Source organism: Pholcus phalangioides, unplaced genomic scaffold (assembly GCF_987345545.1).
Source record: "Pholcus phalangioides strain wild (caught in Gottingen) unplaced genomic scaffold, Ppha-v1.0 ptg000007l_1, whole genome shotgun sequence".
NCBI lineage: Eukaryota > Metazoa > Arthropoda > Arachnida > Araneae > Pholcidae > Pholcus > Pholcus phalangioides.
Genome location: NW_028301600.1, coordinates 26,328,721 through 26,397,966, shown reverse-complemented (window position 1 = coordinate 26,397,966; position 69,246 = coordinate 26,328,721). Strand labels below are relative to the sequence as shown.

Sequence of the window (69,246 nt, the reverse complement as noted above, 5' to 3'; positions counted from 1 at the left end):
TGAATTACCATGATTTCTAGAATATATGAATTACGAATCAATATGGCCTACCTAGCGCCATCTATGAAGCAAAAAATAGAGAATTTATAGGTTTGTAATTTTAAAACATTTTTTATGCAGAATTATTCTTTGCTCTCACTTGGAAAAGAAGGGTCGTCTTAAGAGCGCCATAGGCCCGGGCCAGAGTGATTTTTCTTTAGCCCCACCATTGATTCTTTAACCCCCTAGAAATCAGTGACGGATTAATGAAATTTTGTGGGTGAGGGCCTGGGGTAGAGATATAACCCCCCCCCCCCCAGGGAAACAGGAGGTCCGGGGGGCTCTTCCCCCAGAAAATTTTGAAAATATACATTCAAAAAATTACATTTCAAAGCTGTTTCGAGACAAAACTGATATAAAATAAGTATAAAAAATGTACTTCACATTTTAGACAAATAATCATTTTAAATTTCTCGAAACGCGTAATTTTTAAAACCTTTGCCGCTGTGGTGGTCGAGTGGTTATAGTGACGGACTCGCGATGCGAGGATCCGGGTTCGAACCCCACAGTGGTGGTCGGCTGAAGCTGGTTTTCTGTGGTTCCCAACTTCAAGGCGCAAATGCGAGCCGATCTCCCCGTTAAAAAGTCTCGCCACAGAGAGCAACAGTCCTACAGCGATAAATCATTCAATCATAACACTTCACTCATAGTTAGAAAAACTCGTAGCAGATGGCAGCACTACACATAACAAGCATTACAGAGAAACAAAAAACTTCACGTCAGGTTTGACTGCACGCACATTCCCGCATGTACCGATTCGTTGGGGGTTCTCGGGGGGGGGTGTATGTGTGGTGTAGCAGTAGTCGGTAGAGCCACCAAAAATGGCTCGGGGATCCGTGATGTTCTTAAGTCAGCCACCTCGTTGGGCAATTTGCCTGTTGTGGCGTTATATTTGTATTTAGTTCCATCTCCATTTACATAACTGCTAACACGGAAACCACAAATTTTATAAGCCTTTCGTCAACAACAACTGCTTAGCAGCTCTTATATTTCTTTTATTATTATTTTAAAAATGAATAAAAAATTGTATAAAACGTATAGGGTCCAAACTTTTTAAAATGAGATCAAACGATTTTCAAACATCTTTTCTCCATTTCAATTTGCTCTGATTACTGATTTTATCTTGCTATTTCATTTTAATCATTTTTAAGTTTTTCTTTTATTCATTTCTTTTTGTCGTTTTAAAGGGTCTCGTACCTTTTAACATGGTGAAAAAAAACTATGCTCTAATAAAAATATCATTAAAAATACTATTTAACCATCGATTTATTCCAAATCTTTCACACGTTTTTAATTGTATGTGCTATCTTATGCCGATATAAAATTTTACATGTCTTAGGTACTTAATTTTTTGTAAATTTTCACAAAAATTACATTAAAAACAGTTTGCGCGCATGATAAAATACCATGACATCAATGTAATTGAATGAAAATTGATTAAAAACAAAGGAAACTGTTCAATCCATGAAATGAAGCAAAAAGTTGAGCTTTAATTGATTCAATATTATTTAAAATTAAATTTTAAATTTTAAATTCCAAAATTTTTTTAACTAAAATTTAATTTTAAATAAGATTGAGTTAATGAAATCTCAACCTTTTGCTTCATTTCATGAATTGAACAGTTTACTTTGTTTTTAATCAATTTTTATTCAATTACATTAATGTCATGGTATTTTATCATGCAAGCTGTTTTTAATGAATTTTTTCGAAAATTTACAAAAAAATTAAATATCTAAGATGTGTAAAATTTTATACCAACATAAGATAGCACATATAATCAAGAATATGTGTAAAAAATTTGGAATAAATCGATGCTTAAATAGTATTTTTAATGATATCTCTATTAGAGCATAGTTTTTTAAAATGTTAAAACGTATGAGACCCCTTAAGTAATTTCTTCGCCTAAAAACTCATCTTTCGGAGTCGAATGACCACACATCGTGTGCTTTTATAATACTGTATTTTAGATACCCAGGTTACTTAAGATACCTTAAGATAAATTAACTGAAATTTTCATCAATTATACAGTATCCAGACTGCATGCGTGTGAATTACGAAAAGCTGATTTTGTGCACGACTGCACTAATGGGAAATGGGCAATGGGAGAGCAGCGAGATCATTTCTTACTCCGTTTAACGGGTAACTCCGCTCAAGAGATCATATTTTTGCTGTTCCAAGAGACCCCGCCTTCCCTAACGAGGTCCATACCCTATATCAAGTGGTTTTCGAACTGTTGTGAACTGCGGCTTCCTCGCCCTAGTCATCGCTTATTCGTGGTTCCCTAGAACAATACTGAAATCAACTACTGTACTCAATTTGAGAGCCACCCAGCCACTCATATACAGGATTCTTCTTCATGAGAACCATCAATCTCTCCCGTGTGGGAGCCACGGTTTCTGAGATGTGATATTTTCAAATAAAGGCCAGAGCAGTAATTCCCAAAGAGTGTGCCGTGATACCAGTCAAGGATTTCACTATATATTTTCTGGCTAAACCCATAGAGTGAACATCATTCATTCATTCATTCATTCAGAGTGAACATAAAATAATTGGACTGTCATCCCCAATCGGTGTGTTATGGCGGTGTAGTAGGTGCCTTGAGATTGCACAGGAGTGCCGCAAAGTATTTGAAATTTCTGAGGGTGCCACTGAACGTAAAATTTCGGTGATCCAGAGTACAGTAATGGACAATTAAGGAAAATTTTCCCCATCAACAATGATAATGAGTCTGCATTTTCCGTAACAATACCGACTCGTAAGATTTTTATTCTTCTGTTGCAATTAAATAAGATGGATAGTATTGATTCCAATCAAAGGAAAACTATTGAGGTTACAAATACAATTATAATTTGAAATTTTGTAAAGGAGTGTCTAGGGCAGTGGTTCTCAACCTTTTGGGAACCGCGGCCCGGTGAATCAAATTTCTATGAGTCTACGGCCCGGTCTGGAATAGCTTACTCTTTCATAAGTTAATAATTAATAAACAACCAAATACCTTTTGATTGCGAGCTAATAATTTAATTAATTAAAAACTCATTTAATCAATTAATTAATTAAACCCCTCTTTAATTGATTAATTAATTTAAACCCTTTTAATCAGTTTATTAATTAATTAAACCACGTTTAATGAATTGAATCCATTATTATCTTATGGAGTGATGCAACCTTTTTTTTTTCGGTAAAGTATTACTAACGTGCAGACAAACATAAACGAAACGTTTTATCAGCAACTGCAGTAAACATCCTCATTGCTTAGGCGCCGGAACTGGGTACTGAGGCTGTTTGAGCGCCCCAATATATTTTACTACGTGGCTGAGCCACCAATAATCAATATACAATGCAACGATCCACCCCCTCTCCAGCATAAGGGCTTGAAACCGTATATACGGGACAAATGGAAACTTTCAGCCCCCCCCCCCTCAATGTTTTCTTCATTTCGGTGCCTCTACCTCATTAAAAGATTCAATTGGTCATACATAAATCAATCTAAAATATCTTAATATTCAATTTTATAGAATAATTTCGCATAGTGTGTAAAAATACGAAGTTTTCATTCAGAGTGGGCAATGGAATTTTTTGTGCTGACATCGACGCAGCACTTATTTATTAGCACTATTTTAATAACTTAATTAGTGTAAAATATATTTTACGATCGAACTTTGTATTTAATCTCAGCTAGAAAGAAGGTAATGATATAAAATAAAAATGTATATATTGTAACTCACCATAAAAAAGTCCACTGAAGAGCAGAAAATTGTTCAATTTTGGGCGAGACACTCTTTTCGGTATATTCACGATAGATGCTTATGTTAAATTGCGTAACTTGATAAATTACAAAACTTTGATCGCGATTTTTCTACTCTAAAACTTAAACTTTTCTCTATTTTTTAACAAAAATTTAGATTTGTGAACCTATCCACACTGACTGGAAAAGAAATCAAAACAAAAACCCTCGCAACGTAATTCACTGCGTTTTTGAAAGAAAACAGTATTTGAGTTATCACCAGTAGTTATGTGCACCTTGATGACCAATTCAAAATATACTATTTTCTGTGTGCAGCAGGTGTTTCACTGATTAGTCGCTGACATTTGCCACGCATATGTAAAATACTTCGTTCGTTTCTGAGAACACATACTAAATCGTTACAATGACTGCTAGAGGTTTTTACCACTGGCCATAAATAACGGGTCTAATGGTCGAAGGTGGTTTTCTATAATATTGCCCGGAAATTCCTAATCACTCACAATTATTCCCTTTTGAAGTTATGCGGCTTGGTCAATGGCGATTAGCACAGATGTTTTTCGGCTGGAAGCCTTTGTTCTGGAACTCTAGAGGAGGGTTTTCATCTTTCCCCTTGTATGATTTTTAGACTGAAAAATTAAAATAATATGTACCATAATAGAGTGAAATATACCAATTAGTTATTCATGGAAATGCTTTGAAAAATGAAAGGGTAATGAATATATTCTCACGGCCCGGTACGATTGATGTCACGGTCCGGCGGTTGAGAAACACTGGTCTAGGGCATGCATTCACGCTATTATTTCATTTTGTTAGAGAGAAGTAGAAAATTTCAAATCAAAATGAATTTTTTTTTTTTTTGCCATGTTCTGGTTTGTGAGATCAAACAGAAGATAATGGATATTTTTTGAAATACTGTCTTATTTGTGAAAAATATGTTTAAAACTCTTAACCTTTTGCTGCCTCACTTCCACCTGCGCAAGTCTGCATGTTGCTATAGTCAGTGTTGCTAACAGTCAAAAAATTTTCCAACTCGATTCTTCATCAAAAACAACTAGAAACCAGGCTTAACTCCTTTACGATCAAGGACGTAATATTGCGTCCGAACACCAGTGGAATAAATTCGAAAAAGTTCTATTTTCTTTCCCCTCTCCTCATTATCGCGAGGCTTTGTTGTAACCCTATGAAATTGTTCTTTTTATACCTCCTACAACGCGGTACAGTTATTCAATCATTATACTCCGCTCGCAGATGGCAGCACTGAAAATTCAAAACACGACACTATGTTAGGTACCTATACACACACATGCTTCTGGCACAACTCAATTGGCAGTGAATTGCCCATGGTGATAGACCGGAGTGTCGCTCGGTTTGAATGAATGAATGTTCTTTTTACCTTCTGTTTATTTCTATACTCCTAGTAGTGATTTTTCTTTCACATATGATGTATCCTTCTACTATATACATATAAGAGCGAAAGAGAACAGGTAGGGTGAGAGTGAAAGAGAAATCTACTTCGTACCTACTTTCTTATTGTACTTATCTATTGTGCCATTTTTTCCTTTCATTTTTTTTCTTCCTTTTCTTATACTTTTTCCTTTTTCTTCTTTACCTTTTTATAACGTGCAGTTAGGTTAGGACAATGTTTCCATATTTATCTTACATTCGTCAAATAGAGATCATCCGTGTTTCTTGCCAGTAGCTTGTAAGCGAAGGTGTTAAACAACCAGAATCAATTTTAGTAGTTTTTTTAAATGACCATACGTCCCATACTTACTAGAAAATAGAAACTAGAAAAAATACTAGAAAAACAACTAGCAAAACAACAAGAACCAGAATTAGATGAGTATTTTTTCCAACTTAATGGCATAAAAATCTAGCTAGAAAATAACCAAGTAGGCAACACTGCCTATAGTAATTTTATTTGTCAAAATTCACCCATACATGTTCCGAACAAAACCCGACAAAGTCCTTCCGCCCTTGAGACATAACAATCGCAAGCGACTGCCCACTTCTGTGGAGCCGACATTGTCCAACCTCAGCTGTGCCTAACAACTTCCTGCCTGTACTTCTTGGAATTTAACTTTTCACTTGGAGCGCCGAATTCACCTTTTAGTTGCTTTTTTACATTACACGTGGTCGCTGAAATTAGTGTGCTTGCCCCGGCTGACAAATTATCTAGTTGCAGCAATGGAGTTCGGTGAAAAATATAAAAAGTAGGACGTACAGAGTATAAATCCGGTACCTTCCAAGCTCCACCAGAGGTCATTGAGACATTTCCAGCACTTTGTCTTGTTAATAATAAAAAACAATGAACAAATACTAGCCCTGATCCTGACCCACTGAAAGCAGCTTGGAAAGCAATATAATCTGTCGAGGGTTCAAGCCAATAAAATCCACATTAGTGGAAGACATGCCCTTTAGTTTAATAAATGTCGAAATGACTTCCATTCTTTGCTCAGAATCCTGTAATATGAAATTAAAAATTTATTGCAGAGGAAGAAAAAAAAAAAAAAAACACCTCAAAATCACAAAAAAAAAAAAAAACATTGAATCTTAGTTTCTTTCTGTTGATGAAATGTGTGTGAATAATCATTTTGCACTTCCGTTGGATATCACATTCCAGGTGTTTTCGGCTTATCGAAAGCCCATGAAGAGTTCAAGGCGCAGATGGGGCCCGTATAACTCACACATATGCGTGATGAATCGCCACGTGCATCTGATGCTTCATGCCTTATAAGCTGATTCATAAGCACTCTTTCGATGTTTAATATATATTTGCCCGATTATACACGGTATTGCAATCGTTCCGTTAAAAAATAAATATGCGGTGATACCTCGGCTAACGACGATGATTCGTTCCTGAATCACGATCGTTAACCGAAATCTTCGTTAGCCGAAACGCGATTTCCTATAAGTTTCCATGGATAATTATTTATTTCGTTCCAGGTATAGTGCCCGAAATATAAAGATTATTTTTCAAAACACCAGAAGCGCTATAAAAAAATCCAAAAAACGGACCGAAGGCTAAAATTGACGGCTTCAGAATTCTATAAATGTGAGACAGGATTCCGAAGATCTTTCTATTTCACACCATGTGCACAACCAAGGGCATAGCGAGGAGAAGGGGGGAGACTTGGTTGGGGGTCCGCCCCCCTCCGCCAGAAATGTGAGAAAATGACCCGAAAAAGATGTCCAAATCTATTGTTCTAACACTTTGGTCCCCCTCCGAAAGAAATTTCTGGCTACGCCCCTGTGCACAACCAACATCAGTTTTAGTCTACTGAAGTTGGTGCTGACACAACTAAGTCGAGTTCATAGGTGTCCCCATCCATTTGTGATTTGGTCAGCTCTTTTCTATGTCTGATACATGCAGATAGAAAAGATGAGCTCCTAGAATATCTGACAGATTAGTTTGATGCTAAAAATCATGCGCTGAAATAACGCGTGCTATAAAAACAGATTCTTTTTTAATGCATTCTCTATTAGCTGAATCTTTCATTTTACATGAAATGGTTCAAACATTTTCAGAAAGAGAAGTGGAGGTACATGTAGAAAAAGATTCCGAGGTGGACATAGTTAATTGAACTCGAGTGACTGCAATTTTGATGCTTCGAGACCGCCATTCCTTTGGGAAAGAGTGCAAACAATCGCAAGATGGTTTCTCTGAGCGTCTGTGTGTCTGTAATTTTCATGATGATTAGCGCTAAAATTCAGCTCACAACGTGGCTGTTTTATGTTAGCGCGTGCATTTATTAACAACAGAAATGTTCGTTCGTTGAATTCGTATTCGTTTTAGCCGAGGCAGAAATATATGAAAAAATCTTCGTTAGCCGAAAAATTCGCATGCCGAGGCATTCGCATCCGTTAGCCGACGTATCACTGTATAGCAGTAAACAACCTTGCAGGGATGTGATTATAACAGCCGTGTGGACAGAAAAGAAGCAGTTCACTCTTGAACAACTTTTTTTTTCATCTCTTGGGGACTCTTTCTTCTTATTTTTATCTCTTTTACTATCTTTTTTTTTGTATTTTCTTCACGGACTTGTGCATGGTCAAATAAGCAGAGTATCCTTCTAAGAATTAGGAAAAGCAGATGTTTGTTTCCCCACTGCAGCCATAAATATCACTCTCTTATACATTCGGATATTTATTTATCGTCAGTAGAACTCGTTTACACGAGATTCACACAAGCGTTTTTTTTTATATCATTTTAATAGAATTTATGAATCAGGTAGTGTTTTTCTTAAAACAAAATTGTTTCTTTCTGTAATTTCCATTACCAAAGATTACCAGAAAAAGATGATAATGAAAAAGAGGTGATGGTGTGTTAGTTTTCAGTTGGTGGTACGATAAGAATCGGAATGTCCGATACATCACGAATTGTATAAATTATTTTTGTGTGATGATATTTGCTTTTTGGTGGAGTGCTGTTATGCATTCTCTAAAAACACCCTCTACCGCCTTTGCTATTGCGATTCGACCAAACATTCTATGACCAAAAATGCTTGTTTAGGAGACTTGTATAACCTCTTGAAGTTTGTTCACACACACAGTATTTTGTATTACATTTCTCGCATATATCCAAACAAACTTTTCCTCAATTTCAACTTTATATTCCATTCTTTTTTTCACCCCATAGTACCCACTTTATATATTTAAAAGTTTTTACCAACTTATTTTATATTAAAATTACTTTATATTTTCTTACATTATACAGTAATTGAGCTACCTGTTGTGTGAGTTTATCAAATATATAAAGTTTTATTTCAATGAGGAAGGAGACAAAAATTTCATACACGCATTTTTTCTCAAACAATTCACAAATCCTTATTTCGAAGAAATAAATCACAATAATTTCTAAAGGTTGGTAGGTAGATAGAGTATTATATTAATCAACTAATAATCCCAATCTTCAACACACGCAAAAATACAAAATATCACCCAAAATGTTCTCTAAAACTATATTGGACGAAGTCCGAAAAAAGCCAGTCACATTAAATCATTAAGATTCTTCTATCTGCAAAGATAAAAAAAAATTAAATTACCTCATACACTCAGCTGGTAAATAAAAGTACAGATCTATAAATAAGAAATGAAAACCAGTATTTTCCGAAGAAATAATTTCTTTCTAGCAAGAGAAATTTTCAGAATCTTTATTCTGTCTGCACGGTATTTATCAAGTATCGAAAACAATGTGATACACTGATAGGAAAAACCAAATGAATCGTTTCATGTAAAAAGGGCATAAGTTCATTTTTCACAAAATTTATATTTTGACATTTCCCAATTCACTATATGCTTTTATGTGTTTATATCCCAAAACAGCATCATTTTGTGAAGCCTGGTAAAAAATATCCATAGCTAAAGTTTGAGAATTTATGCGGGAAAAGTACTCGTGGGTAGTTTGTTTTTTTCCCTGTTAAAAAAGAAAAAAAAAAAAACAAGTTTCTGTGACTGTTTTTTGTATGCAGCGATTCCAAATCCTATTGAAGTTCAATACGAAATACTATATCGTTCGAAATATACCGGTGAAAACTTCGTAAATTAATTTGGTAGTACACACACATCGCAAATTACTCAAAAAAAAAAACGCTCTGTTGCATTGAATGGTCATATTTAATCTAGAGAAGTGCATTTGAGATATAAACACAGAAAGAAAAATATGAAAATTGGACGCATTATGAATATCACGCAACGAAAATAATCTCTTGGTATATTTGATACCAAACGAAAAAACAAATTATCCTATACTTAAACACATACTAGCGTTCTTTGAAGAAAATAATACATAAATTCATTTAATGAACAAAATATTTTTTTATACCCGTGGAGATTCTACAAGGAACTATCAAGACTGTTATCGTCATAATTCCTAATAGAAACAAAGAAATAAAACGAGGTTATTGTTCATCTTAAGACGGGAGGAAACATGTTGAACGATATTAAATATGTTTGATTTTAAATTTCTACGAAAAGACATATTAAAGATCTTTCGTTACGCAAGTGAACGTAAAATACAAGAAATCTGAACCATTAAATTTAAACCACTGACTTGTGATTTAATTAGAGTAAATTAACTCTGGATCACACAGAAAACAATTTGATTGTTCAAAAAGCCATTATTGATGATTGCAGGGCCGAATTAACCATTAAGCAAAATATGCACGTGCTTGGAGCATTAGGAGAAAAAGGGCACCCCAAAAATGATCAAATTGTACATTTTTTTAAATGTACATTTTTCCCTCAACATCAACCAACCGGTAGAAATCCCAAAATTTTGAAGGGCACTTGATTGTACAGTTGAAGATCTTTATCAAAAAATTGACAGGATCCCACAGCCAGGGGAGTGTAGGGGGTATGGCGCTCCTGGCGCTGGACCCGCTTAGGGCACTGATTTTTACTCTTTTTTCGTTAAACATTACAAGGAAGAGATGCCAAAATAGATGCAGTAAATTTTAATAATAATAGATGCAGTTAAGAGTGACAAAGTAAATTTTAATTTTGGCACTGAGGATGACACAAAAGCAAAGAAACTAAGTTAATTGCGAACAAGAACTCGCGTTAATGCCCAGTTATTGGATTGAGATTTTGATCAATTTCCATAAAGTAAGCCCAGAGCCGTCTCAACAGCATCATAGGCCTCCGGGCAAAACAAATTTTTCTAAGCTCCACCCCCCCCCCCCCACAACCTAGCTATAAATACATGCCTACCAATTTACACACTCCACTCTATCTCCAAAATTATAACCAGATCAAATTGTCATGATGCTTCTCTCCTAGCACTTGAGGCTACCGAGACGTATCATATAGGCCTCGGGAGAAATTATTTTTCTGAACCTCCCTCCCCTGAAAATACCTGCTTATCACTTCACATACTTACCCTCGAAAATTGTAAACAGATCTAATTGTCATCAGATCCAGGGCTAAGCGGTAAAGCTGTGGGGCCTTCATATGAATTAATCCGGCCCTGGATGATTGTCTAACTATTCACTGGACCGATACATAACTATATGCGCGATATTGAGTACTATGATCAGGACCGCAACTAAATGTTAGGTCAGCCGGGGTAAGCACGCATTTTAGCGCCCCCTCATAATGTTGAAGGGGAGGTTAAAGAGTGAAATTTGCGCCCCCTCTAGTCAGGTGCCCGGGGCACCAGATCCGCCTGCACCCCCTTCCCTAGTTGCAGCCCTGATTATGATAAGCAACAATAGAATCCTCTTCTGAAAGTTCAAATGGTCATTCCAAAATTAGAAATTTTTGAAAGTTATGAGGACATCAATTCACTATAATCTGACGCGGTTTTTTTGTGTGAAATGTTTTTGTAAAAACAATAAGATTAAATTAAAAGTATAATTACTGTATACACACAGTGGTAAACATTTTTGTACATATATACTATACCTTTCTCGAATACAAGAGCAAGAGGGAACAGCCAGCATTTCATATTCAATACCAAACAAAAATCTATGAATAAAACGAAAAATTGTAAGTTCATAAGATGATCGAAAGCGCAAGACATAATAAAAAAACAGAACCTCTTAATCAGAATAGTAAATCCATCATTACTAATAGCTGGGAATCGATTAAAATAACTGGTTAATCAAAAAATTTTAACCGATTAATCAGCTGATTAATCGAATTTGAATTGAATATTTTCAATTGCTATTACTTTATAACAAACTCTTATTAAGAAACTTTTTTTATTAATTGATGTCACAAAAATATATTTTATTCATTTCACTCACCTATTCGCTAGATGTAAACAAATATTGCAATAGATAGAGATTGCTGCAAGCTTGAAGTAACACTGAACATTTTTGTCAGATAATTTTTTGTCCTGGAATTTTTTCATTAAAATTCTATAGTTTTTTTAGAAAATTATCATTTCAGGTTAGTCACCGATTTCGAAACTATTTTTGATCTTCATACTGCACTGTTACTTTTCTCTGGAAATTCCTCCCAAATGAGCCATACTAGGAAGTGGGAAGCTGATTTTTCCCGAATGCGAAAACTGGTTCAGAGAAGGAGGCAACAAATTTTTGTCTCGTCTTCTAAAACTTCCATCAAACCAAATTTAAAACTGAAATCATCACCAGTTTTCGTTGAATCAATTTGTATTTCCCCCATGTCGAAAACTTATTTTTGCAATAACCAAAATATTTTGGTCATTTGCATCATTTTTGTCGCACCACGGTCATTTTCTGCACACGAGACAGGGACCTACAATTCATTGCCGATTCCGAATGGCAGCCTGTTGTTTTTACATTTTATACTCACCGAAAGTTTGCTGCGCTAACCCCTCGGTGTGGGAATCCCGGCGGTAGCAATCTTTTTCTATGGTCATGTCGTCGTTTCCGTTCTACCCCGTGTCAGGAAGGTTTCGGATAAGAACGAACCGGGTATCGAACTCGCGACACCTTCAAACATCCTTTTTTTTTATTGGACTGAACATAACACATAAAACAACCAAAAAAATGGCATTACAATGACACAGACACTCTGTGACCTCAAGGGACTACAAGTCCTTCCAGTGAGTCAATATAAATTAGATTCAAGAGTTAATTGGATTATGCAACAGCCTTATTAATGTACTACTTGGTTAAATATTTTATAAAGTCATATGCATATTTTTTTTATTTTTTTCCCCTTTTTAGCTGAACAAAGAAAACATACATATATATATATGTGCGTAAATACAAACATAAAAAATTATTCAGTTGACATAAAAGTAAGCATTTAATATAGATGAGTTAATTAGGTTTTTGATTATGTCTATATGGTAATGGGCGATTATTTTTAACATCTTAGGGGTTATTTGATCGTATCTACTTTGCTTTGTTAATCTTTAATTTTGTTACAATCTCATCAATCTCACTATCATTAATTTCGAAAAAATACATCGAGTTTTATTTTCAAAAAGGTCTCTTCGCGTTCTCCTAAAGTCATTCTTCCGCTTTTTCGAGGCTTAGTTCGTCCTGGACTGGAGTATGCTGTAAGGTTTTGGAGACCATACTTACAGAGGGGCATAGACTTGGTTGAAGGGGTGCAGAGAAGAGCTACGCGTGTCCTTATTGGCACACGGGGCTTGAGTTATGAAGAGAGACTTCATTTTTTGAATATGTTTACATTGGATGAACGCAGGTGACGAGGAGATATGATCGAAGTGTTCAAAATTTTTAATGGGATGGATCATGAACTTTTAGTACACCGCCAATCGACTGCTTTTACAAGGGGACATCAGTATCGATTGGTGAGGGACAATGCAAGGCTATGGTGTCGCAGGGAATTTTTCTCTAATAGGGTTGTTAATAAATGGAATAGCTTACCCCCGGAGGTAGTAACTTGTAACACAATTGACACGTTTAAAAAGAAATACGACAAACATGTTGCGGTAAATCGAGAAGCTATCCATACTTAGAATAAGACAACCATAAGTATTCTTTATGGGCATTGTATAATATTTTATCACGTGTATATATTGTTTATAATTTTTATTAATTGCATTTTTAATTGGGTTGCTGTATTTTTGAAATATATGGCATCCATATTTTTATGGGCATCTTTTTCTCAGCCACCTCGTTGGGTATTTTGCTTGTTGTGGCGTTGTATTTGTATTTGTATTTGTTAGAGTAAGTTATTGTTTGCTCCTCCTCACAATTACAGTCTGTACCTAATTCCATTTCTTCTATGTTTCTTGTTATAAAGTCCTCATTGAATTTTTTTGCTATATAGATGTTTATTGCTATGAGAAATTGGAAGTGTTATTGTGTGCTTTACATTTTTGTTTAGAATATTGTGATTTACACATTTTCATTGTTGTTTCTTGTTATTTCCACATAGCCTAAACGTATCCCTAATGTGCTCCTGTTTTGTTTTTTTTAATATACATTTTCAGATCTTTATTATATTTTTTGTATTCTAATTCGTATGAAACAATATTTGGGTGTTTTTTTATATTTTTTGTACTATCTTTCTTTGTAATTTATTCTGTTTACTATTTCCTTCGTGATCCAATTGTTTCTGCTTATTTGGGGTTTCTTTTTAACTTGCTTTGTCCAGAGATTAGAATTTGATGTTATAATATCCAAAAATCTCGTTTGTATTTATTTTCTAGACATCTTTCCTCTAAGACGCCACCCAGATTTATATTTGTAATAAAATCATCGAATTCATTATAATTTATTGCATTTAAATGTTTGTCTTGATCATTTTTTCCTCCTGGTTTCTCTTGTAAAAAAATTGTAAATCCTATTACTGGATAATGGTCTGTTATTTGAGTTTTACATATCAGAAATTTTTGTGTTGTGTTTATTCCTTTGGTATTTTAGGCGAGTTCTTATCGACCTGGGCTAACACGCCCCTCAAAATATTGATCTGAATTTATGTTCATTCAGTTCACTATCTGAAATGTTATATCTAGGAATATAATTTAAGGAGTCTCATACTTTTATACTGGTGAAAACTATGCTCTAGTAGAAATATTAAAAACACTATTTATATATAACCACTGATTTATTTCAAATTTTTTACACATCTTTTCGATTGTATACGTACTCTAATACTTAATTTTTTGCAAATTAAAAAAAAATTCATTATAAACAGCTTGCGCACAAGATGAAATAGCATGACATCAATATACTAATTGAATAAAAATTAATTCAAAATAAAGGATATTGTTCAGTTCATGAAATGAAGCGAAAGATTGAAATTTCATTTACTTAATCTTATTTAAAATTAAATTTTAAATTTAAAAATTCGAAACAATTTTATACTTGGATGTTAATTTCAGAAAAGGTTGAGTCAATGAAATCTCAATCATTAGCTTCATTTCATGAAACAAACCGTTTCCTTTATTTTGAATCAATTTCTATTCAATTACATTGATGTCATGCTATGTTAAAATCATACGCGCAAGCTTTATTTAATGAATTTTTTCTTTTAAATTTGCAAAAAAAATTAAGTATTAGAGACATATAAAACTTTATACTGGCATAGGATAGCATATAAAATCAAAAATATGTGTAAAAATTTGAAATAAATCAATGGTTAAGTAATATTTTTAATGATGTTTATATTATAACATAGTTTTTCACTATTTTAAAAGGTATGAGACCCCTTAAGACCTTTAATCGGTTTCGTCAAACAAATCAAAACAAATTCTGAACTTTGAATAAAAATTTTAATTGAATTTTAATCGGATTGATAGAGTCGATTAACTCAACTAAAATTCTTAACCATGATTAACAATGAATGGACCGATTAATCGATAAATCGGAAAAAGCCCTAATCATTACAAATCAAAATCCTTTAAAAAAAACAAAAAATAAATATTTACCAGTTTATGCGTTAAAAGATTCATATAATTGGTCTACTTAAAGTACCACATACTTTTTGCCTTTTGCTATTTCTCTCTTTATCACACGTGCCCTTATGAATCTCGTGCACACGTTGGTTATGTCGGTAGCTTTGTCTTTCATGATTTGGTACTTCCGTATCTGTAGAAGCATGGGGTGATATGGACCCAATATAGACTTTCCCCTACCTTCATTAACAAAATATCAAGTCATTTAGTTTTCATGCTAACAATGTAACAATCAAAGCAAAACAAGTGATTTTCGCTGGTAGTAATGGACAACAATGGAATTGCGTCCGACATAAAAATATATACAATTCCGAATAATTTTGACTTCCTAAACACGAATTTTACCATGAAAAGTTTTTGTTGGCTCTCGTTTTGGAGATATTATCATGTGAAATGTTGAAAAAGTGCTTTATGAGCGTTATTGTATGATAAAAAATTGATTAGGACCATACGATAACGTTATCAGAGAAAATGGTCAGCCTCGTTGCTGGCTGACTACTGTCGGACAATAGTAAGAAATGCTCCTTATGTACAGTACAAGCCAAAGCTGCATTAGTGCAAGAGTGGCTTTGGTTTAACTTACAAGCGGCTTTGGTACAAGCGCATGCGCAATGCAAAACTAAGTACGTGTCAGAAGCCGATAAATGAACTATTGTGTTGTAATACATTTGCGTTTCTATGTATTTGGGTTGTTTTTTTCAAGTGTATTGATGTTGTGACTCTATATATATTGAAGTTGCTATGTATTTGTGTTTTTTTTCTGTACAGGGTGCATAGGTGTAGCGAGGGGGAGAACTTGGGGTCTGGTCCCCCGAAACGTAAGAAAATGAGCTAAAAAAGGGAAAAAGATGGCCAAATATATTGTTCTATCACTTTGGTCCCCCGAACGAAATTTCTGGCTACGCCCCTGGGTAACAGGATGTATGGCATTTTTCTGGAGAACCGTTGATCCTATGGAGGCATACCTCTAATTAGAAAGGTATCCAAATCACGTGTAGCACTCAGCTACGTCATCCATGCTGCAAGGGGTTGTATAGCTATTAAAATAAAAATGTTAACTTTTTATACGGATGCCTTGTGCTCAAGTACCCAATTACAAAGTTGCTACATTGCTCTCTAGACTAGATCCTTCTATCGAAAGGAGGGTCAACTGTGCCATAAACCACCTGTCGTAGAGGTATGATTCTAATTGAAAAAATGTTCAAAAGGTGTTCAAAAATTACCCTGTACCAGTTTTAAGACGAAGAATACCGTGCGCGTCAAGAAATAAAAAATATATTTTATACTGTCCCCTTGTTCTCTAACTTCCTATTGGAAAGTTGCTGCCCTGTCTTTTCTGAACCAAAGGGAAAAAACCAAAGTATTTCAACTTTGTATTCCATTCTTTTTTCCACCCGTATACTACTTAAAATTATTTAAGAGTTGTTTAAAAGTTTGAAAGTTTTACAACACTTACTTTATATTAAAATTATTTTATATATTTCCTACACTACAGGGTGATTCAGAAAACACGGGGAAAACTTTAAGAGGTGATAGTACACACCAATACAAACAATTGTCATCCAAGAATGCATGGTCTAACATAAAACGCAAACCCGCTAGCGCGTTTCGAAACGGCCGCTCCGCAAACGTTAAAACGGCATCCCTGTTGAAATTTACCGGGAGAAAAAGAACACAACGTGCATGCAAATGTAACCTGGGGAAGAAGAAACCGTATACAAATCTACGTCACAGTGAATAAAAGGCGCGGACGCCAGCCCTCTAAAGTTATTCCATCGTGTATCCGTTCTAACAGTTGTAATGTACGGGATAATATGGCGCACTTTGGTAATACTGAAAAAGCAAAGATGCATATGGTTTCTTTTCTTCCCCGGGTTACATTTGCATGCATGGTGTTCTTTTTCTCCCGATAAATTCCAACAGGAATGCCGTTTTAACGTTTGCGGAGCGGCCGTTTCGAAACGCGCTAGCCCATTTGCTTCCATGTTAGACCATGCATTCTTCGATGAAAATTGTTTGTATTGGTGTGTACTATCACCTCTTAAAGTTTTTTCCATCTTTTCTGAATCACCCTGTATACAGTAATTGAGCTACCTGTTGTGTGAGTTTATAAAAAAAAATGGAATATACAAAGTTGAATAGAAAGTTTAAAATGTTTTTAACTGCAATACTCCCTCAGATATTTCAGTTAAAAAATCGGGGAAAAGTTGGGAAATATGTTACAGCAAAATCTAATGGACACATACACACACAACGCTCCTTTCCCTCATTTTTATGGTGTCCTTTCCCAACTTTTCTTCGTTTTTGAATTCGAATGTCTCAGTGAATATTGCAGTTAAAGATATGGAATATTTTATCTGGACTCGGAAAAGACAGGGCAACAGCTTTCTAATTGGAAGTTAGAGGACGGAGAGCATATAAAAATTTAGATATTTTTTATTTTGTGACTTACTGTATTTTCACTCTCAAAAAATTGGTAGAGTAATTTTTTAACACATTTTGAGCATTCTTTAAATCGAAACAAAACCTCTATGACAAACGGTTGATGAGATAAAGGCCACATTAGCACTTACGGGATACCCTTTATATTTATATTTTGTTTTTATATACTTATGAGTGTTTAATGTATTGTATTGTGCTATTAATCAAATATGTAATTTTAGAGAAAATTGTATCCAATCCAGCCTTTTTATGATAAAATTTGTGTTCAGCAGACCAGCTTGCATAAGAAATGACTATTTTTGGTTTTGACTTAGAAACTTTTCAAATTTTATTATTCAGTGTGATTAACCAATAAACTAAAAGTTTAAAATCCAATAACCGTAAATTAAAAAAAAGAAAGAAAAGAAACTGCTATCATCATTCATGTAAAGCATAGTTCTCCAAACTGTTTGTTCCATCGCCCCCTTCTTCAGTGAAATTTTTTCTCTCATCGCCCACAACTCAAGCGAACCCATAGCATCCTATGTTATACCAGTAGCTTCTATCGCTCCCTGGGCCTTTCCATCGCCCACCAGGAGGCGATATTGCCCACTTTGGAAACACTGGTGTAAACTCATGATACATATACATTGCTTTCTAAAATTAAGGACCGGCAGTATTCCACGGAATTCAACCCAAAATACGGAATGTTAAATGCAGAAAAGATTTGGATAAGAATGCTCGGGTAATACTAAGATGACGTATATCCTAATTACCAAAAAAAAAAGCATTCGGGGTAGCTTAGGACTCTTGGAAACCCAAGCTGACTTATTCATTCGATCTCTTCTTGCCCCTCCCCTGTCTACAGAGTATAACTGTCAATCAAGGTACCCCCCCCCCCCCCACGTGGTTGGATTGAACACTGAAAGAAGGAATGATTGACATAGCAAGGACTTTATCATAGATAAAGCTTCTAGCAGGACCTTCTTAAGAGCATCACGGGCCCCCGGGCCAAGTGGTTTTTTTGAGTCCCTACCAGGTAAGTTATAGAAAATTTCAACCAAATCTTATTTTTGTGAGGCCGCTCTTCTCTTGAGACCCCCATGCGTTGAGACGGCACTGGCTCCTAGAAACACACTCGATATTAGGTATCTCAGTCATTGAAGTATCTTGTGAGACGGTCGTGATTTCTCGTATATTTCTAATCGAACTTCTATCGTAATGGGGGGAAACACTAACACGCCACCATTAGAACGAAATATATATTTTTTTAAATTGGTAATTTAAAAATTGCGAGCATCTTAAATAAAAACTGATTCACACAAAATTTGTAGAATGGAAATAATATGCTATTGTTGTTGTTTCGTATGCAAATGCAGTCCTTTTTTTTGTTTTTTTAGTAATAAAACGTGTTTTTTTTTCGTTATATTCATTTATTTTATTTATTTAAAATTATTTACTGGCGAAAAATGACTAAAAATCAGTTACAAACGTCTTTGGATATGCACAATTAAACACCAAGCACAAAAATTACAGTACACAATTAAATAACTTTCCACACATTGAAAAATTTATTTTCTAATTCATTGGAAAATGTTATAGAAGTTTTAAAATTGTTCCTCGGTTCAAAAAAGTTAGATTTTTTTTGAGCTACAAAAATTTATCATTTTTAAACCAAATACACACAACATGGTGATTCCAATACGAATTTATAACATTTTCCGGTGTTTATGCATAATCGCCTGTTTGTAGTCCTAGTAAATTTGATGTCATAATCGAATGAGAACCAGATTTACTGGACATTATGCATAATCGTCAATTCAGAAGAAAACTCCCATCCCCCCCCCCCGTTAATGTGCTATTGCCCGAGGATGAAACAGGACATCACCATTTTTGTGTGATGTATCTCATCAGTATTATTGCTACACTCAATCACTGTTTTTTTAAGGATTAGATGCCACTTTGAAGAGAAAAAAACTGCCGACGTGGGGCCTGGTTGTCGAGGCGCCTTAGGGACAGCTTAGGCTAGTGGTTATAAACATTTGGATGCCCGCGACTCGCTTGATTTCTTTTATGTGAGTGAAAAGCCCGGTCATACGCACGCCTAATGGGGCATAAATGGGTAAAAATGAATCGGTCAACTATTCACGGCCCGGTGGTTGAGAAACACTGGCTTAGGCGACTGGAATAGGGATCCTGAGATGGGACTGGAATAGGGAATAGTTATATCTAAGGCACCTTGATAAGCTATATCCATTGGCTATAGAAACAGCTATTGGCTGTAAGACGCCTTCATATACAGTGTATTAAGGAGTTCTAATTGGCTGTAGCGATAATACTGACGTCACACTTCGCACGAAGATGGTGGACAAGTCAGACTGGGTTTCCAGGAGCCCTAACTGAGTGTTTGGAAATGCGTGCGCTTTCATTGTAAAAAGTTCAAGTTGATCATTATAGCATTAAAGGCGCATATACACTAGCGCGCGGATCATGCAATGAAAGCACTCGCAATTGGTTGTTCAATAATTTGTACGGTGTTGTGAACGATTCTTGAGCTGATTTCACTTGACCCACCTGGCATCGGTTTTTTCAACGAACACAAAGGAAAGAAGTTTGTGTACCCACGAATGGATTAGAACCGCTGCAGGGGGTCGTACGTTGCAAGATCGGATCGCATGATCGGTATACGCGCCGTTTACGCTCCTTTCACACGTTACGGATTCGTCCGTGCGGAGACATTCCATTGGCAGCGTGGCAATTGGGTGGTAGCTTTCACATGATACGGACGAGTCGCCGTTCGGTGAAGCCACCGTCGTGCCGCCGTTCACTGCCACTACAACAGACGGCTGCCGTGCGTTTCCAAGAACCCAGTGACACGTAACTAAATGCATGCTTTCACATGCTACGGACATTCAGCCGTGCGGAGATACTCTGAGTGGTTTGGTTATAAAGTTTTCTTATATTTTATTTTTTTATAAAACAGTTCTTAGTTCAGTTTATTTTCTCTCTAGATTTTACTTTTAAAATTAGCAAGAATGTGGCTATTGATAGTGAAGTTCTTATTACACTGGTCGAAGCTAGACCTATACTTTGGGATAAGACTTTGGATAATTATAGGACAGAAACTTGACGAGAAGCATGGAATGAAGTTTGTATTGAACTTAACAGTGAATTCGAAGAACTGGGAGATAAATAAAAAAAAATTTATTTGGTAAGTACTACAAAATTTATTCACGTAATGCTACAAACAGTATTAAACTTTGAAAGGCAATAGCTTGAGATAGGCAATAGCGTGAAAACATTAACCAATAATATCATTGTATATACTGAATATAAAAAATAATGCTACTTTACCTTTCTTAGTAGGGTATGGAATGGGCTCAGGATTGTGTCTGCTTATACCTGATAGGTAAAAAGTAAAGCATAATTAGATTGATTGAAAAAATTATCAGATAATAATTATCGGAATAAGAAATAAAGACAAATACATAATTTTATGACAAATTAATTGGAACTTGCAGTGTGCAATGTGTGTAAGTAAATTTACACAATTTTATTTTGATAGAAATATCTTCTGCATTATAAATTAATAAATATTCTGGGCTTTATATGAAAAGCACAATCATTATTATTGTAACCATGATAATACGATATTACTCTTATTTAAAATATCGTATATTGATCAGTGGTTGCTGTTGACCCTGTCGCGGAGTTGCATTATCAACTAATCTGGAAGAAATGAAACTGAAAGAAAAGTTTTATTTCCTGGAAATATTTAAGTCAAATTTCTCATCGAAATTTCACCTGAAGAAGATCTACAGGGTGATTATAATTAAAGTTCCCGTACTCTGAGTAGTTTTTCTCAAAAGCTGCTTACCCGAATACTGCCAAATTTTTAGGATATTTTGATGAAACCATGGGAGAAATATTTATGAAATAAAAAAACTAGTTCAACTTTTGACCACCAGGTGAAAAAAATGTAACTTTTTATTGAACTTTCCTCTTTTCCGTGGTCCATATAGCGTATGTACCAGAAATAGAATACGTCCTCTAGAACGGGCGCTACATAGGTCGCGGAATAATGTCAGTATACTGAAACCGCTCAGACCTATATAGCACACCCTATGGTTGACGTATTCCATTCAAACTTGGTATATACGCTATATGGACCATGGGGAAATGTAAAATGCAATAAAAATGCTTAACTTTTTTTACCTGGTGGTCGAAAATTAAACTATTTTTTTAATGCATAAATCTCTCTCCGATTAAAAGATCCTAAAAATTTGGTTGTATTCGAGTACAGCTGAACTTCAATTATAATCACCCTATGTACATGAAAACAATTAAACGCAGGGCGTTCCAGAACTTTACCGTTAAAATGAGGGAGGCGATTGTACACGTCAAAGCAAACAGTTTTCGTAATGGAACCCATGTCGCAAACTGCTATTCCAGGGATGCGTGCGTTTACCCACTTCAGAATTTGGCAAAATCTAGGAGCAGACAGAGGCCATGGAGAGCAACAGAGAAATGGACAGCAACAGAGAAATTTTATATATACGGTGAGAGAGGGAAAAGTTCTTCCTTTTCTAAGCCACTGGAAACTACAGAGGAAAACAATATATATTGCCTCTTTTTTTTTTCCTTCTAAAAGATCGTATGTTAAACCAAGGGCGACCAACCTGTAGGAGAGTGCGGGCCAATTCATTGGTTTGAAAACGTGTCGCAGGCCTTTTAAGCGATCTGGAACAGTGCCGTGGTTCACTAAGTGATCTGTAAATATGCCACGGAAAACTTTAGCGATCTGTAAATGTGCCACGGGGTTCACTAAAGTTATCTGGGATTGTGCTGTGGGCCACTTAAATGATATAAAACTGAACCACTGGTCCCTTAAGTGGTCTGAAACTGTGCCGTGGCGGATCACCCAAGTGGTCTGTGAATATGCCGCGGGTCACTTAAGTGATTAGGGAATGTGCCACTTGGTTAATTTTTAAAAAGTTAGGTTTAGAGCCACGGACCACATCAGATGACGGCGAGGCCACATTTGGTCCGCTGTTTGAGCATCTACGGTATAAAAAAAAGTATATTTTCCGACTCCAAATTCTTCTCACAACATTCGCGCTGGTGTTCCGCGTTCCACTTTTTCAGAAGTTCCAAAAACATTAGGGAAAATTATTTCTGTTTGCTCTAAGATGAACGTCAAATCCAAGATGATAGGATGAAAAATGTTCTTATCAACGAAAAAATTAGGAAAAAATGTATTTCTGGCCGCTCTAGGAGGGGTTCTATAAAGGGAGGGATTAATAAAAAAGACATCAGTGTCCACTGTCCAGTTGTGAAAAAAAAATTCTCGGCTGAAGTTTCCGGAGTGTTCATGGTTAAGGAGCGTACAAACAACACCAGCTAGAGCAGAATACTGAAAGCTCAGATAAACCGAAAAAAATGATATAAAACTTTTTAAAGGGGGGAAGTCCCTATATTGATTTTATGGGTATTTATATGAAGCAAAAAATTAAGAAAGTAGAATTCCATCCTTGATTGGAGCCCTGTCAGCCAGAGGCGGATTTAATGGCGGGTGCACCGGGCGCGCGCCCGGGTCCCCGACTTCTGAAGGGCCCGAAAAACACAAACTTCACTTTTTTTTTTAATTTAAGGGGCCCAATATTTTCTTTTGCGCTCGGGGCCTTGACCGACTTGCCCTAACTTGTACCTTCTTTGGACCTCTATTCTTGTATACTTACTCTTATCTGTTTCGTAAAGAATTCAACGGCTGAATTCTATATAGATTAGGCTGCCACGACACCCATGCCTCTTTAAAAGGAGAATGGCAACGGTTACAGCCCTGGCAGCCCAATATGTGAATGCTGTTACAATTATTATTTTTTAAATTATAAATTAACTCTACAGCAGGGCCTATTTCTCGCATGTGCAAACTGGGGCACGTACCCTGGCTCATAACTTTTCAGGGCCCTCAAATTGGCTGCCTTTCGTGTTTCAGACACAGTCTACGTGCCTTTTTCCCCTGCATTCTTCAAAGAAGACTACTATATAAGGGGCCCCAAAATTTCATATTTGACCGGGGTCCGAACTAATGATGAGCAGGCTGTGCTAAGGAGGCATACTTGTCAACTACTATGGAATTTCCGTAGTTTCTACGAATTTCTACCTTAAAATACGGAACTACGGCAAATCGTGAAGGGTGTGAACTGGTATTTTGATATAGAATGTCAGATTCCATCCCCCCAGCGTATAAACGTTGCCACTATGGAGAGGTTTGGTTCCAAAGTTGGCATGTATTTATGGAGGGGTGTGCGAAAAATTCATTTCCGGAGGGTCTACCGTATACATTGGAATAGGAATCAAGGCCCCCTAAAACTGAAACTACTCACATATTCGTTGGAAGAATCAAACAAAATAGAACTTATTAGCAAAAAACAGAAAAAGAGGGGTTTGCGAAGGAAATTAAAAAAAAAATTCTAACACCTTTAGATTATCCGGAACCTCGAACTTTCGAGGCTCGAATTATCTAGACTCTACTGTATACATTATCGGACAGAGCCGTTTGAAAACATGTTCTTACAGTAGTTTTTAGAGTCTTGCGAACGACGAACACCAATTCCCTTTTTGAGCCGTTCGAACTGAACCATCGGGAGTTGGTTTTTTTCAACGAACACAAAGGAATTAGCGAAAGTGAGGCCATCGTTGATGATGATTCGTTCAGAAAACTCGACCCATGAACCTATTAGAACCAATCTAGGCGGTTCAGCGTTACATGTTCGGTTTATGCGGCTTAACATCACTCTTCCCAAAGTCAGATAGCTCCCACATTTTGTCTATTATGGGTTTTGTTGTAGTGGAATGATGCAAGCATAGGTGGAGATAGACTTGGAAGCTTGGTCATTATTGCTGGGGGGGGGGGGGGCACGATGATGATGCCACCATCTATACAGATATGCATAAGATCAGTCGACTACACTTTTGGTGCTGGGCCCCCCCCCCCGTATCTCTGCCCATGGATGCAAGTCAAAGCTCCCCACATGAGTACAGCTGGCATGGCTCCATCTCTGGGGCCCGAGAGACGATTCTTATCATTTTTGTTTTTTAAATCTATAAATTAACTATAGATGGGCCCTGCTTCAAGATGTGAGGGCCATGATGCAAGTGAACTACCTTTTCTATCTTTCTACTAAACAATAAACATGGTCAGAAAAACTTTGTTTGGATCTCAGCCTAAGTGAGCGTCTGTGAGTTCAGACTTGTTTACTCAAGCAGGGCCGTAACTAGGATTTTTGCCGTCCAGGGCAAAAATTATTTTGTCGCCCCCCACAACTTTAAAACTCGATAATTTTATAATGGCGTTCTTTGTTCCCCCCCCCCTTAAATTTTCCTCTTGGGGGCCGTTGCCCCCCTCCCGCCCCCTCTAGTTCCGGCCCTGGCTTAAGTTCGCTGTTTAGTCTCATTTTCGGTGTCAGAGTTGCCGACTTCGGTTGTTGGTGACGCCATATGATTAACTTGGCTCCTTAGATTATCATTCGGGGTTTTTTTTTCTTTCTCAAAATGAAATAGTGGTAATGCAATGCAGTAGAGGCTGTTGATCGGAAAGGGCCAAGTTAATCGTATGACTCCATTCACAACAGAATTCAACAAGTCTGACGACTAAAAACGAACTCCAAACTGAAGTAAACAATTCTGACTACGTTTTTGTTCGGGTACGTTTCGTACCTAACAAGGAACTCTTGTTTCAGAAAGAGTTTTTTTTTCTTCTTGAAAATACCACCCATGAGTGCCGAAAGATATGTTGGTGTTGAAAATTCAGTATTTGCCGATTGTGCGTTGTCTCTATTGTTTCATTTCTAATCTAATTGAACCGAAGAAATGTCAAAGTTTACGGACTCTATTAATTACTGCCAAAGCCCGAAATTGGCTAGTTCGCGAAATGGCCAATTTCATTGTAAGTTGACCCTGCCAATGTCTGAATTACGAGCTTTCGCCAGCCAGTTCGCAAAGTGGTCGGAGATTCCTGGCTAAAGTCCGATAACAAAAGACATGATTCGGGGGTTATTGCTAAGATGGCGTAATTTTGGTGATAATTATGTTCACGTTAGTTATGGCAACCCATTAAATCATTTTTTTCTTCAAAATTTGCAATTATTATTATTTTTATATAGTTTTTCAAAGTCTCAAATTTTCCTTTTTTTTTTTCTCACGTTGCATGAAGCTAATCCAATACAGCTACTATACAGGGTATACTGTATGTGCTAGCACGGCCTTTATCACAGCAATCGCCGTCGTAGAGGTATGATTCCAATTTAAAACATGCTGAACAGGCATTCAAAAAATAACCCTGTACCAGTTTTGTGAGGGGAAAAAACAGTATGTAATAAAATAAAAAAATTAAATTTTATACCGTCCCTCTGTACTTTAATATCCAGTTAGAAAGTTGTCGTCCTGTCTCTCCTGATGCCAATAAAAGAATTCAATGTTTCAAGTGCAATATTCACAGAGATATTTGAATTCGAAAATGAAGGAAATTTGGGAAAGAACAGCGTTAGAGACGGAAAACCCGTTTTTATTTCAATACACACAGAATTTTCATTCTTAAAATTGGTACAGGGTAATTTTTGAATGCCGTTGAGCATTTTTAAATTGGAATCATACCTCTACGACGAATGGTTGATGAGATAATGCCCGTGGTAGCACTTACAGGACACCCTGTATATAGCCATGTATCTTACGTCGGAGCTGAAAAAATGGATTTGGTGCTTACCGGACCGTCTTACATCGGCACATCCAGCTTTTAGCCAGGGATTTCCGGTCACTTCACGAATTGGTCGGCAAAACCCTAATCATTTCTGACTTTGGTCAAAACTGTCTGCAAACTAGATAACTGAGCGGCCACTTCGAGCTTTGGCAGTATACATGTATATATATATACATAAACATACACGGTGCATATAAAAGTCCCTTTATGCTGGAATTACTCACAAACCGTTCATACCAGAACCATACTCCCAGTTGGAAAAAGTATCCAAATAACGTGTAGACCTCAGATACGCCATTTATATTGCATGGGATTGTACACAGTGTTATTAAAATAAAAATAATGAACTTTTTATTTAGTCACCCTGTCTCTCCTGAGTGCAACAAAAACATTCTATGTTTTTAAGTGCAATATTCGCTGAGATATTCGAATTCGAAAACACTGAAAAAGTGACGGAGACACATTAACTAACAAACAAGCTTCTCCTACGCTTCATATGCTATTTTTCCACCTCCTTTTCAGTGATTTTCGAATTGAAATATCTCAGCACTTGAAAACATGGATTTACATGCCGCCTGGCAGTGCAGTGGTTATGGAGATAGCTCCTGATTGCGCAGGTCTGGGTTCGAATCCCGGGTCGGGCATGGATGTCTACTAACACTAACAAATTCCCGGGACAGATCGTAACGATCTCTTTGGAATACGTGCTCTGATCACGCGTTATTATTTATTTTTATTTTTTTCCTCAGGAGAGACAGGGCAACAACTTTCTAATTTGGTTTTTTAGAAGGTGGTGACCAAATAAAAAGTTGATTTTTTATTTTAATAACAATACAACCCTTTGCAATATGAATGACGCATCTGAGGTCTACGTGTTATTCAGAAACCATTTCCAATTGGAAGTATGCTTCTATCAACGGTTCGCGAGTTAATCCAGAATAAAGGGACTTTCCTATGCACCCGGTTTGTCACCTATGCTTTACTTTCCTATGCACCCTCAAAAGTCATGCCGGTTGAGCATGACTTTCCTATTCCCTTGTGTCGTATTTTTACGACTTGTATTCCTAGAAAGAAGTCACGCTGCATGGCTAACATCCAGTTGATACAAGTTCTGTGAACTTAGTTATGCCGCGTTTTGAGTTTCTTCTTGTAAACGAGTGAATTGCACAATGAAATCTTCGTAAAATTATCTCGTATATATCGTCGTATTATTCTGTAAATACAGTGCTGTGCAATGAATCTCGCTTATAACGTTTTCTTTTAGAACGTTGTTCCGCTTAGCACGACTTATTATCGTAGTCCATCTTCCACCAATTCGCATCGATAATTCCCATTTAAAACCTTTTTTCATGACTGTTTCAGGAAAACGTTATAAGTGGGATCCATTATATATCCATCAAGGTGTATATACATGATGAACGTGACCTGTTCTGCGCAAACGAAAGGGGGTGATAGTAAAACTTGGTGAGATAGACCAAGTGAACATGGAACACCCTACCATTACTGCCCGATCTCGAACCGTTTTCGAGTTACGGTGGATAATCGATTATGGAAAAAAATGCGTTAAGTCGGAAAAACCAGAATTTGTGAAGTTTTTGTAAAACCTACGCACAAACTAATCACATATTTTGAAAAAGCAGAAGTAATCCTATCAAGTAACATCATTGAAATTGAAATATCTGGAGTTAATGGTGAGCTTCAAGCGCTGAAAGATTGGCGAAATTCAAAATTGAATTGCCGCCAGTACTTTTAATCGCTAATTCTACAAACACACTTCTAGCTATAATCAATCAAATTTACCAAAAATTTGTCCATTGCACCAGCTTTCGAGTCTAGTTCAGAAGAAATTTAGTCTTTTGTTCACAATACATCAATGAAATCAGCATTCGAAAAAAAAAAATTGGAGTTGGCGGTTACAAATTTTGGCAGAAATTTGATTTTGCAGAAAAAATCCTATAAGGTGATACCACCTCTATCAGGATATCTGTGTTTAATGGCGAACTGCAAGTGCTGAAAGACTGGTGAAGTTCAAAATCAAATTGTCGCCCAAATTTTTAATCGCCAGTACCGCAATCGGTCGAATTTATCAAAAAATTTTCCATCGCAGCAGCTTTCGAAAGGGTCATTCAAGTATTACGTCAGCATCGGGGGGGGGGGGGTTTCGGATTTGCTGACTTTTGGTGACAAGGGGGGTAGGGTTTGAAGGTTGTTTACGTCATCAACCACCCCTTTTTGAAGATATGAAATATTCTAAGCTGCTGACGGGGGAGGGGGGGGGGTGGGTCAGTGTTTTGCTGACTTTTGCTGACAAGGGTAGGGGGGGTCAAAAATGGCTGAAAATCTGCTTACGTAATACTTGAATGGGCCCCAAAGAGTCTACAATAAACCATGTCGGTGATCTAGTGCAGGAGAAATTTAGTCTTTTGTTAGCAATACATCACTGAAATCTACGGTTGTCGAAGTAGACATATTAGAAGATTTTTTCGACAATTCGATTTTCACTTTGCCAATCTTCCAGCGCGCTTGTAGCTGATTAATTTTAGCTTGCAGTTGTGCTTATATTAATAAGCAACAAATTTCATTCTTTAAACAAGCTACAAAAAATTGTATACTTGAAATAGTAGATATTGAGCAGTTCATTTTATTTGATAATTGATAGCACTATAACTTAAGGAAAGAATAATAGTGAGATGGCGGGAAAAAAACGGTGTATATAAAGTTTATTTCTCTTTGCACTTAATATTATTAGTTCTTATCATGTTTCATTGATAACCTGTAGGGGGTTTTGCTGAGTTCTTGCGTGTAACATTGTAGGAATATTGTTTTTTGAACTGATTTTCTGTTTACTAATCTTTTTCTTTCTTCTTGAAAGTGTTAGTTGAATATCATGGTATAAAAACAATGGGAGGGGGGATAACATTTCTGTAGTGATTTGATAATTAATTTTTATTGCTTATTTTTTTACCCTTGGGTGTTGCCATGGATCTTGTAAGTTACTCTTTATGACCCATGGAAGAACCATCCCATTGGGTCAAATAGTGTTTGTTTATGCAATTGTCTTTTTGTCTTGCTTGATTTTGTGCTGTTTTGTCTTGTCTAAATAAGTAATAATTTGGGAATTATGCATAAACACCGGTGAAATTGATAAATGTAGGATAGTTTATTAAACTTAGCGGATATGATTGTGATTATGCATAATCACCGGATTTATCGCATTTACCATAACATACAACGCTGAACAGGACTGCATGACTCAGCTAATATCTCATGTTCACTGACATAGGCCACCAGATGGCGACATAAATGGAAAACAAATGATCATTCTTTCTAAAGCGTACTTAGTGTAATCACCCGGTTTGTGCGAGAACGGTTGTACGAGCCCCCGCAGAGGCAGTTGAATTTTCTTTCAAAAATGCATCTTTTTTTACGCTGCCCAGTTGTCTATACCTTGTATGAATAGCCCACAGTAATCTGTATCTCTTTATTTAAAAAAAAACTTACCTCCACTCCCTTGTTTTTGTAAGAATTAGAGACTTTCTCACATCGTCATTTGCAGGCGTAAAGCCGGGTTTTCCTAGGAAGCAGGTTTTCTATAGTGCGCGCAGCGTGAAAACGCTGATTGGTCAACCAATCAGCGTTTTCGCGCTGCACCCGGCGCTGAAATTATACTTCTAGGAAAACCCGGCTTAACGGAGCAGTTGGAAAACATTTAGACTCAGTACGCTGGTTAAGACCACTATATTACCGATACTCTCACTCCAGAATGTGGAGTCTCTACCACTGCACCAGAGTTGCCCAAACTTTTTGTTCCATCGCCCCCAACCAAACCATAGGCAGGGCCGTATTAAGATCGTCATAGGCCTTCAGGCCGAGTGATTTTTCTGAAACCCTCTGCTTTAGAAATACCTGCCTACAAATTTGCATACTTACTGTCAAAAATTGCACGCAGATCTTGTGTTCTTTAATCCCTCTGTACTCGAGACCCTCGGGCAGTGCCCGGGTGGGCCCATGGATTAAGACGGCACTACCCATAGGATTCTATGTTATACCAGTATCTTCTCTGGCGCCTCTTGGATTATTCCATCAATTTCATTGCCCCCAGAAAGTGATGTTGCCACATTGTGAAACACTGCACTACACCATTCCATGTGAATACTCGGATTGGTTATCAGGGAGTTGTGGTGGAAACAGAGTGAGAGGAGCGTTTCACTTTCCGTAATGCTGTTTTTTCATGGGCCCGATTCACGCTACCTGCGGCTAAAGAGGTTTCACTTCAAAAGAACATAAAAAATTTATTTCAGTCCGATAATTGTCGTTATAGTAAGTACGTCTATAAAGGCGTCGTCAAGTCGTCACGGTAACAATTCATACTCGTGAAGAGTTATTTGTCTCGTGAAGAGTTATTTTAGAGAGTATTTGTCTTATAAGATGCCATGTGAAGGTAAACCGTGAGGCGATAAAAACGAAAGAAAGGATAGGTCTAAATACAATTATGTTGCCACTGCAGAGTATACTGAGTATTCGTCTTATCAAATGTGATGAAAAGTAGACCATAACGTGAAAACATTAATTAACTAATGATTTTTTATACTGAATAAAAAAACACATTTTTTTACCTTTCTTAGGAGGGTATACGAAGGTCTTAGAATGAGAGCGATATAACTGTGATTGTTTCCATATAGCTGATGAAGCAAAAGAAAAGCATTTTTAGATCAACCATAATAATTAGAATACGAAATGAATATACAAATACGCAATTTTAAGATAAATAAATTGAAGTTACAGTATGCATGTAAATATATATATATATCTGGTTTTATTTCACATGAATCAAACAAATTGCCTTTATAGACATACGCTTCATTCTGTTCTCTGATAGAAGTATCATCTGCATTAGAAATTAATATTCTAAGCTTTAACATCGAGATTGTATAACAATAAAAATACCGTATAATGCTTATTAAAATATCGTTTATTGATAGGTGGTAGCTGTTGGCCATGTTGCAGCGTCACGTAATCAACATATCTGGAATAAGTACAGTATATATAAATCTGAATTAAGACTAAAGCAAAAAAGTTTTGTCTTTGGAAAAAGATTGGAAAATTTTTCTTCAAAAATTCCTAAGGTGAAGATGTCGTCTGGAGCTGTATCTTTATAGTTAGCGCCGATTTCCCCCTGTATATATATAATAAACGTTAAACATCTATGCAAATATAAGGGGTGATTATAATTAAAGTTGGAATTTTTCAAAACGTTGTAAAATAAGAACCAAAAGTCAGAATGACTAAAAAATTTATATGAATACTCCTGAAGCAATGGAATCTTTTTTCGGCGGAAGAAAAAAATATTTAATAATGTACCGATACATATCACCGCATTCGTTAAAACACAGGAGATATTTTTTGCTCGCAGAATGGAAACAATAGTCAGCCAGGATAAAAATTAACATCTTTTGGCCAAAAAAATATTTCCATCTGCAACGTGCTATCGATACACAAAATTGCAGTACTGTGTATGGACTAACGAGAATCCGTTCACAACACAACCATTGGGTTTGCGGCAGAGTTTATCGTTGAACCAAGCCCACCTATAGCATTACCATCGGCACACTCCTATTTGTTGTTAAACAAGCAGTTTTATGCTTCCATATCTAGCAGCACGCAATGAAACCCATATTGAACATTTCTTGAGTAAGTCAAAGGTTTTTGATTAATTGTTCGATGTTAATTAATTTGTCATTTTGCCTTGGCTGACTATTGTTTTTATTAGGCGAGCGAATCTCCTGTGTTTGACATGTCGATTTTTTTTTGCCAAATAAAATTCCATTGCTAAGGAGTATTAATGTAAATTTTTTCAGGTCGTTTTGGCCACTGGTACTTATTTTATAGTGTTTTCAGATCGAAACTTTAAATATAATAACCCTGTATATTGATATAAAGATAATATTTATATTTTTTATAAAAGGTGTCCAAGAACTCTACTACAAAAAATAAGCGAGGTGATAGTACAAGTCAAGACAAACAAGGTTTGCAATATAATATAGCGTCGCACTCACAGGCCAGTTGCAGAGAAAAAAAGTCCTCTTTCTGTCCAGTGGTTTTTGTGTGTGGGAAGCATGGCAGTAAAGAGAGGAGCGATCGCTGCTCCCTCCCCGTTCAGGGAAAATATTGTGTTATTGGTGGCACAGGCGGTAGGGCGGAGGTGGACATTCTCGCCTCCCCCCTTTGAGGAGTTTTTATCCACTTATGGTGGGGACAACATTAATTTCCTCATTTCATTTCCAGAGTTACTTTGAGACAGTGTTTCTCAAAGTATGAGCCGCGTGGCATCCTTGTGGCATCGCCAACCTTCGTCAGGGGCATCACTTCGAATTGGGGATATTGATGTTTGTGCATTGAGATTTTCTGAGAAGCCGCAGATAAACTTTGACTAGAGTAAAGGAGCCACAGATTGAAAATGATTGAGTCCCCCTGAGTTATTTTTTTCCCTTTTTACGGCAGCATTGGCTTAATTTCTGTATTAAACCAAGTCACATTTACGACCCTGATCCTGAAAATTTACAAAATATAACATTACAAAAACATTTTGTCTTGACTTGTGCTATCTTCCCTTCCGTTTTGTGGCGGCAGAAGAACACCCTGCATAATTAAAAATAGATTGGGCTGTTAAAACCTTGGTGATTGCTTTCTACCGCATCTAGTAAAAGTCATTCAACGGTGATATATGTATATCAACCCAATGTAACATATTGTACACATATTTCTTCTTATTTTTTTTAGCTTAGAACGGCATCATGTGTGCGCGAAATTTTGAAATAGCGGTAAAGATTATAAGTGATGAAGCAATTTTTATTGAAATTAAAAAAAAATTCTCTTCTCTCTCTCTCTCAGAAGAGTCCAATTGTTGTCGTTGTAGTATTTCGTTACACAGTAATATTCGCGTTCATGCACATAAAGGATTTGTCTTATTAGATTCCATGTGGAAGTAAACTGTATGACAGGGCAAGTCTGAAAAAAAAAAAAACTGCAGCTTCACCTGTTTCTGAAGTCGAAAACATTCTCGCACAAAGATATGTTGGGGGGCGCTTCGACTTGGATTCATCGGATTTTACTAATAAGCAAAAGAAACATATATGTTGACAATGCAGTACATTGAGTATTCGTGTTATAAAATGTGATGTAGGAGATTGACAATAACGTGCATACAAAAAAAGGTGCTTCGGAAAGGACTCCGTTTGATATGGTTTCCTCAACTTTAAAATGGCATAACTTGGGAGCAGTGATAGAAAGAAAGATGACACAAGTAGTTCGTTTAATGGGCACGTCTAGAATTTCAAATGCACAAGTTATTTAGTTACAACTTTGGCTAATAGATGGTGAAAGTCCTTTAAACAGTGGGTGTTATTGTCCTTCATAAATATGGGTCAAATCACATAGCGATGGAATCGATCGGTCGCCTTGCCTAGCAAAGACATGACAAAAGTGAAGAGTGGGGGTTGGGTAGGGGGAGGTCTAATGCCACACTTTCCTGCAACCTCTCTACTGCAATGGATGTCTGAAATATATGCCCAGGACCGTCTTAAGGGCATCGTCAGCCCTGGGCCAAGTGGATTTTGTGAGATCCTACCTAGAAAATTCAGCCCAGTTCTCCTTTTTGTGCGCGACTCCTCCCTTGAAACCCATGCGTAAAGACGGCACTGTCTAGGACTCACGAATGAACTGTTCAAGCAACAAGGTGAGAGGACTCTTGCTGTAAACAATGGCGTTCGAATGGACCTCCAGTCATGAAAGTAAACGAAGTGCCATGAGTTAGTTGAAATTATAATTGATTTTGCAAACCGGTGTGTTAAAAATTCCAGGATCCCCCCATTAGATATAACACTTGTTCTATCCTGCTATCTATCACAGTTTCCAAGTTATGCCATTTCAAAGTTAGGAAGTCCTTTCTAAAATACCCCGTAAATCAATTAAAGATTGTTTAATAATGAAAAAAAAACAACCACGTTTAGTTTACCTTTCTTAGCAGGTGATACATTATGCTCTGGTTGAGAGCAATCGATGTTTGATTGCTTGCGTGTAGCTGATAGAAGGAGGGAGCGAAAGAGAAACATATTCATATCAACCATGGAAGCAATAAGAATGCAAAATAAAGTCAAATATACAATTTTATATTCGATAATTAAATTGAAGTTACAGTATGTACATGTATCTGGTTTTATTATACTCGTATGCGAATAATCAAAACCTTTATGGAACGCATGCTTTATTCTCTATTGATGAAAATATTAACATATTTTTATATGGGCAGTGTATTAACACTTTTCTAAATTTTTTCCTTTGCATTGCTTCTATTTAATTTTGGTTTGTTATGCTTAGGTTCCATGAACATTCATTTTCATTATGGGCATTTTTTAGTAATATTTTTTTATATGTGCATCTACATATTGACCACTCGACCACCGCAGCGGCACATATTACAACTGCAATTTTCCAACGGGATGGATAAAATGGACCATGAGTTATTAATACACCGTAAATCAACTGCTTTGACAAAGGGATACCAGTATCGATTGATGAGACAATTCTAGGTAGTTGTGTCGCAGGGAATTTTTCTCTAATAGGGCTGTTAATAAATGGAATAGCTTACCCCCGTGGGGTAGTAAATTCTAACACAAACGATAACATATTGAGGTAAATCAAGGAGCTATCTATACTTCGATAACACAACCATAAATATTTTTTATGGCAATTGTACAGTGAAACCTGTCTTAAACGGAATCAAAATATAGTCTTTTCAATGATTAGTGCTTTTATTTGCACCTTTGTAAAACGGAATATTATTTCAGTCTGTTGACGCTCCGTTTGGTACAGATTTCACTGTATTATATTTTATAATTGTATATATGATCTTTAGTTTTTATAATTAGATTTTTAATTTGGGGTTGCTGTATTTTAGAAATATTTGACATCCATATTTGTAATGGGCTTCTTTTTTTCAGCCACCTCGTTGGGTATTTTGCCTGTTGTGGCCTTGTATTTGTATAAAGCTTATCCCCGGGACCTGGGAGCCATGATTTCGACTACAATTGACACGTTTGAAAATAAATATGATGTTTATAATGGAATGAATCCAGAGAAGCTATCCATACTTAGATATAAGACAACCATAATCTTTTAGCCGCAGTGTATTTTATATATTTTAATTTTATCATAATCATTAATTTTTTTTAGTTTTATTTCAGTGTTTCGATGTGTATTTGTTTTTTCGGGGTAATTGCTCTTGTTTTGGGTTGCTGTATTTCAGTTATAAACCGTATTTGGCATCCATATTTTTTATGGGCATCTTCAGTCTCCTTGCTAGGCATTTTGTCTATTGTGGCCTTTGTAGTAGTTGTTTTACATATTTGTTATCCAACTTTTTCCACTGATCTTGTTGGGATAAAAATAAAGAAGAAATTTTAATTTTCCAAAAAAAAAATTGAATTTTTCTTTAAAAATTTAGTAGTTAATGATTTAAATACATATTTAAACATCTCAAATCTTAACATCGAATCTAATAACTTAACATCTCACCAACTTAACATGAATACATCTCAATTAAAAAATATTTTTTCTTTTAATTTCAATCCAATAGTTTTGTCATTGCTGTAAGTCCTCATGGTAATAGTCGTTTTCAAACCTTAAACATTTGTCTTATTAGATGTCGAGTAGAAATAATATGTGACTTGACAGAATTAATGAGTAAATTAAATTCTACTGAAAAAAATATGCAGCTTCACCTGGCTTAAGAGCTGAAAGTCTCCCAGAAAAAAAGGTCGGGGGACGCTTCAATACGGATTTTGCTATTTGGTAAAAAAAAAATGCATATGTAAATCCAATACAATTACGTTAATCAGAAACTAAAGAGAAAAAGTATATCGATTATGAGCATGTACCCTTCATTATATTGAAAAAATAAAAAAAATTTCTAAGGAAAATGCATGTTTTTCATTTCAGCAACTATTATATTGCGGCAAAGTACTTATATGATAAAAAAAAATTCATGAAGTTACGAAATTTACTTTTTTTTCTTATTTAGAATACAAATATTTTTGTATATATAAAAGTAAGTAGATACACATTGTATACTCAATCAAATTCAAGAATTGTGAAAAATGTTCAATTTGTTAGGAAAAAAAGATCACTCAAAGTTTTCATTTCCAGATAAAAATATTTTGCTATCTACGGTAAAGTCTGAATAGTTGTTAGAGAAAGAGCTAGAGAGAGAGAGAGAGAGAGAGATTGTGTGTGAAAGATCAGCTCAGGAGATGAAGAACGAGATTGTAGCTTGAGATTCTCGCTTGTTTTTCATGAACCTGATAGGATAGAAATACAAGATATAAGAGTATAACGAAAACAATAACTATATGATGTGAAAGAGAAGAAAACAAGTAAAATGACTTCCAGATAAATTTAAGACTTTAAGGTAATTTAACCTGAAAGAAAGAAACTTTACTGTCTCACCTGGCTTGGCAGTTGATACAGAGTGCTCAGGAACTGACGTTTGGGAACGATTAATTGCAAACTGGCTGCATGTAGCTAATGAGACGAAAGAAAGGCGTACATAGATTTAACAAATAATGCAATAAATGCGTGAATAAATGAAATATTCGTATATTGTGATAAATTTTGTCTTTTAAATCAATGAATAGGCACTATAATTTATATATATACTTTCATTATTTAGCAAAAATCGAATTGTTTTACATATATTTACATAGCCTGTTTGATTTCATGAAGCGTCTTCAAGTCCACTTAGACATTTATAAATAGATACGGATATCTATGTGAAAGTAAGAGTAGATAGTGTATATAAAAAAACAAATCGAATTCAAAAAACCTGAAAAATATTCAATTAAATAGAAAAAGTGTTCATTTCCAGTAAAAAATATTTTATCTTCGATAAAGTCTGAATAGTTGTTAGAGAGAGAACTAGATAGAGACAGATTTGAGAGATTATCAAGCAATATTACTTTTTACGGAACTAAAACCCAAGTTATAAAAAAAAAAATTATCATAGAATAAGAAGTCGTAAGAGAGATCCGATTATGTATTGTACTTAAAATTTTATTGTTGTTTTAATTTCTTCTCCAATTATGAACTGAACAAACTGAAAGTTTTCGGACAGTTATGGAATTTCATTGTTATCATGCTGTTCACAAAGGAACTGTTAATTATACAGTTTTATGCCCATAAAAAGTATCTAATATAATATAGTTTGCTTTAATTTAAAGTAGTGAAAATACGTTTGTCGTTCGATTTTAAGAACTTCCAATTAGCGAACCGCTTCGTTTTTATGAAGTAATCCTCTCTTCCCGAACCATATGTTGAACGTCTTCCTAGTTACGAACTAATTGTTCAAGTCCAGGCTAGTTCGTAAAAACGAACGTCGACCGTATTTTTTAAATTATAAAAATAATTCTTTTTTACTCTGATAGAAGGATTTACCACTCACGTACGACTGCCAAACAGTCCGAAACGCTTCAATCATACTGTGAAAAATGGCCAAAAAAGCCTAATATATGTTTCAATTCTTTTTTTAATAAAATAAAATAAATAAGACCCTTGTGAAAATGAGAATTACCGATTTCATTGTCCGCCCTGGTTTTGATGACGGGATAAGTCGGAGTAATACTCTTCTTGGCAACGCATCTCATAATCACTAAGTAGGGAAAAAAAGTTCGGTGAAAAAAATAAACTAAAAATAGTATTTCATGCATTCGAACATCTCTCGTGATAAATATAGAGAAATGTCGGTCACTAGAGTCCACCTGTACATGTAGAAAAACAGATTGTGCGATCACATGGCCTCCAAAACATATATGAAGGAAAAGGAAATCTACTACGTAGAGATTTCAAACCCACTGATTTAATCATTCAAAGTAAGACTAAATAATAATTAGCCCCAGAAAAAAAAATTCCATTATATACTTCTATATATATAAGAGGAATACTTCTACTTTATAATATATTCTACTTCTACTATACTTCTTATAGAGGAAGTTCCAGCAATAGAGAGAGAGGGAAAGAGAGTGCCCGAGTGGTGTAGATACTCGTCTTCCTTCATGAAGATTGTCGTCAAGATCGACGGATGCGAATCCGGGAGAAGAACATCGAAAATAAGTTCTTTACCTTCCGAGCCTTTGACGACTACCGATAGATGGCGCCCACCGAACTCCACTGGTTGGAAATTGCTGTGTGGCGATATATGACTAGAGTTGGTGTGCGGTAAAGTAGTAGCAATAGAGACAGCATTAAAGTTCTCGGGATGTGTTTGAGTAATACTGAGTTTATTTCGGTGGTATTGATTATTTTGCTGTATGTTCCTTCCGCAGCACACTTATCGGTATTTCTAAAACACGAACCGTCACTATAGTTTATTGACAATGTGTCTCATAATATGTGATGTGGATATTAACCACATCGTTACAAAATTGAAAAGTTATCAGTATAATTTATACTGAATAAAAAGTATACTGTCTCACCTGGCTTAGTAGTTGATACAGAGTGCTCAGGAACTGACGTCTGGGAACGATTCATTTCAGACTGGCTGCATGTAGCTAATGAGACCAAATGAGACGAAAAACATGATCAATGAGGCAATAAATGGGTGAATACAGAAAATATTTGATTATTTTACACAAAATTCGAACTATTTTTCATGTATAAACGCAGTCTTTTTACTTTTATAAAACGTCTTTACGTCACATTAGAAATTTAGGTTACGTGCCCGTAGTGATCAAGACAAATATCATCGTGCCAGTAGCGGCCAAATCCTTGCCCATTCTTTAACTGGACAATTGTTCTTTCTTCACCTCCCTCTGAAAGCCGTCCCCGTGAGATTTGTACATGCTACACGAGATTTTCGCAGTACTGTATGATATAATCTTCCTTCCTCGCCCGTCCCACGTATATGCAAAAGTAAAATTTTGCCATTCTCAGCTCTTACTTTACCTTTAAATATAGTCAAACCTCTCTTTCTCGGAAACTATTTCTCGAAAAATGAAAAAAATCCTTGCATTTACTGTACTAAATCAATGCATTTTTATCTCTGTCTCGAAATATAACTTTCAGAAAACTCTCTATTTCGAAGGCTAAGTCCAATGATAGTAAAAGAAAACACGGGAATTCATTTTCTTTCGCGCAAATCTGGCTTTTCTCTGGAGTTTAAAGAAACCGATCAGAAAGGATCATTCGTATTTTGTGTTGATATGGATCTTGTCAATCATAGACGGATACTATAATTGACAGGGAATGGATGCCATGTGGACGGCTTGTTCATCATAGCAAATAGTCAGACAACAGACAACTCAAAATTACTTCAAGAAAGCTGCGGGGTTTAGGAACCAGTCAACTAGTCATCTCAGTGATGAAGGATCATATCTGGTGGTTCACTAGAATTTCAAAACATTGGGACATTACTAAACACACTTGAAGATAAAAAAATTTCATTCATTTTCATTCATTCACTCATTTTTCGATTTTGTCGAAATGAAACAAGTGATTCAGAGGAACTAGAAAAAGTAACAGTGAAAACTGCTGACCATTCTGCAAAAATGCTTCGGCCTTACCGTTGTGTGGGAAATCTTTTCACCAAATAGAGTGGAAAAACAAGCCAGTCTTGCCATATGTTAAAATCCCGGATCCAAAATCTTTTCGGCATAAAATCAGGCGTGAAATAAATCAATTCCAACACTCACGGGAATGATGACTTTTAAATAAGCTATTATTGAAACTTTTAAAACTAATATTGTTGAAAATAGTGTGAAATATATAGGATTTTTGGATTGGAGTTCGATATGATTTCACAGAGCAGCAATTTTTGTTGTTCCAGTGTATAAATATCTAATTATCATTAAATAAAATATAGCAAGCAATATTCTTATACACCTAAGTTTTTATTAATATTTTTTCATTTTCTCACCAAACGAAACGTAATTTTTTTAATGACAGAATCGCAATGCTGTTACCATTATTGCTTCAAATACAGTTCAAAGTAACTATAAGTTCTTTATTATTTACAAGTCGAAAGAAGATACGTCCAATATTTTTACCATGAAACAACAACTAAATTTCTTTTCCAAAATGGAACTTAATTAATTGTGCTCAAATAGAACAAAATATGTGAAAAACTTTGGAGTAGATTGTTACTTCTTTCATAGCCTAACATAGCTATAGCCCTGGCAGTAAGAGCTTGGGGGGTCGGAGCGGTACACTTCTTGGCAAAATACCTACGTTTCGGAAGTTCCTCCTTCGTGCCTGGAATAAGAAAAGTAATGTCAATGTGGAAAGTAATACCAACTAAATAGCTATTACACAATTCAAAAACTATAACGCATTCCCCCGTTGTTGGGCTAGGGCAACACTGTAAGGCCCCGAGCCGAATGGGGGCCCCCACAAAAAAAAGTAAGCAATTTTGTATATTTTTAAAAATTTTGATTTTCTTGTTCAAATTGATCTGCAAGAGAGACTCACTTCCAAAATGAATAATTGAAAAAATAAGCGTAGGAGGAATGGGACAATCCCTACCCTTTTCTTAGCATAACCCTTCAACGGGGTTCCTAAGAAGGCACGTTACGGCCCTGAACAAATGTTAATGGCACAAAACCTTATTTGCATCTGACTCAGCTTTCTCCCACTAACCCCTTTTTTCCATGGTCCAAAAAATAATTCATTCGAAGGAGGCCCCCAACTCTAGCTGCAGCAAATAACTGTAACTATTACTACAACATTACTATAACTATTAAAGAAGGCCAACAACACAGATATTCTAGATGCTTGGTCACCCGACGACAAGCACGCCCAGGCAACAAATTTTGGCGCCCCCTTGTAATATTGAAGAAGAGGTTAAAGAGTGAAATTAGCCTCTCTTTTCCAGAGCTTGGGCACCAGGTCCCGTCTGCTTCCACCTAGTTGAGGCCTTGACTGACATGATTTTGATGGCAACTAACTGAAGGGAAAGAATGTAATTTGAACATTCTGAAGACAATGAAACATTTTCGTTGTTTTTCGAGAACTTCTTAATTGCTTCGATGAAGTAAGTACCTTGTTATAGTACTCATAAAAATTGTTCAATAAAAAATTTTATTTTACGAAATTTTAATGGTTAATTATAAAAGTTATGAATTAAAAAATAAGCATGAAATTATTTTTCTAAATAAAATTATAAAAAAGCAGGAAATGAAAACGGGCAATAAAAAATAAAACAAGGAAATCCGATTTTTTTTTGTTTCTCAAAACATTTGGATCGGTGTAAATGAATTGAAAAAATTTTCAAATTTAATTGCTATTGAAACTTAGTAAATTTAATAAGTTAATTCAAATTTAAGTGGAAAAGTGTCTGAAACGAGCATGCAACGCGGAGCATTGTTATCGTACTAGATACAAAAAAAAAAAAAATGCCGACAGGGAATATGTACATAACACAAAAGTTCAATGTGTTGAATATAATACAGTTTAATCCCGTTTTAACGAATACCGTTACAGCGACAATCTCGGTTTAACGAACACTTTTCTAATTCCCCAGATAAGTTTACATAGAAACAATTCAAAAACAGAATTCCTTTAAAACGAAATTTCGTTTTAACCAAGTGATTTTATTTCTCCTGTCTCTTGGAGTTCGTTATAACGGGATTCGACTGTACCAGTTTTTTTAAAAACGGTTTATAAATGCACAGGGCGACCATAATTAAAAGACCCTATTTTAAAGTAGCCTATAGGACACCAGTCATCAGAAAAGTGTGAAATTTTGTGGAGGACTTCATGAAGTGATGGGAATTTGTTTTGGGGAGGGGGTGGGATTTAATTGCACATGCCGCCGCCAGAGGGCGCTTCATTCTGAATACCTGCAGTAAACATGTAAATTTTTGTGATGTCACGCAACAGCTGTTATATGTTAACGAGATCGCACTTTCTTGGTCAAACTGTTTTACCAAAACAGCAAATCCGCAGTAACTGCTCAATGGAAATATCGGACTTGGAAGAGGATTTGAAAAGGTGCATTTCGGAGCATGATAACGAAATTTGAAACCATAGGATCGAGCCATAGGAACATATTTGTTGCAGTAACAATTGTAAAAGTGTTTAACAATTGTTAAAATTGTAAACGTTAGCCTAAATGTGTTATTTCTTAATAAAACGCCTTGTGGTGGCGACATGTGCAATTAATTTTTCCCCCCGAAACAAATTCGCATCACTTCATGAAGTCCTCCACAAAATTTCACAATTTTCTGATGACCGGTTTTGCCTGTAGGCTACTTTAAAATAGGGTCTTTTAATTATGGACGCCCTGTATTTTCAAAATTAAAGAGTTATTGAAAAAATACCCCGCGTGCTCATTTAAATCTTCCGGCTTGCGTTTTCATGGTGTGCTAAATTATCCGGTATTTATTTATTTATTTTGAAATTTTATACGTTGTTAAGGGGACGTTGAAGTCTGTAATGAAGAAATGAAATGTACGAAATGAAAACTGTATATCTTTAATGTTTTCAGTTAATATGCTTTTAAATGGCATTAACACACACAATAAATGAATTTTGGTGAATATAATCAAATTATTTGGAAAACTTTTATGTTCAACGAATAATTTATTGAAAAAAAAAACTGCAAAACTGAAATGAGCTATATTTGTCCCATGCGTTTCCTATTTTGATGAAATCCTTCCCGTAATTTTTTATCATGGTTCCAATAATAACAAACATTTATAGCGTGCATTTTAGGATGTGTCGAACGGTATGTGAGAAAAAAAAGTACTACAACAATCGTACCAAACGACAATTTTTTCGCCTTTTTACCAATTAATTCATATTTTTAGCAGTTAATATTTATTGATTTAAAAATGGATAATTATTGTCATCTCAAATAGGTCGTAAGAAACAAGTGTGTAAAATTTAGAGTAAATTGAATGAAATTTGGTTCGCAAGGGACATTTTGAATATCAGTTTGTGACGAAAAACAAACACGAAGAAAATTAGAAATGGAGATATTATTTCCACAACCATGATGATCTTTTAACTATAAAAATCGCAGCAGAAAAATAAATAACAAATTTTAATGTGGTTTGCTGAAAAATATTTTACGCAAATTTCGCTATTATTTTTTTGTGTAATAAAAATCATTTAGTAATTTTCATGATTTGAACGTCCCGTATCCTCTTAAAGGATGAATTTTGAAATTCAATCAACTATAAAATGAGAAATAAAAAAAAATTCAAATAAATTTAAGTAAAAATTCATGATATAAATATGCAATTATATTGTCATCTTACCAGATACAGATGAAGCTTCTGCTGATGCTGGATGGGCTAGTGCTGGCCGTTTTTGAGGTGTTTCGTGTTCAGCTGAAAAAAACGAAATTCAAAAAATAAATTCAACGAAAATTCAATATATATGCCGAACACGACATCATGTGAACATCATTGATTTTCATTTGAAAAAGAGGTTTATATATGAATATATTTTTTTGAATTGATCTCTGATACATAATCTCGGACACGTACGTCCCTATGATTTCTCCTTCCTCTGGTGATTTTTTTATTTATTTTTTTAGCATATTATCGATGTTTGTATTCTAGTTCATTTATTTTAATGTACTTATTTTATTTTTCCTTAGAAAAAAAACATTATAGTGGAAGATCTAAATCAGAGGTGTCAAACCTTTTTTTTTGCTTTTCTAGGCTGCATTGAAAGAAGACAAGCGTTTTGGGCCACATTGGGAGAAAAAAGCTGTTTTGGGGCCGCCGGAGTGCAACTGATTGCTAATTGCAAATATTTCATAACCAAATTTGCTATCGTAAGTGGGAAAAAAAGTGAGGAAAATTCTTTCTATTTCTTTTTTGGTGGCAAAATACGGGGTGGTAACTAGCGATCGTCCACTATTTACACACGTGATTCCTTGTGAAAAACTAATGCAGAAATTATTTTCCGTTTTATGATCGGACAAATATTAAGGGAGTTATAACGTTTTGAAATTTTGTGACGTGTAATTTTTCTACCGGTCAGTTATGCGCCAAACACACACCGGACGAAAGTAAATTTCTCTCTCAGCAAGGGGGATTGTCACTTTTCGAAAATGAACTGAAACCTTGTTAGAAGCCAAGTTTGATCATCTTCTTTCACGATTGGTGCTTTTTCCATTCATGAAGTTGTAACCTTGTTATTACGAAATAAATTCGCCCCACTATATTGGAAAATTTATCACCAAATTTGTGAAGTGTTAGCCAAATGAGATCTATTTTAAAAACTGTTTAACTAAATTAACACTTTTTAAAGAAATCTTTAAAAGTTAAATCTTTAAAGTCTTTTTAACTAAATTAATACTTTTTAACACTTTAAGCGAATTCTCTTGAGGGAAGGTGCATGCAGTACATAGTGTTTACTGTGCGATCATTTTTTAAGCTGTCGTTTTAATCAGATAACGTGTTGATCGTTGATCAATAAAACAGACAATATTTTTGAAATATTTTAAAATTTCATTGAAACTGTTAGGCACAAAAAGCTTCAACGAGCATTGCAAAAATGGCAGCTTGTGACGAAGGTGACTGGTGGAAACAATAAAATAATAACAACGATTCAATCAGAAAATTTAAATCGAACTAATAATTTTATGAATTGACATAATCAAAATAATTAGTTGTTTCGGATCTCTTTCTACTGATTATTTATTCAATCATATTTAATACCGAATTATACATGTTGTAATAAAGATTTTTCATTTCCTTGTGACTGCAATTGATTTTTATCGCACTAAAAATGTTATTGAATTTTTACTTAATTTTTTTACGAGAAAAATTTTCATGACTTCGAAATTTATTTCAGCCAACATGATTCGCACAGAACTTTGTCATTTTGTCAGATAAGTTTCTTTCGGCTGCGTATTCATAAAGGGGCGGTTGCAACATGTAAATCTTCGGAAACTTCTAAGTGGAGATGGAAAAAAAAGCTCATCTCAAATTTGTTAGAGATATTACTTTATATTCATTTAAACGAGACAAACCAAGTGAGCACAGGCGTTGTGTAACTTTGATCAAAGCAAAAATATTTTTAATTTTGGGTAATTTTTACGATCACGTAAAAACTAAACTAAGAAGCGCACACACACACACACACAGAGAGAGAGAGGAAAAAAAACTGGTTTGCTCTTTCTCTATTTCGCTTTTATTTGCCTTTACAAATTTTTTGGTTAGCCACTTGGAGAAATCAGCCTGCCTTCTTGTAGAAATTTTCCAAACTAAATTTACTCATACAAAATCATGAATTCCCCCCCCCCCCTATCAACTTCGAATTATTTAAAAAATTCTAAAAAAGTTCGAGTTAAACAAAAAATTTTAACATTAAATTAGATAAAAAAAACTCCAGAGAAGTTCGAATTATCCAAAAAAAACAAAAAACGAATTAACCAAGTTCTACTGTAATAAGCTAACTAGAAGCAGATTGGCTAGCACACGAACCTACGGAAACGGATGTTTCCATATAATTTTGTTTCCAAGAGCGAGCGTGAACAATTTTCCGTGTTTACTTTCTTTATCCTTATAACCATGCGCGCGAGCGAGTAAACATTGGCATGTGTACGTGTGATGAAAACTAGATACTTGAAACATTTATTACTTTTGAGACTTCCAGATTTTTCAGCCGGAAAACTTTTCCTTGCAAGATATACAATGTCATCTGAGAAGAAATAAAATAGTTGAAAAATTTGTTAAAAGAGTCTCACATTGATTAAGAACGACTGTTGTAATCAAGAAAAATCGGTCTATCTAGTGAACATTACCATGAATGATTCCGCATAGTCATGAAAAAATATATTTAAAAATCAGATCATTATAAAAATAGAAAGTTTAAGTGAATATCACTTCACTTATATTTTGGAATTTTTGGATGTTGCGGAAATACCAACTCTACAATCACTATATAATAAGCATAATTTGTATAAAACACTGTATAGGATTATTTTGTATAGTTAAAAAAAAATGTGTGTGTGAGTAACAAATATCCGTTAATTACTGTGCAAATATCTGAAATGAGTATGTGATAGATTTCTATCTTACCGGAAATAGGAGGTGCGGACTGAGAACGAGTAAAAGGCTTGTTTGTTCCATTCTTAGCTAGACAGTTGAAAACAAATTAGTTTAAAAAAGCAAATAGATTAATAAATGAATCACAGTTAAAAACGATATAGAATATTCAATGCTCCAGCTAATGGTAGAGCGGGGACAGGGCTTAAGTATTTTGCGGCCCGGTGAAAAATTAAGCTTTGCGACTCTCTAAAACAGAGTTTTCCAATCTCCCAGTGTCCATAAGCAACCTCGTGCACGCCTGGTTTACATTGGCACCTCAGAATGACTATCAAATTATTATTTTATGGTCATAAAAAAGCCATTCGGCAATAAATTTGGACAATAGTGCTTGTTGCCCAACGAAAAAATTGCAAGTGCTCCCACAGGCTTTGGATGTTTTGGGCTGTCAGGGCTAGAGAATCGATTTTCTACCCAGGCAGCAACTATATACTCTTTCAGCCGGAATGCATGCAGTATGCATATACCTCGTGTAACTTTTAGTAAGTTTTGAAAGAAGAATTTATCACCCCCCCCCCCTCCCGGTCCAGCTGCTCGGAACCAGATCCACCTACTTCACCCTTATTCGCTTGGAAAGGGGGGGGGGCACCAGAATCCTACGCCAGAGACTTCTAGAGATTTTCTGTCTTGGACAATATTTTTTAAACGATTGTTTTGTTAAGAAGTTGAAGTCGCACAAATGAAATGTAATCAAAGTATTATTTTCTATCCGCTTTTTGCGACACCTAAAATTTAGCGGCCCGGTTTCAACCGCAACCTTCGCACTTGCCTAAGTCCATTCCCGGGGTATATAGAGACATATTACGCCGACATATATTTTTCACATCCACATGATCTCCATAAACATTATTCGATAAACATTACAAATATTTGAGACCATTTTTGTGAAACAAAAAATTAATAGAATATGACATTAAGAAAGATTACTAACTTTTGCAATTTTTTGCTTTTCATACAAAAAAATTATCTAAGTTAAAATTATCTAAATAGGAATAAATATCTGCCTGGCACACAGTCCAGTGGTTAGGGAGCTAGCTTCTGACTGTATAGAATCCCGGTTCGAGCATGGATATCTACTACCAAATTCCTTGAACAGATCGTAAAGAACTCTTGGGAATACGTTATGATCACGTTAAATAAAAAAAAAAGTTTTTTCTTCAAATTTCAAAATTTTCAAAGTCAGATAACTGCAAAAACTTTGAACGCAATTCTCGCCAGGATGTGCCAAATTATGAAATTTATCATCACTTCAATTAACGCGTATATTAACACTAGAACGAACTACCAGAATTTTTCCATCCCTTTAAGACTTACAGAGAGGCCAAAATAGCCTCTATTGTAAATATACATGATACAGCTGGTAAATGTGAATTTATTTCTGAATTAAAATAAGTACCATAAGAAATAGGGTTGCCTGTCTTAAAATATTATCGTATGGGGTTTTTTGGGGACGTGGGGCCCCCTGGGACCTCAACCAAGTGAAGAAATACAAATACAAATACAACGCCACAACAGGCAAAATGCCCAACGAGGTGGCTGAGATATTTTATATATTATATATATTATTTTAAATATCATGTTTTTCAAATTTATGCAGCATTATTCATTGACTTCAGAATGTAAATATATTTGCTTCACAAATATCCTTGAAGGCTTAAGTGACCTGAATCTTTTGAGTTCCACCACATATGCTTTTCTGCACTCTGCTCCCTCCCCCCCCCCCTCATCCAAGCAGGGGCAGTCAAGAGATTTTACCTTTGAAGCTAAATGGAACAAAAATTCAGAGGAAGTGGAACAATAATTTTTTATCACAAAATCCCTGGCATAGATAAAGAGGAACCCGGGGCCAAAAAAGCAGTCTAACAAAGAATCGTTCGGAAGAACCTTTATCAGGAGCGCACGAGAGCGTCGCGGCACACAGTTGGAGAACCCCTGATTCAGTAGGTTCAAATGACGGTCATAATCACCTGGTAATTCTAGTATTAGGATTTCATCTTTTTGCCGAATCATCACACAATTGGAAAAAAAATATTTATTTAATGTTATAAATACAATAGAGAGAAAGAGAGATTAACGGCTTTTTTCTCAGCCCAAGGAAATAGATATTTTCTGCATATTATGCCGAGGGGAACTCGGAAAGGAAAGTCATCTGGTCTCTACCAGCACTCGAACCCAGGCCTCCTTGAAAACCTGGTAAGCATGCTACTATCAACACCGCTGGAGACTCGACCCTGCCTTACTTAGATGCGCTCATAGTGGAGCGAAGAGGTACGAGTTTCAAGAACTGACTAGGAAGAAAAAAATGCATGGGGTGGAGGAAGTGATATCCGCACATAATAAAAGAGGAGGAGGATAGATAATATGGCAGGAGGGGTTCTGAAATGTAAAGGGTGTGATGATGATGAACCCTCTACAGAAGAGGGAACGAAGAAAAAAAAGAGAAACCTACCAATCAGCAGATAGCGAAAATCAGCAAATCGAGGTGAAGAAAAACATGTTTGTTCAACTCCCGCACCTCGTTGAGTGGCCTCTTTCTCCCTTTTGTCTCACTTCTTCAGTTTCTGCGCGATGTAGAACAAAACAATATAATTGTTTTCGTCTCTAGTCTCTATTATGCACTTCAGTACTTCTTGGGAGAAAATTTCTTACCACGAGAGCAAGAGCTTTGTTTTCTTTTTCATTCTCGAGCGCATACTTGAGAAACGCCTATATCGCAAATTTCATTCACATTCGTTAATTTTTGCGGCCGCTAGGACTCGTACATCGGCAAAGTTATTTTATGACCACCCTGTACATTTTGCACTTCTGCTTTTATTATCAGCTTTATCAGAAAACTACTATAATTAGTCCGCAATCATATTCACACTATAGCCTCATAATCTATCCAAACTTACAAGGTTAAATCTTTATTTATCAAAAAAAAGCGCATTGTGTTCATAATTTATTCCTATAATATACAGTCGACGCCACTTGTTAGAATCATGGATTATGCTATCATTATGGATATTGTTGTCGCTTTTTGCAAAGAACTGAACGGACCAATATCGTAACATGGGAAAAAAATTCGCGAGAATTTATCGGGACTTCGGATAATGTTATCAATTTTTTATCCGTCGAAAGTTTTTTTTCCATATTCTGAAAGTAAGGTTTAACCAAACTTATTTTTCCCCAGTAAGTTATCTTTATGAAGCTGCAAGCCTATGTAGGAGGCTAGAAAGTGTTCTCGCCTCCCCTTATTGACAAACATTTTCGTACTCAGTAATCGGTCTGAAGTATTCGCTGTGATCCATGTACGTGTGGAGCTGCTTTTGGGAATGGCCTTCCTATAGTGGAGGCAAATTTAGATGACAAAAAAAAGCCCTTTGATTCAGTTCTTGATCAATTTCTTTCTTGACCAGATTCAAATTTATTTTTCCGAGAGGCTTTCGTAAAGTATCTAAGAAACGTTTATTGAACATTAAAAAAATTAATTCATAATATACACTAGGCAGTTTCATTCCAACGTCCCACGATGGCTGAATAAAAAAATGCAGGATTTTAGCTCTATGGGAAAAAAAGTAGAATTAAGAAAAAAACGGAACGATTGGAACATTTTGCAACCAATTATGTAGGGAAAAAAAATCAGAATCGTCACGTTTTACTTGTTTATCATACGTTCCATTTGACCAAACGGGATGTATGGCCATCGTACTTGCAAGCATACCTTTTTCGGATATAATTTTCATTCGATTATAGTTATCAGTTCTGATGTTATCCCATTAAGTGGCGTAGACTGCCTAATTTTTGGCAGGCAAATTTAAAAAGGCAAATCTTAATACTGAATGAAATAAATGAGTGAAAAATGTCTTACATTGCATCCTCGAAGGTGTTGTGGCTTCCTTTATAGGATGTGGGTCTGAAAATATAAAAACAAGAGGCCGTAGGCATATATATTGAATGACTCTGACTATTGTAAATATGAGGGAACAAAAGAAAATGCCTAAAAGTAGAAATTAGAAACAGTTATTTGGAAATATTAAAAACCTTTAATATAATACTGTTTAAGATTTGACAATAAATTCTGATAAATATAGTTGAACCCCTGTATAGTGTATCTCCAGATATAACGAAAAAAGCTTTTGATTCTGTCACATTACCTCAATGCGCTGTTTCCCAAACTGGGCAATATTGGCCCCTAGAGTGCGATGGAGTGGTATAGGGGTGCGGTAGAAGATCTGTGTATAGCATAAGTCATATGGGTTTACTTAAGCTGGGGACGGGGGCGATGGAAACAAAAGAAATTCTGAAGAAGTGGGCGGTAGAACGGAAAGTTTGGGCACTTCTGCCTTAACATAAAATTCTATTTTATACGACTACAGTAATACCCGAAATTACGCAAAAGATGGGAGCAACAATAAGCATATGAGCCAAATTTGCGAGAGTCGGGTGCAATTTTGCATACAAATACATAAGAATACTTCCAAATACACTAGTCTTTTCGGCGAAAAAAATTGAATAAAAAATGCAGGTTTTCCTACATACAATTAAAAAATTATTGATAAAATTTTTAAAGTTCCCCAAAATATGCATCTATAGTGCGATATTTGACAACACTTTGGTCCATGGAGCGAAATTAGTTTCTTGTATTTGAAGAAGAGTAATTTTGTTATTAGTTTTTGTTTCTTGAATGGATCGAGAAGATATCCATATTTAGATAAGGCAACCACCATTTTTTTAATGGGCACTATTACATAGTATCATAATTATCAGGTTTTTTTTCGTAATAACTGCTCTTATTTTGGGTTGCTGCATTGTAGATTTGACATCCATGTTTTTCATGGCCATATTTTTTTTTGGCCACCTCATTGGGTTGTTTGCTTGTTGTGGCCTTTATATTATTTGTATTTGAATACGGGACTTTGGTTGAGCAGGTCTGAGGTTGAATCCCAGCTATAACATGGAAACAGTCGAACAACAGTTTTATTCGTATATAATTCTAAAGAACTATCAGGTGAGTTCGAACATTTCAGATCCGATTCCGAAAGGGCAGTCGAACGAAGATTCTAATCTAGACCCCGTCGAAGCAAATTCAGCTTCCTGATAACGAGTACAAATCTGATGATTGATTATAGAGACTAATTCAAAAACACATTTAAACATAGATCATAAAGGCTGACAACTGATTAAGTTTGAGGCTTTATTTTAAGATTTGAATCACGCGCGTAATCATAATTAGAGCCCCAAAATCGAATCAGTATATATCTTACCTTCACCTAAACTGAGTACTGATTTACGAGCTGTACAACGGATAGGCGAAACTTCTTTCTCTGTTAGTAGGCACGGACCTAATGAATTGAAACAAAATTAGCAAAGATGTGTAACGGATAATACGGAAATAATAAGTATAAAATTGAATGGAATAAGATACATCGGAAAAATACATTAAAAAAGATTTCAGAAAATGAGTATCAGATGAAGATACGTATGTTAACATTACCCTCTTCAAACCTGACCCAAAAAGGACTACTAAAAAAATTATTTTATTGATTTGTGTTTATGGTATGTGAAAATGCCATTCAAAGAGAAAAAAAATTTAATAAATGAATAAATTGATTAATTTGGATCGATATCTTTACTAGGATCATTTGAGTCAGATACACGTATGTGTACCTTAGGTCTAAACTTGAAAAAAGAATCATTAAAAGCCATTTCAAATCGTTAAAAATGAGATACCGCAAACACGGATTTTAATTTGGAAAACCTTTATAAAACTTTTTGTATAATCTTATGCTAGAACAAATACTCTGAGATTTAAGACAAGTTTTAGATAATTCAAATCTTTCTCTGTGAAAAGACAAATCCACTTTATTTTATATAGTATTTTTATAATATAGTATATTTTTATAGTATTATAATATGGTATTTTTATGAAATTTATTTTGGGTCGAAGTAGCCCTTAAGTTAGGGTAATTTTGTCTCACTTCAAATATTCCTATTTTAAAACACCGCTAAACATGCTTGAAGAAATGGAACCCACTAATTTTGAATGAAGAAAAAGTACTCTCACATATGTGTGTGTGAGTACAAAAATTTACTTTTTATTGATTCTTAGTTTACACTGGTGCTTCTTTGGCAAAAAAAAAAAATGTTTACAAATCAATGAAGAAAAAAGACTAAATGAAATCTATGTTATTAGAAGTACATACATGGGTGACTTAAGAGTGGGTGCGACGGGTGCGGTGCACCCGGGAGGTAGTCTGAGCTTTTGTTGATTGTTAACATAAGTTTGATCAGATACATAAAGTTTTGAAGAACAAAAAGTCATAACACCACGCGCTGCTCCTCTCTTGAATCATACCTTGACAACGAAAATGTTGAGGAAACTTGAGGAAACAGGCAGGGCCTTGGGCTGTAATACTAGAAACAAGAACGAACTCGATCTATCTACGCCCGTGTCTCGAAGTTACTCTTTCGGTCACTCCCATGCTAACAGACTCTCTAGGTCACCAGGGCCGGATCTTCAATCCTGCGAACTACGTGGCTGCATAGTTCAAACGGCCAATTTATTAGGGCACCAACTGAAGAGAGGTGATTTTTCAGGACGCCAACTGAAGGGGGGGGGGGGCGATTTTTTATCACCAAAATATACACGCTTACACTAGAAAAATGTCCAAAACCGTGTTCTGTAGGTCACTCTTTTTGTCGCTCACTGGCCCAGCCCCTCCCCCTCTCTAGACAGAGGCGGGTTTGTAGTTTTACAACCTGTGGGGCTGTACAAATTTTACCACCCATCTCCCATTCTATTAATTTTCTTGATCCACTCATTCCTCAAATTTGACGCCCCACTGAACTTGTCGTCCCTGGCTATAGGCCGCTAAAACACCTTGTAAATACCCAGTAATTTTTCGGGAGCAGTCAAATGAAAGGCAAAAAAAGAATTTGGGTTCTCACTTCTCCAGGGCCTGGAGCACCAGAAACCCCTTACACTCCCCCCAGATTCCTCCCTGAGAACCTTAGAGTAAGTATTTTGGCTTTAACAAGGTTCAACTCTGTTAACAAAATTTAGATTAATTAAAAAATTCAAGCCTAAAAGGAAGGAAGATATGATGGCGCATGAATAAGAGCTGCAATGTGGAAAAATGATCTGCCATAATTAAGAACTGGACCAAATAAATATATAACAGGGCAGTTTCTTTAAAAGCGGGATGTATGGTCAAGGAGCAGGCAAAACAATTTGTGTGCTTTCGGACGAATAAAAAATCAGGTTCATCTCACAGAATCGGCTTCCCACCAGGGTTGTCTTTAGGAGCAGCACATGAGCTTTGCACCCGGGCGGCAGGTGACGTAGAACCACCCTTGAATACATACATAGATACTGTACCTAAGTATGTATAATCTTTGTGTGTATCGGTCTTTTATAAGTTAAAAAAAATTTCAATTCTTTGTCTATTTAATATTCACGGAAAAAATTCCTCTTTTCAATAATTTTGGAGACGATCACTCGTGCGATATTAGATTATTTTTAGAAAAGGTGTCTTTTTTTCCCTTAGCCACTCTCAAGCCTTTTCTGTAGGCTCCACGGAATCCACAATAGTGCCAGTTTCTGCTACACTCCATAACCAGTTCTCCTAGAAAATATATTTTTCCTTCCAAGCAAATACTGTTCTACAATAGTTTCTTCTTCCAAAGTGTCCTTTAGAGCAGTGTTTCTCAACCTTTTTCAGTCCATGGCCTCCTTTGGACCATATTTTTTTCTCGTGGCCTTCTATTTTACCTAGGGCCCCTATCCTCATCCAAGAAAGGACACGTTCTACTTATGGAATTAAATTTAATCAAAACTAAATTTATAATAACAAAAATTTTATAAAAAAAAGATAGATCTCTGGTACCCTGGGTCCGGCATGAATCCAGAAGGTGGATGATCATCCCTCCCAAGAACCAAACTTTGCGGAAAAAAATACACACGGCGTAATCAACAATTTAGGCGGCATTGACGAAATATCTCGTCAATCTCTTGCCTCTTATTTTAGCATTGACTTGGATTGTATTTTGATTTTATTGTCGCAAGGACCAACTTGGTCAAGCTGCGCCAAAACAAATGTCCCTATAAAAAGAATACAAGATTTGTTCTCGTCATGTCAAAAGACAAAAGCACGCACGAAACGCAAAACAATGACATAGATTGTAAAATTTTAACATTGACATTCCCAGACATTTTGTAATGTTGAAAAAGATTGCAATTATTTGTCGGACAGTGAGAATCCGGAATAAATAAGTTACTTGAATTCGGTCTTTTTTTTTCATTCATTTGAATTCATTTATTAACCGTTTAAGCGGCATTGACGAGATATCTCGTCTCGTTGAAAGCCTTAGCATTGACAAGCCCAGATATTTTGCAAAGTTGATTTCTCAATGGAACACACCAAAAAACTTCGATATATATATATATATATAGTTCAACAAAAGCATTTTAATATTTTTAATCAGGATGATATTGGCTTTAAAATTTGGTAGTTACCTAAACCAAAACATATACTGGATTCCTTGCAGGAACGAAAGTTTGACAACAAACAAAACACGTGTATTTAACAGGATTATGAAAACAGTACTACTGCAACCCAGCGGTAAATATTAGAACTCCGTTGAAGGTGGGGTTGCCTAACTAATGCTACGGCTTGGCGGAATCGACGGTTGCTATGCGAACCTGAAGCATTCAGCTTTTAGAAGGCATGTTTCAATCCTATGTTCAATCCAGTCCCAAACGCATGTTTTCGTTTTGGGACAAAGTAACACTATTTCAATTTCAATTTATTTCCGTACATGAATATTACAGTGCATTATAAAACTTGTATGATTATTGATACAGGTGAGAGCATTGAACAATATAACAAAAAAAACTGTACACGTACAGTCGAAACACGAAGAAAATGGCATAGAAATGCCCTGACGAGCTCCGTGGAGGATAAGAAGGGTTGGCAAAACAATCAGGAAAACAAAATGAAAAAGTCGAAAAAAAACATAAATTGATGCTATATTATAATGAGGAAAAAGGAGGAAATATACTAAATCTCAGATGGCTGTTGTGTTAAATAGATTTTTAGACGGGTCTTAAACATTTTTGCGTAGGCTATTAATTTCTCTTAAAGCGGCAGGTAGATATTCCAGCATCGTGGGCCCGTAGTATTTATATTGTTGAAAAGCATTTTAGTGCAAGCTGCAGCGGGGTAAAGTACGTCACGTCTACGGGTATTATATCCGTATTATAACACGTCTACTGGATGGTGGCTAAATTATTCAGGTTATCAGATGATGTACGACCCAAATCAAGTGACAATAAGTAAGTGTAGGAAGTATAAGAGTGTTGTACAGTAAAAGTTTAATTTTTAACGGAATGATAGTAGATAATTTGGCAATGACGCCCGTTGCCTGTCTCAGTTTAATACGGGTGGTATGTAAAATGGTCATTCCATTTTAAGTGAGAATTGAAAATCACACCCAGGAATTTTTTACTGAAGAATTATATTGAATTTCAAAGTTATTTATGGAAACTGGTTGGATAACAAGAGGAATCGGCTTATTAATTTGTCGAAATAAGATACTTTTGGTTTTTATGTGGTTCATTGTTAAAGAATTGCAACAAAACCAACCGAAAATTTTGTTGGCGTAGTGGTTAGTAACAAAAACTAACTCTTCAACTGTGGAAGAGGATATAAGGAGACTTGTCATCCGCGTACAAAATCAAATCAAGGCCACCCCGATCAAATTCAGTATCACCCAAGGAGACCACCAGATCATTTACATATATGTTAAAGAGTAGAAGGCCCAAACAGGATCCCTGGGGGACCCCAATTTCATAGCGCATTAAGGGTGACTTAATGTTATTTATTTGTACATAATTGTTTTCGGCCTGAAAGGTAACTAGCGAATAGTTAAAGTGTATGACCCCGAATTCCAAGATGATAGAGCTTTGTTCTTAAGATATTATGAGAGATAGTATCGAAAGCTTTACTAAGTCAAAGAAAGTGCCTGTACAAAACTTGTTACAAATTCACTACAGGGCCAAAGTATAGCCCGTGTTTACGGTACATATATGTGTACCTCTGAAGCAAAGAGGTTAGGCATGAGGAAAAAAATTATTTTGATCATTTATAAAATTAGTATCTTACCTAAATTGCTTAGTGTTTTGCGAGATGTAGGCACGTAATTTACAGAAGGTTCCCTTGATTGTTCGTCTGCCGCTAATAAACAAAAGTAAATTTTATACCATGAATGAAGCACGAGTAATTTGATGATAGGGTGAAAATCTCTATAAAGTGTTTAGTGGAAATTTGATACATAACGCAGGGCCGGAACTAGAGGGGGGCAGGAGGACAACTGCCCCAGGGGGCAAAATTTAGGGTGCGACAGTTTTAGGTGGGAACAAACAACACCGTTACAAAATTATCGAATTTTAAAATTCTGGGGGTGGGAAAATAATGTTTGCCCCAGGCGGCAAGAATCCTAGTTACGGCCCTGCATAACGGAAGAATACATTTTCGAAAATAAGAAGCCTACGAATTATACTGTATATTCGAAGTTACGTATGAATTGACATGAATAAAAAATTGTCCTGACTCGACCTCAAAGCCACGTGAAATTGTAGAACGGGTTCACACTGGACCGATACGGTAAGCGATACGACGGCGATATGGGCACGGATTACTTAAAAAACATGAATCAATCCTTGTCGATATCGCTTATCGTATCGGTCCAGTGTGAACCAGCCCTTAGAGGTAGAGAACATTAAAACCCGCAAACCATATACTATACCTTTATTATCTTTAGGAAAGCATCGTCGGAAACGTGTCTCCCGAAGACGATAGCACTGTTTGCATGCGCTCTATGTTGAATCTTTCTATCTGCTTGTGTATGTGTGTGTTGCCTGTGCGCGCTACGCCTGTCTGTGTGTGCATGCGCGTGCAATATTTTCTGCTCCAAGGTGTACATGAAATGTGACCGTTACCTAATAATTAGGCTGACCATATTTGCTCGAAAAAATATTGGAAATTGGGCTTCGAAATACGGGAAAATACGGAACATTGCCAATTATCGCCAAAAGGGATGACAAAAGCAAAGTTGCTAACTCGTTCTAAAATCACGGAAAAGTCGCTAATCGCGGGAAATGAAGCGCCACTTCAAAGTGCAGGAAATTAAGAAAAAAAAAACCAACATGACAAATATATAAAATGAATATTCTTATTTGTAGTCGTAATTATTGTAATGTAATTTCTGAGTTAGAAAATCAAAGTTCATCCGTACACGCATCACATCCTCTGGATGACAATTATGTTTTAAAAAACTAATCTAAATCTCTGTATATTGAAAATGAATAAATTTGATTTGATTTGATATATAATTTTAATCGTTGATTTGAAGAATAAAATGAAAAATAAAAAGTAAAGTTAGCTTCGTTGAAAATACGTGAAAATCCTGGACATTTCTGGAAAAAAGTCGGGACAGAAAAAAACCGGGCCTATCCCCGTGAAATACGGGACGAATGGCCACCCTACTAATAACGCATGATTTGCATCGGAATGATGATGAAATTTCGTTGGAAGAATCGGGTTACCATACGTCCCGAAACAATGGAATTTCATGGCCGGAAATAGGGGGGGGGGCAACTGCCCTAGGTGACAAACTTTAAGTAGCGGCATATTTTATAAAATCATTGAATTTTGCAGTGGGGGAGGGGGGCTGAATAAGTTTGCCTCCCCGCCTCCCAAAAATCCTAGTTACGGCCCTTCGGGATTGCACCATATTTTGAAGAAATCTGTCACTGTCCAAAATAAAATTAGATTTAACTTGAAAAATTTGAAATTTATTTTCATTTTTTTCCTTTGAAAATTTTTTGTTGGCAGACTTGTCATTCTCAGCACCATCCACCATGACTTTCTTTTCGATAGGTTGGCCACTTTTGAGTTGAACATTCCTTCAGCATCTAGAATCTAGATCAAGTAGATGACGAGTGTCATGAAATTTTTAAATTTTAGATTAGTACACCACATAGTCATCAAGTTTCCCAGTTGTATTTACAGCTCTATTTATACATAGTAATACCTCGGATAACGCAAATAATTCGTTCTCCAATCACATTCCTTAACCGAAATCTTCATTAGAAATATAATCTTTGTTTCATACGTTTCTATGAAAAATCATTTAATTCGATCAAAGAACTGCCCAAAATTTCAAACTTTCACAAAACACTAAAAAGCCTTATAAAAAAAATAAAAACTAATTGCGAGATAAAAGCTTCACAATTGGATGAAGGTCAAGGAACATCAAAAACTGAACATCTTTTTATTTGCACTACGCATGCTATGTAGTCGGGTTCATGAGCCACAGTGAAAACAAAAGTGAGTTTTGGTGTGCTATGTGATATAGTCAGCTCACTTCTCTCTCACACACACATGCAGATGAACAGATAAGTTTCTACAATGTCCAGACTGTTCAGTTTGGTATTTTAGAGTCTTACCCCATACACTGAAACCATTCAGGTCTGAGGTTTTCTTTTCTTTTTTTTAAATCCCTTTTCTCTTAGCTTAACCATTTATTTTACATGAAATGGTTTAAAATCATTTTGAAAGAGAAAAAGAGGTGTATCTGGAAAGCGATTCCGAGATATAAGTAAATTAATCTGTCTGGCTGGAGTGGCAGTTACTGATTGGATTCATTTTAATTGGCACGAAAATTTAGCTCACGGCGTGGCTGCTCTATGTTAACGCGTGTATCCATATGAACTAAAATATTCGTTGTCAAATCCATACTCGTTAGCTGAGGCAGAAAAACGTCGAAAAAATCTCCGTTAGAAGAAAAATTCCTAAGCTAAGGTGTCACTGTTCTAGTTACTGCAGCCACAAGACTGAACTATTTCTCAAAACAGACGTGATTGAAAATTACTTCAAAATTTCAATCATGAGTCTGCAACAAAGACCAGATGGTTTGGCTTTGCAGTCCACCGAAAATGAAAAAGCAAAAAAAATAGATAGAGGTGTTTCAAAACTGACTGACCTATTTGAAATATGAATTAAAAAGAACAAGAAGCGGTAAAAGGGCACTGTTTGGTGTATTGTGCTTAGGAAAACAGTGCATTTTCAGTTAGACAAAATTTTGAAATTTGTTAGAAAGTTCAGCAGATGATGCTAAAAAAATCACATGCGCAACACCAGATACTCACTCAGACTTATTAGGTACACATGCATACTTCCGGCACAACTCATTCGGTGGTAAATTTGCCATGGCGATAGACCGCAGTTGTGCTCGATTTGGAAGAAAGAAAGAAAAGATGGTGCTGTGCATGATTACTGATTCAAAATTTACTGGCTTCTCAAGCACAATGCAGCAAACGGTGCATATATCTAACGCTTTCTGTTTTTTTTATTCATTTTTCAAATAGGTCAGTCAATGAATTTTGGAACACCCCGTATCATCACAGTACAACATTCAGCATTCATCCCAAAATGTATAAAGAAGATTTTTTTAGTTGGGTTGTGTTGTGTGTCTAATGCAGTAGTTTCGAAAATCAGGGGGATCATTCGGATAATTGTAAATTACGATTTCTGAAAAAACCATAAAAAATACGCAAGATGTTTCAGTTAAAAACAAAATACCACACTATGCAAAAAAATGCATATGCTGTGTGACGACCATTTCTAAGAAGTTCATGATAAAAAAATTTTAATATTTATAATAAATTGTTATTTAATATTTTGGAATTCGATTTTGAATTTAAAAATGTATTTTTAGTTGAGGAAAATTTACTCAAAGTTGTTTTCAATGGGTCTTTTTGTTTCTAATTCAATGACCGAATTCAATATTCAGTGGGATAAGTTTCTTTCAAACTGAAATCAGTTGCCACTCTAGTGCAACATGTCGCATTCTTGGGAGGGGGGGGGCTGTTTCCTGTGAAGGAAATTCGAAAGTTTTTAGGATGCCTTGCAGCACTCAGTACGTTCTCGAATAAAACACAATGTTCTTATACAATAAGCTTCATACTCATGAAAGTTAAGTCCGTTTACAACTCGGTAATTAGATGAAATATATCATGTATTTTCTTACCACACTCACGATCTGCTTCGACGGGTGCCGGAGGACATCGTGTCGATCTCCCAAAAAATAGTTTTGATGCTGAAAAAGCAGGAAACCAATATGTTGAGTGCAAAAACTATGAAAGAGACAAGGAAATAAACTTGAGGTCAGCTACCGACACCTCTCCTAAATGAAAATTGCTAGAGTCAGGCACGGATTCAGAGGAAAAGGTTGGGGGCTTTTGTCCTTCCCAAGAGTAAAATAATATGGGAAAATTCGGTTCCGTAAAATACTGGACGGTCCGACGAACTTACAAATGTCGCGTTCCCCAACATATCGTCATGGATCCGTTAATGTCTCCACTATTTTCGCAGCTAAAGATATCTTCCTCCGCTCCATTCGAAGCTCATGCCTCTACTCCATTCAAAGCTCATGACGTCTGCCTCTACTCCATTCAAAGCTCATGACGTCTGCCTCTACTCCATTCAAAGCTCATGACGTCTGCCTCTACTCCATTCAAAGCTCATGACGTCTGCCTCTACTCCATTCAAAGCTCATGACGTCTGCCTCTACTTCATTCAAAACTCATGACTCGTCTGCCTCTACTTCATTCAAAACTCATGACTCGTCTGCCTCTACTTCATTCAAAACTCATGACGTCTGCCTCTACTCCATTCACAGCTGAAGATACTGTACCTGTCTCCACTTCATTCGCAGCTGAAGATACTGTACCTGCCTCCACTCCATTCGCAGCTGAAGATACTGTACCTGTCTCCACTCCATTCGCAGCTGAAGATACTGTACCTGTCTCCACTCCATTCGCAGCTGAAGATACTGTACCTGTCTCCACTCCATTCGTAGCCGAAAGTGTCTACTTCGCCTTCATTCGCATCTAAATATGTCTGGCTCCACTCCATTTAATGCAAAAGACGTCTGCCACCGCTCCGTTTACAGCTAAAGATATTTGCAACGCTTCTTTAGCTGCCGAAAATGCTTGCCTCCACTCCATTTGCAGCTGAAACTTGAGATGGGGGGAGGGGGTTTCCGATTTAACGGTCTCCCTCCCATTCATGTCTGAAAACGTCTGTCTCGTTTATTCGCATCTAATGATGTTTATCTCCACTCAGGCGCAGATCCCCAGGAGAGGGAGGTCGATCACCCCTCCTAAAAGTAGAATAATATAGGAAAATTTTTCTATCCCGTAAAAATACGGGACGATCCAATAAGCCTACACAATAATTTGCCCCTCCCAACGCATCGCCCTGGATGCTCCCCTGCTGTGAGTAAGCGGTTCTAACCATCCTAGTAAAAGATGTTTGTTATGGAATTCAGCACTTTGTGTGATATACATGTATCGCAAAATAATATTATTAACGATAAATATTGTTGGTGAGAGTTTGTGAAGAAAATTCGAAAACTTTCTCGATGGGAGGTCCTTGCATTACTCGGTAAGGCCTAGTATAAAATACAAGGTTTTATAAAGTACACTTTAAATCCGTTTATAACTCGATAATTCGATGGAATGTATCTTGTATTATCTTAAAAAGTCCGTTCAAAGTATTACGAAAGCACCCCTTCCCCCTATTCAGCAAAATTTAGTAAGCTGAGACAAAGCTTACTAAATGTGTACTCCTAGACCGATGCTAGTTTTAACCGAGAAGTCTTCGACAGTCCCCTTCACGGAAGTACGCAAGGGGGATGGGGGGGGGGAGGATGGGGGGAGGCACAAGTCTAAAAGTTAAAAATTAAATTTATTTAGATTGTGGTCATTCTGTGCACTAAAACATTTTTCTTGATTAGTCAAGTTGGCGATCATTGTTTTATTTTATTGCTTCAAGATATGTAAATTACTGTCCTGAACGATTATATATAATCGATGTTTCATCGGTATAGTTTGCTAATGGAATATTCTGTGTGAAAGCTGTGTAATACCTAAACTTTTCAAAATAAATACTTTTTGATGCCAAACGATTACATAAATTTTAAATATTTTTTTTTAATCCTTTAAGCGGTTTTTTAAAATTCTCCTAATCCGCATTAGAACTGTCACATAGAAATCGTCAAACCTTCTTGAAATTGCCACCTACTTTCAAGAAGAATATATATATTTTTTCGATTGAGAGCTGTCCCCCCTCCCTTGAAACAAAATAATAATAATAAAACAAGGAAGGGGGAAAAATTATCGTTTCCCTCTTGGTTATTTATGCTCTAAGCATAATCGTATGCAACCTCGAAGGGAAAGGAAAAACATAATTGCTCTCCCACTTCTGTCATCAGACTTTGAACAGAAGATGACTCCGCCAACTGGCAATTGATTGACAGGACGGGGGGGGGGGGGGAGAAAAACATGTTATCAGGAGGAGAAAACTTACAATGTGATGTGGTCAGGAGGTTGCCGTTTTGAAAAGCTTTAAGAACCCGAGATATCTCGGGATTGTCACAGTAAGGGTTAAATATCGAAACATTGAGGAAAAATGACTTTATATGCTGTTAAGAGCGGCTATAGTGGTTCAAATTCTCTTTGAGGACAGGGCTCTTTAAAGCATGGCTTGCCAAGCTCTTTGATGAGGGGCCGTTCAAGTATTACGTCATCATCGATGGGGGGGGGGGGTTTCCGATTTGCTGACTTTTGATGACAAGGGAGTAGGGGGGGGGGTTTGGATAATGCTTACGTCATCAACCACCCTTTATGAAAATATGAGTTAGGATTCACAGGGGCAGAGCTGATGACGAAATGTTGCTGACAATGGGGGGGAGGGGGGTCAGCGTTTTGCTGATTTTTGCTGACAAAGGGGGGAGGGGGTTAAAAATGGCTAAAAATTTGCTTACGTAATACTTGAACGGCCCCTAACATATATAATCATCGTCACTTTAGTATAGTATAGTGGCAATGAAATAAACATAAAATTGTACGCAATCTTACCATATGTCTCGATCGGAATAGGACGACCTCGAGTAGATTTTCTGAATGGCTGGTTTGAAGCTGAAAAACCAAGAGAGGTTGAATGCAACAACTACGACACGGAAACCAGAAAATAACATTAACAGCAAGAAACTTAAGGTTAGCTACAGACACATTCCCTCTATGTGCATGCTGTGAGCACAATCTCTTCTACTCATCATAGTAAAAAAAGTTATTTTTTGGAATTCAGCGTATCGGAGATATTTCATAAATAATGTAAAACATTCAGGGCTGTAACTAGAAATGAAAATTTACTCTGTCATCCGCGGCCAGTTTCATTTTGGCACTCGCATCCCCGTAAATTTTAGTGGTAAAAGAGTGAACTCAGTACCTTGCCTCGTTTAGCGCCAGGGGCACCAGACCTCCGCTCTCTCTTAGTTGCTGCCTTGTATACAGTATTTCTTATTATTTGTTTATATAAAATCTTAACTACTCACAAGAAATCATCAAAAGTTAAATAAATGAAATTAAAATCTACGCGCGCGCGTTGAAGACAAATAAACACAGAAATTGTTTGATTTAATGTCAACTGATGGATCAGTAACGCACGAGTTTTTACGTATATTAATAGTTTATATTAAAAATAATAATTGTTCGAATAATTATTGAAAATGGCTCGGTTTTTTTGTTTTCTTTTTTGCCAAGTGCATTCTGTGATTTTCGTTCGACAAACTTACTTTGTAAAGCTATTAAAAAGCACAGAAAAAAAAGCTATTAAAAAGCACAGAAAAAAAAGCTATTAAAAAGCACAGATTTTTCAATTGTACCTAGAGCTGAAAAAATTGAGTAATAACAGAATTATCATGGATCAAACTTCGAAGCGTAAATAGAAGTCAGCTTCCTGTTCAAAAAAAGACAAGTTTTTTTTTTCAAATTACGTATTGAAACAAAAACCTTTTGACCCCCTTTAAGTACTGCCTCCAGGAGCAGTTGCCACCCCTTCCCCAATTTTAGCCAAATGAGTGATTTGGCAACTGGACGGAGTCACGTGTGACCCACAACAAAATAGAATACGTCAATTCAGAATCCTCAATATATAACTGAGTTTTTTTATCGTGAACGAAAAAAAAAAAAAAAGATTTCAAATTTCTTGGGTGTTTGTTCGGTTACCGTTATTCATCGATGTAGTTTTCATTGGAGGCTTTGGCTATAGTTTGATACGTTCAGACCTCGGTACAGTAGAACCTCTCGATAACGGACACCCATGGGACCAAATATTTTGCCCGCTAATGGGGAGGTACAATATACAGTAACCTCCTTTATACGACTTTCACATTTTTATGACCTTGGACTTCGGTCGCAATTCATTCCTATACATTTTAATTAGAGCTTGTCCGGTTTACCGGATCGGTTAATCGATCAATTTTTAATCGCAGTTAAAAATTTTAGTTCAGTCAATCGACTCGATTAATCAGATTAAAATTTTTAATAAAAATTCATAATTTATTTTCATTTGTTTGGCGAAACCGATTAGATGTCTTAAATTATATTTATTTTTAGGTGTAACATTTTAAATGAGTGACCATATTTAAAAATATGTGAATCAATATTTTGATCACATTTTTCGAAATGGGAAAAATACAATCCGATTCAACGAAAATCAGTGATGATTTCAGTTTTAAAGTCTTAAAGGTTTTTTTCAGTTATTTTCAGTTTTAGAAGACAAGACCGAAATTTGTTGTCTCCATTGTGAACAGCATTTTTCGTATTCGGGAAACATCAGTCCCCCTCCACTTCCTCCAGTACCATTTGGGAGCAACTTTTAGGTAAAAAAGTAACAGTATGAAGCTCGTAAGCAGTGTCAAAATCAGTGACTAACCTAAAATGATTGATTTTCTAAAAAAATGACAAGATCCTAGAGAAGAAATTACAGAATCTGACAAAAATGTGTTCGGCATCACCGAGCGTGGAGCCTTAATTTCTTAATCTATCATATATTTGCTTACATCTATTGAACAGGTGAGTGAAATGAATAAAATATATTTTTGTAGCATTAGTTAATATAAAAAAGTTGTCTAATAAGTTTGTTATAAAGTAACAAATACTATATGCCCCATATAGGAGCTACTTAAAAGTATTCAATTAAAATTCGATTAATCGATTAAAATTTTTGATTTACCAGTTAAAACTTTTAATCGATTCTCAACCCTAATTTTAATTTTGAAAATGTATGTGTTACTGCAAAAGTGATATACCTGTGGTTATGCATAATTATCAATCGTCTTGATATATAGAGAAAGTTTCATTAAATTTCACTACATTTCTCACTTTTACCAGCGATTATGCGTAATTCCCAAATACAGTTGGAACGTCTGATGAATAGGAAAAAACTTATAACTTTTCTTCTGTTTCATTAAACCATTTAATTATTTTTACCCGTACAGGATACGTGCAATACACAAATTATAATATCGTTCGCACGGGTGGCGAACGAAACTTCAAAAGACAAAATCTTTACTTCACGTCGGCCGAAAAACCCGAAAACTGAATTTTATTTTACATGATGGTCCCGAAAGCCTTGTTTGTTTCATTAAAACCAACATTACCAATCGAATTCATGATCCTGGACCATAGTTATGTTCAGAGTTCAGTTAATTAAATAATTAATTGACGATTTATCATATTTACCGACATGAGCTTGGGATTGAACACAATCGCCGTTGAATATGATAAATTATCCGTTCATGACCAAAAATAAAAAGTTTAGAAAAAAATTAGTTTCTACCTGATTTCAAGTAGTTCGCTATCGGAAGTATCTATCCACTAACGAGGAGTGAAACACATTAAAGACCCTATTCCGCGGGACCTGGTATCAGAAAAATACGGTATAGTAAAAAAATATAGTACTTACTAGTCGTTTTTTTCTCCTCCATATCTTCTCGTCAGATTCTTCTCTCTCTCAATGAATAAATACTAATAACTCACAACAGCTAAATTAAAGAATGATTTTGGAATTTTGACAAGTCAACTCGATAGTAGTGACATCTGGCGGAACAAAAAGTAATGAGTAGTTTTATCTCACTAGTGGTTATTCCACTCCAGCGGTTCTCAACCTTTTATGACTTTCTGGTATATAATTTATATGGAGAAGCCCCGTAGGCCCATTTTTCATTCATTCATCAAAGTTACTGATTTATTGTTATTAAAAAAATAATAATAATTTTTTCCGAATTTACTACTTTTTTGTATTTTTCTCAAGCTGTCGCGCAGCACCGGTTGAGAACCACTGTTCCACTCTATTATAGTATTCTAGTTTATTCTAGTTCTTTCCCCCCTCCCCCCATGTTAAATAAAAGTATTTCTTCTACAGAAAAAAGAAATTGACAATTCTTGAAAAATATTTTTTCAAATATTTTGTTCACGAGTTTTCGATTAATTTGGAATCTTACGAACCAATGGAATAATGATAATAAAAATACTTTTAATGGGTGGGGAAATCATCGAGGAGATGTGTTGCCAGTTTTTACGTCAGTTCTTTGGAAATTTCGTTGCCAATGAAAATTTGTTACTAAACTGCATACTTTAGGCCATGGGGATCTTACTACAGTGTCTATAGTCGTTCCAGGTTAACTTTGCAGTAAAGAAGAAGGTAGAGAGGGTATTACTTATAGAGGTATTAATATAGTTCCCATACATCGGAGGTTTATGATGACCATTTCCATTTTATATTTTCATTATCATTTATACTTTCAGAAACTTTCCATAATTTTTATGATTTTGAACAAATTACTGAAAAAATATCGTTTTGAACCGATGTCCATTCGTTTAAATTCTTTAAATTAGAAAACAATATTGGTGACCAACATTAAAAATCCATAGCAACAGCAACAATATTCTGGCGCAATATCCTAGAAATTTTCTACTCCAATATCACTGTTGTGCTTTTTCCTTACAAAATTATACGTATATACTGTACATATAAAGTGTAACTCCCCTAGGCGGCCATCTATATTCCCCGGCCACCCCCTTCGCTGCCAGTTTTCCTCGGAACGGACAATAGGCTCCATAGACATAATACAAAAATCCCCCCCACTCCGCGGCCACCTCTGCATGCGGTCAGCGGCCAACTTGTCCGAGGCCAATTCCTTGTGAATAAGAGTTTTAAAAACAAGTTTCTGTACAGTTTTTTTTTCTTCCCAGTGCAATCAGAGCTGGTAGTTCTTTTTGTATAACCTTATAATCTTTATACAACAGCATAAACATGTTTTCTGATCAATCGGATTTTCTGTTCATGTATGGCACTATCAGGTTGGATACATTTGTAAATAGGATGGTGCAAAAAGGCTAATGCTATACGGTTGCTCCTAGCTGATGAGCATAGGCGGAGATAGACTTGGAAGTTTGGGGGGGGGGGGGGCACGGTCATTATTGCTGGGGGGGGGGCACGATGGAGATGATGATGTCAATTCATATATGCATATATACATTAGATCAGTCGACTACACTTTTGACGCTGGAGGGACAATGCCCCCCACGCCCCCCGTATCTCCGCCCATGTTGATGAGACAGTTTAAAAATTTGCTACACTAAAAAAATACTATATTTGTCTGGTAAACCAGACAAATATAGTATATGATCTCTACTCAATAGGTAAATGATGTGGAAGTTTCGGCTTTGGGGATACTTTCTTCAGCGATTCAGTAGAGCAACAGTGAGGGAGTGATACAGTATTTGAAAAATACCGTTGTAGAGGTATTTATCGTTATATTGAGCATCGTTTAGTGAGGTTTCACTGTATATGTATCTGTTTTATGGGCATTGTAAGTAAATTGAGCATAAGATTTTTTTGTGACATTGAAAACCATTATTTTGACACACCCTCTGAAATGTGCTTTTCCTGTCATATAACCCCTATTCGGCGGTCACCTCCGCAGACGGCCACTTTTTTGCGGTACACCTAGTGGCCGACTTAGAGGAGTTCCACTGTATTTTTGTATCGTTATTTGGTTGAACTACGAAAATAATAATAACATTACTAACATAAAGATACAATTTTTCATTCAGTTTTGCATGTAGTTATAGGCCTACATGCAGATGAATATTCAATCAGTTATTTTCTCCCGAAAATAGGCTTCAATGAATTCAGATATTCACTCAGAGATTACAGGAAGTGTTCCTCTTTCACGAGAGCGCCTATACCATTGTGAGAGGCTCTTTATGGGTGTAGGTTTTGGTTTCAGGTCCTCCTTTTTTTTAAATTATTTATTTCTTGCCATGTTTATGGGATGCGGGGGAGGGGGGGGGGAGTTTCTGAATTCCGATAGCCGATCACACAGAGAGTTGACATGAGTAGTGCGTCTTCCATCCACACGGACACCATCTTCCACCCACAGCAGGGGCCATCTATTTCTACAGATTCCCCTTTAGTGTCTCTTCAGATGAAATAAGCGAGACTGAGGCCCACAGAGTGGCACAAAAATGCACAGGCTAGCTGTGCATTTTTTCTCCTTTGTTTCATGAGACAGTTGTATCTTTCTTTTCACCGGAGATAACCACGCTGTAAAGTTCTCTGCTCTTTTCGTTCCTCAATATTATATTTTTGGTTTTTGAATACTTGCTGCGAATAAAACTTGATATGGATCATCCGTAGTAACCATGAGCAGCACATCAACCCCAAAAAAAGACTAAAACTATTGTGAAAACAAGTGACATCGACCTATACCGTTCGGGTGGGTGAGCGATAGATATTTTGGCAAGAAAAGTGAGTAAAAAAAATGCTAAACTTTTCCGTACCATTATTAATATATGGTGCTATACAAACGTGAAAACTGGGTTAATACGAGTTAATTTGCTTGTTCTTAA

At 35.9% G+C, this 69,246-nt stretch overlaps 1 protein-coding gene across 1 annotated transcript; it reads right to left on the bottom strand.

Moving 5' to 3' along the window:
• Nucleotides 1-8,599: 8,599 nt before the first annotated feature.
• Nucleotides 8,600-66,379, bottom strand: LOC149085112 (uncharacterized). Its single transcript, XM_089232922.1, has 22 exons — nt 66,296-66,379; nt 63,406-63,465; nt 60,513-60,581; nt 56,585-56,656; nt 51,686-51,763; nt 50,290-50,334; nt 46,413-46,469; nt 45,973-46,032; nt 43,635-43,706; nt 40,519-40,626; nt 38,853-38,927; nt 37,952-38,029; nt 36,832-36,906; nt 36,108-36,170; nt 34,343-34,408; nt 33,365-33,439; nt 30,945-31,010; nt 20,925-20,972; nt 15,176-15,329; nt 11,189-11,251; nt 9,609-9,656; nt 8,600-8,801 (listed from the first exon to the last, which is right to left on the bottom strand). The coding sequence occupies exons 1-21, from the start codon at nt 66,315-66,317 to the stop codon at nt 9,620-9,622; spliced, it is 1,443 nt and encodes a 480-aa protein (XP_089089048.1). The 5' UTR covers nt 66,318-66,379; the 3' UTR covers nt 8,600-8,801; nt 9,609-9,619.
• Between the last annotated feature and the right edge of the window lie 2,867 nt (nt 66,380-69,246).

Excerpts from the sequence above, each read along its gene's own strand:
- LOC149085112 (XM_089232922.1), bottom strand. The coding sequence starts at position 66,317 with ATGGAGGAGAAAAAAACGACTA. Across the intron at positions 50,335-51,685 it reads AGTACTCAGTTTAGGTGAAG|ACCCACATCCTATAAAGGAA; the intron begins GTAAGATATATA and ends TTATATTTTCAG. Across the intron at positions 9,657-11,188 it reads TGCTCTTGTATTCGAGAAAG|GAATTATGACGATAACAGTC; the intron begins GTATAGTATATA and ends TGTTTCTATTAG.